At 44.6% G+C, this 61,151-nt stretch overlaps 1 protein-coding gene and 1 long non-coding RNA gene across 3 annotated transcripts; one reads left to right on the top strand and one right to left on the bottom strand.

Annotated features, from left to right (window-relative positions):
- Positions 1–1,834: 1,834 nt before the first annotated feature.
- On the bottom strand, positions 1,835–6,220 carry LOC137517627 (uncharacterized). Its single transcript, XR_011020600.1, has 3 exons — positions 6,134–6,220; positions 4,276–4,364; positions 1,835–1,936 (listed from the first exon to the last, which is right to left on the bottom strand). It is a non-coding gene; the product is annotated as an uncharacterized lncRNA (long non-coding RNA).
- A 156-nt stretch (positions 6,221–6,376) lies between these two features.
- Positions 6,377–50,922, top strand: LOC137517625 (proto-oncogene Mas-like). Of its 2 annotated transcripts, none has more exons than XM_068234614.1 (2): positions 6,377–6,589; positions 49,882–50,922. In XM_068234614.1, the coding sequence occupies exon 2, from the start codon at positions 49,917–49,919 to the stop codon at positions 50,907–50,909; it is 993 nt and encodes a 330-aa protein (XP_068090715.1). In that variant the 5' UTR covers positions 6,377–6,589; positions 49,882–49,916; the 3' UTR covers positions 50,910–50,922. The 2 variants fall into 2 exon arrangements, with proteins under 2 accessions (XP_068090715.1, XP_068090716.1); XM_068234615.1 differs by lacking the exon at positions 6,377–6,589 and adding an exon at positions 30,449–30,514 and having other exon boundaries at positions 49,879–50,922.
- The last annotated feature ends 10,229 nt before the right edge of the window (positions 50,923–61,151 follow it).

Raw genomic sequence — 61,151 nt, 5'->3', positions numbered from 1 at the left:
AAGTGCTGCAGATTCATCCTGGTCACGCCGCTTGGTCTGCTAGCGCTTCTGCCCTTTGCCTCCCAGAAACTCTGTCCTCACTTCAGAGGTTCTGTGGGGTGACTTGCAAGAGCCGCTGCCCTCCACACTTCAGACTCCAATACTGCAGGTACGTGGTCTGTTTCGTTACACAAGGCTGCTACCTAGAAATAGCTCATTTGTACATATACATCACTATGGAAATTTTAGTACAGATGTTTTTGGAGCTCAGTTTGAAAAGGAACTCTAGTGAAAATAATGTAATAACAAAAAGTGCTTCATTTTTACAATAATTGTGTTTGCCCATTGTTAAAGCTTTCCTCTCCCTGATTTACATTCTGGCATTTATCACATGGTGACATTTTTACTGCTAGCAGGTGAAGTCAGTGGAAGGAGATGCTGCTTGCTTTTTTTGCAGTTTGTAACAGCTGTAAACAGCTATTTCTCACAATGCAATGAGGTTCACAGACAGGAAACTGCCAGGACCATGGTCCTTACAGTTTCCTGTGGAAGGGGTTTCACCACTTTAAAGCACACCTGACGTAAACCTCAGGTAAAAAAATCAAATACTTAGCTAAGGAGATCCTCCAGAGGCTTCCCACTCTGATATGCAAGGGTTCTTGGCATGAACACCAATCAGCCACAATATTAAAACTAACAAGTGAATTAAATAACATTGATAACGGTCTTGCTCCTCTTCAGAACCAAGCGAGGCCATACTGCTCCTGTGTAAGTGACTCTGTGCTACTGCGGGGGCTCACATGTGAGCAACGTGGCCGCGCTTGTGCCAGAAAAGGAGCAAGGCCCTGGTGTTTTGTTCCTAGTCCCCCGGACCTCCACCACTGCCCAGGACTAGGAACAGAACACCAGGGCCTTGCTCCTCTTCTGGCACAAGCACGGCCACGTTGCTCACATGTGAGCACCCGCACTAGCATAGAGTCACTTACACAGGAGCAGTATGGCCTCGCTTGTGTCTGAAGAGGAGCAAGACCGTTATCAATGTTATTTAATTCACTTTGGTAGTTTTAATATTGTGGCTGATTGGTGTTCATGCCAAGAACCCTTGCATATCAATGTGGTTCATTTTCGTTGTGGCAGTATGACTGGAGTCTCTGCTGGTGTCTACATTTACCCACAGTGGTAAAGTGAAAGAGCAAACATGGCCTTCCCAGGTTTAAGCAAATTAGGCTGTCAGAGAGGAATCAATCATAGGTGGCAATCAATAAGTGTATGGGTACCTTTAGTATGCGGATTTGGTTTAGTTACATGTATTCAACAAGTCAAGTTTTTGACCTTGGCCAGTCACAGGTCCGCTGTAATCAACAGGCATTAAACAAAAACCATAACCAGAATGAAAAAGTTTATGTGTTCACGAGTATGTCCCTTGTATTGGAAACTAGATTCATGTTCTGTGCTTGAGTATCTATCCTGAAGCAGCAGGTGTGTCTGTAATTGATGACTGTGAAATGTAGGCACTGCTAACAGTCACATGGATGGAATAAGATTCCAGTTTTTCACTTAAGAATTTAAGCCACAGTATCAAATATCTCAGAGATCGTATTCATGTCATTGTTCTTAGGTGATAAAACATAGTAAAACAACATTTAAACACCTGGGAGAAATATGCAAAAAGGACTCTTGTAATAAGAATCAAAACAATTCTGCAAATTAATTTGATGTATTCAGGGAATTGTTGATAATTTAGTAATATAAAGTAAACTACAGGGGAAAGTATAAGGCAACGCTTCACAGTGGTGATACTTACGTCACGCAGGGTCGGAGACAATGTGCTTTCAAATAAAGGAACCATGCTCAGATTTCTAAAATGCAGATTATTGCAGATGTCCCAGGATGCCAAAGGTTTAATATGACTCAGTTCTCCTGACTGGAAGAGCAGACTCCTGTGTCTCTGCAGGTACTTCATTAACAAAAATGAGACTTGAAAATGTAGGACATGGAAATGCATTTGAAATTTTATACAATACAGAAGTTCTTGTAGCATTCTCAGATAAAACTATTAACTGACTGACTTTTGAACTAATGTTGGTGATTGAAAGTCAGTCTATGATTTACCTTAGGTGTCTGATTTTGTTAGTTAAAAGCTTCTAATAAGTACAGAATGTTTTACTTGAAACTGTTTTTAACATTAATATTATGATTACTAAATATATAGAAATAGTACAGTATTTAACGGCACCAATGTATGCCATTTATTTTGATACCTATGTAAGCTAATACAGTTTATTTCTATATGTTTTTATAGCAGTAATTGAATTTTGAATGCATGTGATACTATTTGAATGAAGAGATATGTTTAAGTTAGGCTAGTGGTTTATGGAACTGCAGTAGAAATCAATGAAATATAATTGTACTGAAAAGAGCAGTGATTATATGAATTACGTTATTTAATCAAATTAAATAAGAAAATATTCTTAACTTAGCATAAGTCTGGATTCACAGTCATCAGTTGTATAATGCACATGATATAAAGTGTGTGAACTGCAATGGAGACTGGACTTAGACTCTAATATAAAGCCTGCATGCAGGGAGTTAGAATAACGTAATCCATTACAAAGCAGTACTGTGAACAGCCTCAAAGGATTGTATGGCCAGTGAGTTGACATGCAAAGTAGAATCTTGTCAGAAGCTCCTGACTGAGCCATACTGAACTTCTCCAGTTGGCGAAGGAAGAATAGTCTCTGCTGGAAATGTAATTGCACCAACACAGAATGATCATACCAAAATCTCATGTCTTGACAAGCTCGGTAGAAGCATTAAATAACAGTCAGCAGTCTAATGCTGGGAATACACCTTGAGTTTTTTATGGCAGATCGATGGCTCAATAGATAACTTCTGACAAGTCCGATCTGATTTTGATCATTTTTCTCTTTGAAGTAAACAGGGTCGGACTGGGACACTGGGGGCCCACCAAAGAAATTTCAACCTGGGGCCCACACATCCCATGATTGCGGTGAAAAAGGGGCGTGACCATGCACTGGAAGGTGGGCGTGGTCATGATGTATTATGGACAGGGCCAAATGTACATGATCTTAGCAGCATTGTAATTCAGAGACACTGCTGCCCAGCAAAACTTTGCATAGACTCCCCTCCTTCAATTTAAAGTAATGTCCTACTTTGCAGAAGTTGCGACCGCAGAGGTTGCGACTGCATCGGGGCCCTCGGGCCAAAGGGGCCCCGAAGAGCACTCCCTCAACTACAGTATTACCTCTCTATTGGTCCTGTGCTCATAATAATCACTTCTATAGATACTTTGACCAGTGGTAATCATTAACAAGCTATTTCCCATCCCTTTCTTGCACCTCTGACACTGTAGTTGCCATTGCCAGGTTTTGGTGCGTCGTATCAATTGTTATGTATAGAGTGCTTTGGGGGCCCCATTGTAAAATTTGCATCGAGGCCCACAGCGCCTTAGCTACGCCACTGCTCTCAGCATGAGTGATTACAGCACTGAGAAGAGAATTTTTGTGCTGCAGGCAGCAATTGGAGCTCTCTCAGACAAGGAGGGGGGGCCCACCAGAGATAGCTAGAAAACAAAAATCAATGCCAAGGAGAGCGGTAGGCTGCTTTTTGTCCAGAGGAATGAGTAAAATAATGTGGCCATATCCCAAATTCCCATAGCTTGGAAACAGTTACAGCATCTGAATTCCTCATGGTGACACCCTAGAAGCTAGCACATGTCACTTAGCATCATCTCTGTCATGTTGATCATGGTTTAGTGAAAAATAAGGCAACAACTAGAAGTTTATTATCACTAACCAAGGGGCTTCATCAGTTCAAACGAAGTGCAGGAATACCCAGAAATGTATATGTGTGGATAGTATTTACTTCAGGCAACATACAGTCTGGTCTAAATTAAATTAGATGAGCTATCTCTGAAGAATATGTCCGCGCACAGTAAACATAATTATGTCACTGTGACACCAGTAAACTCAATAAACAGGAGCTAATTGTTCAAAGTACATGGTTGCATGTGTGTATAGTTAACAAAATAGTTTAGTACATACATGAAAAATCTATTGTATGCTGCTGATAAATGATTTTGAAGGCCCCTGAGCTTGTTTAGACATGGTTGTTGAACATTGGCATACATGACCTAATTTATACTTTTTGTATTTTTTTTTCCTCTGTCCAAAACGCACTTAGCAATGAATTGCATCCCTTCTCATTCATTTTTTTATATTAAATTCCTCTCCATTTTGTTTATCCTTGTTTGATTTATATAGTGAAATCACTTACCTAAGAATAGTTTAATCCCAAAAGTTCTGTCCTGAACCAGTGGAAGGTAGTGGGAGGAGGGGGTTCGGGCAGAAGGCTTCCCACAGTGCCTGGGGGTAAAGCAAATCAGTTTAAAAATCACTTGCTGTCTGCTCTTTGTCTAGACATGAAACTGACAGCTGAAAAGATCATAAATGTTTGTATTCACTAATATACCTTTGGTAGGCATTTACAGTTTATACATTTTTGGCTTAGCCAAGCAACTTAGACTGGACACAGGAGTGGAGGACAAGCAGGAGGCTTTCTGCAGTGACTGAGAACAATGCATATCAGCCAATTATTGCTGTGGCTTATTTTCTGACACCTACTCTAAAGGTGCGTACACACCTGTGACAGGTGTTGGCCATCGTGGATCAGGACCTGATCCCCTTGGGTGACATCTCTGGGCCAGGCTGCACACATGCATGTCAGCTGTATAGCGGACAATGCACTGTATTGCAGTAGGAGGGGATGACGAGCAGTGCATGTGTGATGTGTCGTGGCAGGCGGGGGAACAACATGAACAATGGGATCGGCAGGGGATCGGCATTACTGGGGATAAGTAGATTTGCCCAGCGGACCGCTCGAGACTTGTTGGTCGGGGGTACCAGGGGTTGCAGTGCACACACCTGATTATCGACTGTGGCAGTCATTATTGGCTGCCTAAACCGACTTAACTTAGGCATGTGTGCAGGCCTTAAAGGATGCAGAAGACAAGGGAGGGGTGAGGTGCCTGTACAGTTATTAACGTGATAAAAGAAATTATCACACAGGATCTTTTTTGGACATTAAATATCTATTTCCTGTATGTACCTCTAGTAACGTCATAGAACAATGTAAAGTCTAGTGGTGTAAATGTATAATAATAATGGTCTCACCACTAGCCCTGTTACTGTGCCACTTGTTTCCAGTATTAAACTATCTTGAAGTTTTGTATAAATTCATTCTTTACATGAGACACAGGCTTTATCTAACTACCGGTACATTATAGAGAGACTAAAAAGTGATTTTACAAAATACACTTTCTAAGGCCATATTCTTCATGTGGATTTTTTTTAGACCATGTACAGTATTTAATATCATAGGCCTTATAAGACAATAGTGCAAGTAGAAATCTAGTACTGGTTTTCTCTAAACCATTTGGCTGTTAAGAGGGCATCTTTTTCATTACTCGGCTCAACCTGTTTTGAGCTTTCAAATTAATTCTCACAAAAAGTAGTCATGCTATGAACTAGCAGCTAAAGGCAGGAGTCAGCAGGGGCTGATTAAGCAAAGATCTCAAGCAAAGTATAGAGAGAAGTATTAACATTTGACATTTGAGTTATTTACTTTTTAATCCTTCCAGTCTTTCATGTTCTTTCTGCCTGCTCACACTTCGTCCTGATTTTGCTGTCTCCCTCTGAGGTCTAGCATTTCATAATTTTACTGTCTCTCGATATGCACTCCACCCAGAACATACATTAGCCATCTGAGCCTTCCATGTATATATGAATTATTTACTAAACTGGTTTAGTGTGTGTGCGTGGAGTATTTAAAATTACCTGAAATTAACTACACTTCTATTTTATTTGGCTTCTTTCCCCTTTATTAGGGGCTATACAATGAAGGTCCACTATTACAAAAATGTGTTAAATTTCAATAGACATATGATGTATCGTAAGTGATAACTATTTCAAGAATTAAACACAGATTGATGTACACCAGCCATGCCTGAGATAAGGTCTTTCAGAGGCGGCCTTTGGGGGGGGGGGGGGCAGTGGGGCGGTCGCCCTAGGCCCCGCATCTGAAGGGGGCCCCGCGGTCAGACAGTATAGGCAATACTACTGCCCGCCGATATTACCTTCTGTGCATTTGTTTACTTTAACCGGCAACCATGCCATGAGCTCAGGAGAGCCCAACGCTGCCTCCATACACGCCCCCCTCTGCTCCCGGCCAGTAGAGGCAGTCAACACTGCTTTCTGCTTCAGCCTCCTCCTCTAAACCCGCCCTGTCCCCATAGCAGCAGCCAACAGCCTCCACAGTAGTATTTACCATTTTTGTGAGGCCCCGCCTCTAACTCACCCCCGCTCGTTATGCCAGGCATAAGGGCGACAGAGAGACTATGTTCCCCTGTGTTGCTGTGCCCCAGACACAGAGAGACTCGAGCAGGAGCGGCAGGCAGTGAGTTTACACAGGCAGAGGACACACACCAGAGTGTGTGTGTGTGAGTGAGACAGGCATTGCCAGCCAGCACTGAGGACACAGTCACAGTCAGCAGCTGCAGAATTACCATGGATCCGTGGTGGACACAGATAAGGTGACAACACATGAGTCAGAGAGACACACACTGTGTGTCTGATGCAGCAGCTGCAGCAGTAGTAATAAATGATGAGCATGTAACAATCATGCTGATGCTGCTGCATTGCTTCTGAGTGCTCTTTTTTTTTCACTGATTTTAAAATAAAATTAGTTATTTTTGGAGTGGTTTTCTCTTATATACATGTGTGGTGTTGGAAAAGAGGGGATTTCTGAGGCTAAACATAACTGATAGCATGATATTGATAAGCTGCCTGCTTATCAATATCATGCTGTGGCCCCAGAAATCCCCTCTTCCCCACTGAGACCACCCCCATGTATACAGGAAACACAATGAGAAAATCTGCTAGTTTCATTTTCAAGCCAGCTATCAGCACAGCACATTGGAATGTGGAAGATGCTCAGTACTTGCCTAACAAGAGGGAAGCCTTCTATAGAGGCTTCCCATGGCATCCTCTAGTCCCCTGACGCTGCCTGTGGACAGCCAAACAGTGCTGGGCGTAATGGAAAAAAATACGCTTACGGATCATTACGCGTAATTTTACGCTATTACGCATTACGGAATTACGCTTACGGCGTAGACATTTATTTACGTTTCATGTCTGTAATTATGCATAGCCCTTACGCAATTACGCGTAAGAATACCGTAATGCAGGTTGTTACGTTAATGCCTTACGCGTAATTTCCTACTAGCAATTAATGCGTAAGGCCATGCTCCCAAGCGGAAAAGTTGACGCATGGATCAATGTTAGGTAGCCGCCGACTTTAAGGGTTAATAGCAAAGCCCCCTTAATTGCTTAGAGCCTCAAATTTGGAGAATATATTAAGGAGATCAGAAGGAATAAGAGGAAAAATTTTTTTTTCAAAAAGACCTTATAGTTTTTGAGAAAATCGATGTTAAAGTTTCAAAGGAAAAATATATACATTTAAAAACCCGCCGAATTTAACGGTTAATAGCAAAGCCTGCTTAAAATTTAGGAACACCAAATTCCCAGGGTATATTAAGGGGATCAGTGGGAATAAGAGGAAAAATTTTTTTTCAAAAAGACCTTATAGTTTTTGAGAAAATCGATTTTTAAGTTTCAAGGGCAAAAATGTCTTTTAAATGCGGAAAATGTCAGTTTTTTTGCACAGGTAACAATAGTGTTTTATTTTCATAGACTCCCCCAAGTGGGAAGAGTTTTACTTACTTCGTTCTGAGTGTGGGAAATATTTAAAAAAATACGACGTGGAGTCCCCCCTCCCAGACCTCTTTAACCCCTTGTCCCCCATGCAGGCTGGGATAGCCAGAATGCGGAGCACCGGCCGCGTGGGGCTCTGCACCCTGACTATACCAGCCCGCATGGTCCATGGATTGGGGGGTCTCGGAAGGGGAGGGGCAGCCAAGCTTTCCCCTCCCCCTCCGAGCCCTTGTCCAATCCAAGGACAAGGGGCTCTTCTCCACCTCCGATGGGCGGTGGAGGTGGAGGCCGCGATTTCCTGGGGGGGTTCATGGTGGCATCTGGGAGTCCCCTTTAAAAAGGGGTCCCCCAGATGCCCACCCCCCCTCCCAGGAGAAATGAGTATAGGGGTACTTGTACCCCTTACCCATTTCCTTTAAGAGTTAAAAGTAAATAAACACACAAACACTTAGAAAAAGTATTTTAATTGAACAAAAAACATAACCACGAAAAAAGTCCTTTAATATTCTTAATTAACCATTAATACTTACCTGTCCCTTTAAAAGCCAGTTCCCACGCAATATCCTCGGAAATTGGCTAATCAGTTACAATGTAACAAAGTTGTTACAATGTAACAACTTTGTTACTTTGTAACTCCACCGCACCCGACGGCACTCGCCGCTCACCCGCCGGCCGCCGCATACATAAGTCCCCGCCGGCTCCCGCCGTCCACTCCGCCCACACCTGTCACCCATATACATGCTGGCACCCATGGGTGCCAGCATGTATATAGGTGACATGTGGGAGAGGCGGGGAGGGCAGCGAGAGCCGGCGGACTTAGTGTCCTGCACGGACCACAGAGCTCTGAGCTATATAGCTCAGAGCTCTCTAAAGCATCTTTGTATTTGGGCTCCAAGGAGCCCCATTGGTCCTTAGCAGACCAATGGGGTTCCTTCAAATCAGAAGGAACCCCATTGGTCTGCTAAGGACCAATGGGGCTCCTTGGAGCCCAAATACAAAGATGCTTTATAGAGATTTGAGCTATATAGCTCAGAGCTCTGTCGGGTCGTGCAGGACGCTAAGTCCCGCCGGCTCTCGCTGCCCTCCCCGCCCTGACCCTCCCCCCCCCCCAGGAAATTGCGGCCTCCACCTCCACCGCCCATCGGAGGTGGAGAAGAGCCCCTTGTCCTTGGATTGGACAAGGGCTCGGAGGGGGAGGGGAAAGCTCGGCTGCCCCTCCCCTTCCGAGACCCCCCAATCCATGGATCATGCGGGCTGGTATAGTCAGGGTGCGGAGCCCCACGCGGCCGGTGCTCCGCATTCTGGCTATCCCAACCTGCATGGGGGACAAGGGGTTAAAGAGGTCTGGGAGGGGGGACCCCACGTCGTTTTTTTTTAATATTTCCCACACTCAGAACGAAGTAAGTAAAACTCTTCCCACTTGGGGGAATCTATGAAAATAAAACACTATTGTTACCTGTGCAAAAAAAAGTGACATTTTCCGCATTTAAAAGACATTTTTGCCCTTGAAACTTAAAAATCGATTTTCTCAAAAACTATAAGGTCTTTTTGAAAAAAAATGTTTCCTCTTATTCCCACTGATCCCCTTAATATACCCTGGGAATTTGGTGTTCCTAAATTTTAAGCAGGCTTTGCTATTAACCGTTAAATTCGGCGGGTTTTTAAATGTATATATTTTTCCTTTGAAACTTTAACATCGATTTTCTCAAAAACTATAAGGTCTTTTTGAAAAAAAAATTTTTCCTCTTATTCCTTCTGATCTCCTTAATATATTCTCCAAATTTGAGGCTCTTAGCCCTTAAGGGGGCTTTGCTATTAACCCTTAAATTCGGCGGCTTTTTTATATTATACGGGAGCGTAATATTACGCGATTATGGCAGACTGTGTAATTTCAATAGGAGTTTACTGTCTTACGCGTAATTTGTTACGCGTAATAACGTAGCCTACGGTCTACACGTAATTAATTACGTGTAATACCATAACCTTACACATAACGCTTACGGTGCATTTGTAGTGAATTACGATGCGTAATTACGCTAATGTGTAATTTCGGCCCAGCACTGCAGCCAAAGATTTTCGACAAGGGATGTCGGAAATCTGATCAGGCCCCGCTCCTCTTCACACAGCTGTACTGTGCCTGTGGAACTCACAATCTAATCCTTTCACAGTCAAATGTCCTACCGTATTATTATAATGTATTTATATAGCAGTGACATCTTCTGCAGCACTTTAGAGTATACAGTCAGGTCACAGACTGTCCTCAGAGGAGCTCACAGTCTAATCCTACCATAGTCATTGTCAAATGTCCTACCCTATTGTTATTATGTATTTATATAGCAGTGACATCTTCTGCAGCACTTTACAGAGTACATAGTCATGTCACTGACTGTGCTTAGAGGAGCTCACAATCTAATCCTACCATAGTCATAGTCTAATGTCCTACCATATTATCATAGAAGCACTGTACAGAGTGCATAGAGATGTCAGTAATTGACTGTCCTTAGAGAAGCTTACAGTCCAATGACTATCATAGCCATAGTGTGATGTTTTCACTCTAGGCTTGTTATGTGGAAAAGCATATTCTGTAAAACATTAACTGCATTTGATCTGTCGGGACATGATATCTGTATTTGGTTCTGTGTGTGTGTGTGTGGGGGGGGGGGCATGATATTTGGATTTGATATGTGGGAGACATGATATCTGCATTTGATCTGTGGGGCATGATATCTGCATTTTATCTGTGTCAGGCATGATATCTGCATTTGGTTCTGTGGGGGGGCATGATATTTGGATTTGATATGTGGATGCCATGATATCTGCATTTGATCTGTGGGGCATGATATCTGCATTTCATCTGTGTCGGGCATGATATCTGTATTTGATCTGTGTGGGGCATGATATCTGCATTTGATATGCGGGGGACATGATATTTGCATTGAACCTGTGAGGGGCATGATATCTGCATTACGATTATTTTCTGGTGAAACACTGCCGCAATAAGTGTAATTTCTGGTGAAAAGCTGCCACAATATGTGGTAATATGTGGCTGAGCTGGAGATGGGTGCTAGGCTACCTTGGAGAGCTGGGGATGGTTTCCAGACTGACTGAAGAATCCTCTGGTCCCCTCACGCTGCCTGTGGACAGCCAAAGATTTCCGACAAGGGCTGGGGATGGTTTCTAGGCTGACTGAGGAGCTGGGGATGAGTACTAGGCTGGATGGGCATGGGTACTAGGCTGGCTGTGGAGCATGTCTGGATAGAGATACAAACTTTGGTCTCCAAACCTTGTATCTCTATCCAGACACACTCCCCAGTCTAGCACCCATCCCCAGCCAGTCAGGTACACACCCCTAGCTCCCCAGTCAGCCTGCACCTATCCCAAGTTCCCCAGCCAGCCTGCACCTATCCCATGTTTTTAAGCAGTAATAAGGAATACTGCATTAGAGGTGGACAAGCCTGTGAGCATGGTGGTACGGTACATGGCCTACACTTATGGCTCTAGGCCCCACATATGACACTCGCCCCAGGCCCCGCATACTCTAAGGCTGCCTCTGAGGTCTTTAATCAGTTTTCTAGCATCTCTGCACCTTCCTGTACTATAGGCTACAGACAAAGGAGAGCACCTGGGTATCCATAGGTGGGTGGATCAGAGCTCTGAGTAAGAAATGGCCTTTACTCCATCTAGGCCTGAGATTGTATGGAGTTATTAACAGACAGCCTTTTAGTTCCACCAATAAAGTTTTTCAGTATTGGGCCACTTAAATGAGTGTCCAACAATCCTAGCTGAAAAGACATAAGCCAAGAAGACCAACCAATTCAGAGATTACACACGTTGTTTAATTTCTGCTCACAAATTCACAGTGCTGAGAGGCAAAAAGAAGCAAGGAGAAATGTATATGGATCCTCACACATCTGTTTTTTTCCTGTTTTGTTGTACAGTAGTTTTTGTATTGATCAAACACTAACTCATGAAGCAAGGTGAAACATTTGCATCAGGCACAGAGATTACAGGAACAGCATGTTTGCACTGTGTGTTTACAGCATGCAGACAGAGTAGGAGGAGAAGCAAGAGGAGAGCGAGCTGAAGAACCCATCATTGGGAAAAAGCAGCTTGTTGTGCTGTGTGAGGAGTCTGAGAGTGAGTGAGGAGGGGGGAGGCGGGGGAGCAGCAGTGTTTCATTTGATTTGCACAGCAGAAGGGAGGAGGTGGCACTGCTGTCCTGAAGGAGGAGGAATGGAGTGGCTGGGGGTGAGCAGCTTGTTTGTCAAAGACTCACAGCCAGCCAGTGTGCTATTGTGTTGAGCTGCAGCATGTCATGTGAGAACATTAAATGAAGCAGTAAGCTGTTGGTTCTGGGCGATCATTCCAAATCGGTAGAGGGGGGCTGCAACCTTACAAGTTTGCCTCAGGCAGCAAAAAGTCTAAAACCAGCCCTGAGCTTCCATAACATGTATAGAGTGATACTCAGCTTTTACTGAACGTTTCTACGAACATTTATTGTTATTTTTTAAGATTGTTTTGTAATTTAACATTATTAAAAAGTATCTTTAAGTTTTAAACCACAGCAAATTTCAAAACTAAAGCATTGTACATACACTGGAGGTCTCCCGGCTAAGGTTGCCAGTCGTGGCCATCTCTGCTGACAGCATTGTTGTTCTCCTTATCTCCTGCTGAAAGTCGATGCATTTGCACCGCACCGTTGTCTCTCCTCTCCCCTCTGTAACAATGCATCTGTACATACAGCACTCAGCCCCAATCTGTTGCCAAAGCCTGAAGTCTCACTCCCTGTGAGTGACATTCCTTGTGCGCATGTACACACCTTTACTGAAGTTGTAATTGCACCACTCTGCTTGCCCAACAGCTTATAAACTCCACATCTTGGAACTCATTTCTAACTCCTGAATGGCAGCAAACTAGGACTCCCCCTCATCATCACAGTCTTGGTTTGGAACTGTGTTAAATAACTTTTTTTTTCATTCCCATGTTTTACTTGTTTACTGTACATGTAGCCATTCTAACATAAGGATAGCCAGTAATGCCTGAAACGTATTGAGTCTCAACAAAATAACTATTTTAATGTTGAGCATGAGCACTAATGCGCCATTCAAATTTTTATTTGATGAGTCTTGCTAGTCTTGGATATTTTAACATATTTGCATTCCATGCTGTTCTCTTATGCTGGGCATACACGGTAAGTTTATGCGCCGGTATCGAGCCAACGACTTGATGCAGGCGCGCCACCGCTCGTCCGTGCGTGCACGCGGATCGATTCCCGCTCGTCCCCGCTGGCATGCCTTATCAGCCGCTCGATTCCCCGCTATTGTCCATTCGCTGGGATCGAGCGGGGAATCTATCCGGCGGTCATCGGACCTGTCGGATATTATCAATCGAGCCATCAGCGGCTCGATTCATAAGGAAACAAACTTACCGTGTATGCCCAGCATTAAGCTGCCCATACATAGATCGAATATAAAGATTTTTCTGACATGTCTGATCAGATTTTTATAAAAAAACGGGCTAAACGTTTGTTTTTCTTGATCGAAAAAAAAAGATTTTTTTCAACTTGAATTCGATTCAATCATTTTGGTCAAAAAATTGGAAAATTGAACATTTTTATTGTACCGTGTATGGGTACCATTAGATCCTTTGTTACTGCCAACTTTTTAAAACTCTTCAGTGACTAAACAAACATCTCTATATTTTTATTTATCAATCAACAGTTCTCTAAAAGAAACATAAGATCCATTCACTGAAAGTGTTTTTCTTTCCAGTTTAAAGAGCAACTCCACTGAAAATAATGTAATAAAAAAGTGCTTCATTTTTACAATAATGATGTATAAATAATTTAGTCAGTGTTTGCCCATTGTAAAATCTTTTAAATCCCTGATTTACATTCTGACATGTATGACATGGTGACATTTTTACTGTTGGCAGGTGATGTAGCTGCTGCATGCTTTTGCAGTTAGAAACAGCTGTAAACAGCTATTTCCCACAATGCAGCAAGGTTCACAGACAGAAAACTGCCAAGAGTACACACTTTTCTTGTTTCTTGTGGGAGGGGTTTCACCACAATATCAGCCATACAGCGCCCCCTGATGGTCTGTTTGTGAAAAGGAATAGATTTCTCATGTAAAAGGGGGTATCAGCTACTGATTGGGATAAAGTTCAATTCTTGGTCGGAGTTTCTCTTTAAAGTAAACCTTGGAGTACTCCTGAACTGAAAATTGTTTGGCTTACTTTTAATGATGATTTACGTGCGGTGCTGTGACATATGTCACACCTAGCTCTGCTCAGCCATAATCTTCGACTCAGCAGAACGTTGATTATGAGCAGAGAGGAAGTGGAGTAAGTGGCAGTTCCTCTCCCCTAGTCCGCCCATAGAGACGCCCCCATCACACCTCGCTGATGGTTCCCGATATCACTGCAATTAACTGTAACCACACACAGCACTGGAGAATTGGGCCTGAGTGGGCTTGTGGCACTCCTCATTAGTGCAGCTGTGTGTCATGCAGTCTATCATCTTAAAGTTCACATCTCCACACATGAAGTGGCAGGCATCAGGAGCCACTGCTCTGAATGTAAGCACAGCAGTTAGCTCCCCCCCCCCCTCCCCAACCCACACACACATGCTTTTGAGGCAAAAATTCTAAGGGTTTCATACTTGATCTGAACTCAGGACTTCCACTCTACTCTAAAAAAAAATAAGCATCAGCACAGTAACCTTTACATTACCTGAAATAACATATAGGATACTTTTTATCCCATTAACCAAAAAGTGGGCGGAGGCAAATATAAATTTCACTGGGAAAATGTAAACTGCAGCCATTCTTACACTGTTAATAGTAGGGTTCTCAAACTTTGCACAGTTGGTCACTGGGTGACTGGTATTAATATTCAGAAAAGTCGGTGGAGACTACAAAAGCCAATCAAAATTCACCTTTTGAATTTCAAGGGATATATTTAATTGCTGCCATTCTTGCACTGTTAATGGCACAAGCTTGAAAACTGGTACAGTTGGCCATTGGGTGACTGGGGTTCACATTCAGAAAATGGGGTGGAGTACAGCCAATCAGCTTTGTTTCATTTCAATGCAAATTATTGATGCCAAAGACCACAAAGCTCACAAACTAGGTCATTGAGTAATTGTGTGTTAGGGTTACAAAAACTGGGCGGAGCCAACACTAGCCAAATACATATCCGGGCAACGCCGGGCCATCAGCTAGTTTCTATATACAGTTGAATGCAGTTGGGTGAGAGCATATATATTTTGTATATTCACAATTCTAAACCTCTTTAACCTCCTTGGCGGTATGAAAAATACCGCCAGGAGGGAGCGCAGCAGTTTTTTTTAAAAAAATTTTTTTTAATCATGTAGCGAGCCGAGGGCTCGCTACATGATAGCCGCTGCTGAGCGGCATCCCCCCGCCCGCTTCGATCGCCCTCGGCGATCTCCGATCAGGAAATCCCGTTCATAGAACGGGATTTCCTGGAGGGCTTCCCCCGTCGCCATGGCGACGGGGCGGGATGACGTCACCGACGTCACTGACGTCGGGACGTCATTGGGAGTCCCGGGCCACCCCTCGGCGCTGCCTGGCACTGATTGGCCAGGCAGCGCTGGGGTCTGGGGGGGGGGGCCGTGCGCCGCAGCAAATAGCGGCGATCGGGCGGGGGCCGGCGGCGATCAGAGTGCTGGCGCAGCTAGCAAAGTGCTAGCTGCGTCCAGCAAAAAAAAAATTATGAAAATCGGCCCAGCAGGGCCTGAGCGGCACCCTCCGGCGGCTTACCCCGTGTCCAGCACGGGGTTACCGCTAAGGAGGTTAACTATGAGTTTTGGTCCTTCTATCTAGTATTCTGAAATGTGCTCATTTTGTGCACATATTCATAATTACAGCAGTGCCCAAATTCATGTATGCTAGCAACAAGAGGGCCCCTCAGCCAATATAAATTGCTCAATACGTCCACATAGCAATCTGAATTTACTAAAATATCTCTAAGACCAGGTGTCCACTTTGCCATCGACAAATAAAAATATAATGCAGGTGTAAAAAAAATAAAGCAGTTACATTGCGTTATTGACTGGGCCCTTATTATAATGTATTTCATGCACAATTTAACACTAAAGCCTCTCTGCAGAGTCTGCTGATACCTGCTTGAAAAATAGACTTCTGAAATGTTCAACACTGCTCCTGACATGTTCTCTCCCTTTTATTTTATTGTCTTCCTGGCATCTTTGTTTAGATTAGCAGCATTTCAGTAAACTCTGAGAAGTGGAGAGTGTGGGCCAGTGATGATAAGTCATTGTTTACAATAACATGCCAGCATCTTAAAACAATCAGGAATGCAAATGCATGCCATTATTGTTCAGCGCTTCATCTAAAGTTATTTTAACAAATTGTAACACTCTTGCTTTCTGGGCGAAACGCATAGTTTTTGTGATACATAACATGTGCATTAGTTTCTAGGGAGTGTCTGCAACACCTAAACCAAATAACTGTGTGTGCTAGGGCTCCAAACAAGAGCAATTATATGGTAGAGGACGAAAGCCCTTAAAAAATAGCACCTCCCACAGCTAAATTTGAAAAAGTATAACAAAAATCTTTATTCAACATTGGGTATATTAACCACTTCACCACTGAGGGGTTTTACCCCCTGACCACCAGAGCAATTTTCACCTTTCAGCGCTCCTTCCATTCATTCGTCTATAACTTTATTATTACTTATCGCAATGAAATGAACTATATCTTGTTTTTTCCGCCACCAATTAGGCTTTCTTTAGGTGGGACATTATGCCAAGAATTATTTTATTCTAAATGTGTTTTAATGGGAAAATAGGAAAAATGTGGGAAAAAAATTATTTTTCAGTTTTCGGCCATTAAAGTTTTCAAATAATGCATGCTACTGTAATTAAAACCTGTGAAATGTATTTGCCCTTTTGTCCCGGTTATAAAACCGTTTAAATTATGTCCCTATCACAATGTTTGGCGTCAATATTTTATTTGGAAATAAAGGTGCATTTTTTTCAGTTTTGCGTCCATCCCTAATTACAAGCCCATAGTTTATAAAGTAACAGTGTTGTACCCTCCTGACATAAATATTTAAAAAGTTCAGTCCCTAAGGTAACTATTTATGTATTTTTTTTTATTGTACATTTTTTTATTTTTTTTTAATTACAAAAAAAAAAAATTGGGAGTGTGGGAGGTAATGAGTTAATTTTTTTGTGTAAAAGTAATTTATTTGTATGTAAAAAATGTGTAGGGTGTAGTTTTACTATTTGGCCACAAGATGGCCACAGTAACTTTTTGTTTTAATGCGACCTCCAAGCGTCCTTCTGGAAGCTTGGAGGAAGTACTTGGAGGCTGGGTAAGTGTGTATCTTTTCACAATGATCGCGCTGCTCATCGGAGAGCAGCGGATCATTGCGGGGCTTAGATCAACGAACGGGAATGTATTTTCCCGTTCATTGATGTCCGGGCGAGCGGGCGGCGGCGTGTTTACTAGCGGCGGGCGGCGTGTTTACGAGCGGGAGCGCGGACAGCGGCGGGAACGCGGAAAGTACGGATTTCTCCGTCCCTGGGGGTTAAAGGATGGAAAAAGGGACGGAGAAATCCGTACGGGCGGGGGTAAAGTGGTTAATAATCACAGTACTGATGATTCAATTAAGAATAAAACCATTTAAAAACCAAGCAAATATTCCAACATGATCCCTGCTGCATATGAAACAATCACTCTAAATGCAATATATTGTATAATGACACAATGCTGCTGTCAGATATAAAACCCCACTGTAGGCTCAATATTGATCCCAACAGGGGGAGAACCCGGGTTCAGTATACAACCTAGTGTGATGCAGGACCAATAAACAACACCTGTGCAATAAAAAAAATAAAAAAAAAAAACCACACGAATAAATATCGCATATATAAGATTATGAAATAAAGTGCACAATTGCTATCCAAGTATACAGTATTACTAGTGATAAGATGCCTAGTAAAAAATCAAGGCAAAGGAGCAGCCCATAGGAAAAAGAGCATAAAGTGGAGTAGTGCAAAAAATAGGAGATACTTAGCCCAGAAATGGTGAAGTCAATCTCAGCAGCACAGCAGGGAACAAGGAATCCCCTCAGAGGACAAGATCCCACTAGTTCCGCGAGAGTCACCTCGCTTTATCTCGCAGGGATATGCAGCAGGGATTATGTTGGAATATTTGCTTGGTTTTTAAATGGTTTTATTCTTAATTGAATCATCAGTACTGTGATTATTAATATACCCAATGTTGAATAAAGATTTTTGTTATACTTTTTCAAATTTTGCTGTGGGAGGTGCTTTTTTTTAAGGGCTTTCTTTCTCTACCATAACATAACATGTGCATTCACATTTATTAAAGACTTAAAGAGTAGATAGTTATTATTATTATTTATTAGATTTATATAGCGCCAACATATCACACAGAAGGAGCACCAAAATCACAGAGAAAAACAGCATTGTAAAACTGAAATAGCAGAGCTTTTCACTGTTACTGTAATTATTGGGGTCTCAAAATATAATACAATATCTACCTAAAAACACAGTAGTGCACTTCTAAATTATTGGTCCCCCAGTTAAACTTTGATCAGGCCCTTCTTACAACTATCTCCTCCCCTCAACAAAGTGCCCACGGCCATGAATCCCATCCCACCAGAGGTCACATAGAACATGTGGCTACAGCTGCCAGGACCTCTATGCGGCCACTTTGACTCTGCCTTTCCCATCCCTCCAATTAGCAATGAACATGTACTTCAAGTAGTTATGTGCTAATAGTATTACCATGTCCTCTCAGTGTACCCAATATAGTTGGTTTTCTCAACATTGCCATGTCCTTTGAAAGTGCCCTATCCCATAACTCACACATGCTACAGGTAAATATAAAACCCCAGCACTGACCCCATACCACATGAAAGGTCCTGGGGAGATTATCAGAGGAGAGCCCCTACATTAGCTGGAGTGTAAGAAGATGGTCCCTCGGTTTGGCCCTGGTCCCCCTTCAGTGGCCACAAGGTAGTTGTATGACAAAGTTCAGAGCATAGACAAGGTCCTCCAGCACCCACGGCTGAGACACGAACGTGCTCGCCTACATCCCTCCCACCCCAGCCGTCACCCACTGATTGTTATTAGACTAAGAGGCGCCCCCGGGCCCCCAACACCTTAATCTCTAGTTATCTGGTTTGCAGTCACTCCCATGTATCCCCTTTTCTTATTTCTCTCTGCTTCAAACACAATAGGGGAAGTATAACTGAAGCTGGCCACTAACGGTCCAATTTCTAGCGAAAAATCGTTCGAGCGATCAGAAATTCTGATCGGACGAAAAATCGTTCACTACACCATCAACTAACTAATCATTGCTTCCTATCTATCACGACCACCAAGAAAATCCAAATTTTCAATCGACGAAAATTCATTCGGGCGACATTTTTTTCACTCGTTCATAATCGATTGTGTCCACCAATGGAGATTATTTACAACCAATCTGATCAGAATTTCTGATCGCTCGAACGATTTTTCACTAGAAATTAGACCATTAGTGGCCAGCTTAAGTGAGTTGTGCGCCCCCCCCCCTCCTAAACTGTGCCCTGAGGCTGGAGCCTCTCATGCCTCTGTCTCAGCCCAGCCCTGATGGTGCTTGAATATTACTCACAGAGGGACTGTCCTAACACCTATAATTTCAGTTTCAGCTAAGTGAATAGCACTGCTATACAGTCTTCCAGTACTTAAACTATAAACAACTTTAAACTATAAACAACTTTACCAGCAGTTGAGTGGCACTACCCAGTGGCCACTCAAGAAACTGCTAATGATGACTTACCTGCAAGATGCTACACATGTAAGCAACAGGAACTAAGCAAAAATGTTCCCCATGTGCACGCAGGCAAAAATAGAAGTCAGAAGAAATAAGACATTTTTAACTTTTCTTGCCCTAGCAAAACCTGCAAAAAATGTTTTGGGGTGGAGTCTGGCTTTATTGAATAGGGGAAGAAATATCTTGATTATAAACAGCAAGTGCAATATCAGACCTATACCATAGGCTCTCAATATACAGTACCGAATATTGAATAATATATATTGAATATAATATAAATAAACCGGAATAATTATTTTAAATGAATTTAAACCATAAAAGCTTTTAAATACTATAATTATGGAATACTCTTAACAAATATTATTGTATCTATAGAAATTTGAAAGGATGCTACCCACAAAGGGGTACTTTACAAACAATGTCATTCTTAAAGGGGTACATGCTCTAGTTAAGTTGACTGTTCTGTGCTGCGATCATGTTTAAATGTTTGAAGATACTGATGCACACTGACTTGTAGCCTTTTACATGTTTGCTTTGTCATGTTGCTTTTTGCGGTGTGTGCTCTTTAAACTCTTGTATGTCAGGTTTGCAGAGCTGTGTTGTGTTGTCATTTTGTGGGTGTGGCTATGTTTTCTTTACAGCATGTTTTTTTCCATAGGATTTATACTGCTAAAAGAAGGACAGAGCAATAGAGAATTTGATCAGTCTGCTTTTATTTCACACAAACAGACAAGAAAGGTGGGAAGTGGTATCATATATCTAAGTTTCACACAGCTGATACTTTCTTGTGGCTGAAACTACAGCTCATTGGGGATATAACAGTTAAGCAGGTTTAGCGCTCAACAGCAGAACAGTCCCATCAACACCAGGGCCAGATTTGTACTTTTTACCGCCCAAGGCCCACTATCATCAGCCGCCCCATGACCACAGCGGGGTTAGAATAGGGTCATTGGACATGGGAAAGCAGGGAGGTTAGATACTAATAAATCAGTGTTGGCATTTCTGAAAAGGGAGAGTTAAAAGTAACATAAAGGTAGTTAGGGAAGATTACAGGCTAGACACCTGGGAAATTTAGGTTCAGGCAAGGAATTTGAGACTATGAAAATTGATAAAATTAAGTATCAAATTAGGGTTACTGATCACAAAATTACAGTGATTAAATTGTCAATTAGTAGCATAAAAGGGAAAAAGGCACCCAAAAATGATAAAATTACATTTTAAAAAATCATATTAAAATGCTCTCTCTGGGAGGGGGATACCCCTGGACACCCTGTGGGTTCCATAGAGGGTTCTTTTACCTAAAAGTGTGACCGCCTCCGGCTAGCCTGGATACCCAAGTGGGGTCGGGGTCATAGATCTCGACCTGACTACAGTGGTTGGTGCTCCCTTTGCAACCTCCCTTTGTAAGTATCCTATTTCCCATTTTTTCCCCACCCCTACCCTTGTGATTTACTGCACCATTGGGGCTCCCATTGTCTCACGCTCCATTTGGTCAGTTAGTGACTTGACTATCTATTCTGTAAAGTGCTGCTGAAGATGTTACTGGTATACAAATACACAGGGATGCTCGGATGTGCCTCATCCACGAATTCGGAAATCCACGTGGTTGCAAAAAAAAATCCGCATTCGGCCCCGCCGCATGCGGATTTTCGTCCGCGTCCACGCCACCACGCGGATTTTTTCCCGTGAATGGCGTAATCACGCGTGGATTCACGCCCGGAGGCGGATTTTCTTTTAACGTTAATAACAAAGCCCCCATACATGCTACAGTCCCCCAAATAGCATGGATTATCGAGGTGATAAGGGGCAACATAACTTCAACATAAAAAATTCCCCCCAAAAAAATTTTTCTAGAGAAAATGGATTTCAAAGTGAAATCAACACTTTAAATGGGGCTATTAATTGGTAATAAGTGGTTTTAAAAAGGGATATACGCCTTAAGCAGTCAAAGAGGTGAAGGCGAGTTCCAATGGCACTTGGCGGCGAAGGTACCGCTGGAGGAGGATGAGTGGCTGACGGCAAAAAGGCTCCAGAGAGGTTTTTGTAAAAAAATTTTTTGTTTTTTTTGCAGCAATTAGAAATGACATCGCAGCAGAGTTGTCAGTGGACACGGGCAGTGTGAACGCAGAGTGCAGTGGTGGTAGCGACTGAGTCAGGAGAAGGACTATGCGGGCGGTCAGTTCAGCAGCACAGAAGGACCACGGCAACATACTGGTGGTAGTAGTAGCAGCACAGCGTCATAGTGCTGGCCAAAAAATTAAATGCACCCGGTGACCCGGGCAGTGTGAACGCAGAGTGTAGTAGCGACTGAGTCAGGAGGACAAAGCGGGCGGTCAGTTCAGCAGCAGCAGCACAGTAGTAGTAGCACAGCGTCATAGTGCTGGCCAAAAAATTAAATGCACCCGGCGACCCGGGCAGTGTGAACGCAGAGTGTAGTAGCGACTGAGTCAGGAGGACAAAGCGGGCGGTCAGTTCAGCAGCAGCAGCACAGTAGTAGTAGCACAGCGTCATAGTGCTGGTCAAAAAATTAAATGCACCCGGCGACCCGGGCAGTGTGAAAGCAGAGTGTAGTAGCGACTGAGTCAGGAGGACAAAGCGGGCGGTCAGTTCAGCAGCAGCAGCACAGTAGTAGTAGCACAGCGTCATAGTGCTGGTCAAAAAATTAAATGCACCCGGCGACCCGGGCAGTGTGAACGCAGAGTGTAGTAGCGACTGAGTCAGGAGGACAAAGCGGGCGGTCAGTTCAGCAGCAGCAGCACAGTAGTAGTAGCACAGCGTCATAGTGCTGGCCAAAAAATTAAATGCACCCGGTGACCCGGGCAGTGTGAACGCAGAGTGTAGTAGCGACTGAGTCAGGAGGACAAAGCGGGCGGTCAGTTCAGCAGCTCAGAAGGAGGGCCATGGCAACTTACTGGTAGTAGTACCATAACACCAAAAAATTAACCAAGGTAGGCACTAGACAGGTAGTAAATGTCTTTATAAAGGCAGGCATAGTTAACAACAGCACATGCAGCAGCCACTTCATGTCCCCCTGTGTCCGACAATAGGGGCCAGGAACTCACCTTCCACCCAAGCCTGGTTGATTTTCAGGAAGGTGAGTTTGTCCACAGAGGCGTGGGAGAGCCGAGAGCGCTTCTCTGTGACCACGCCACCGGCCGCACTAAAGCATCTCTCTGAGAGGACACTGGAAGGAGGGCAGGATAGGAGTTCCAGGGCGTACTGGGAAAGCTCGCTCCAGATGTCCAGTCTCTTGACCCAGTACTCCAAGGGGTCCACGGGGCTGTCGGTGTCATTGAGCCCGCTGGATGACCCCATATAGTCAGACACCATGGTGGTCAGTCGTTGCTTGTGCTGGTTGGTGGTGGATGCTGTGGCGGGCACCTCTGTTCTGGGCTGCTGCACTGCATACAGGCTCTTGCTTAGGCTCTTCAGGTCTCCGGGGCGCCAGTTGCTGCTGCTGCTGCTGGTGGTTGTTGTTGTGCTGCTAGTGGCAATGGCAGGCACCTCTTGCTGGCTTGGCAGAGCAGTTACAGTGGGGGTGGAAGGCTGGGGGAATGCTTCCAGTAGTCTGCGCACAAGGGCCTCCTTCAACTCCCTTGTGCGTTGCTCGGTTTTGGATGGCGTCATTAAGTCTCCCAGCTTCCCCTTCAGACGGGGATCAAGCATCAAGGTAATCCAGATGTCCTCCCTTGAACGCATCTGGATCACCCGGGGGTCCCTGCGAAGGCAGCGCAACATGTGCACAGCCATGGGAAACAAGTGGGCCCTGCCAGCAAGATATTCCTCGTCCTCGCCATTGTCCCATAACGCATGCCTGTCCTCTTCCTGTGCCATGTCGTTGTCCTCCTCAAACCGCCATCCACGTACCACGCCTGCTGCACTCTGCTCCTCCTCCTCCTCCTCATTCAGGTTAGGGACCTCCAACTCTTCCACTACCTGCTGTGAGCCCTCCTCTGAGCTGGACTGTGCTGCCATCTGCTCCTGTTCTTCCAACTGCCTCAGGGCTTCATCCCCACGCTCAATTAAATTGTCCATTGCCTGCTCCAGTAGACAAACCAAGGGCACCCACTGGCACACAGAGGCCCGCTCCTCACTGACCATCTTGGTTGCCTCCAGGAAGGGACTCAGCACCAGGCATACTTGCTGCATCAGTGTCCACTGAGTGGCAGTAATCATGGGGACTTGCTGGTTGCTGGGGACACTTGGGTCTAGCATGTAGGCCCTAAGAGCCAGCCTGTGCTGACACAGCCGCTCCAACATGGCCAGAGTCGAATTCCAGCGAACTGGCATGTCGATGATCAGCCGGTGTTGTGGCCTTCCATACTGCTGCTGTAAGGTGGACAAGAGTGCAGAGGCAGTGGCTGACAGGCGGAAAAAGCGTACCACCGCCCGGGCATCCTGCAGCAGCTCGCTCATCCCCTGGTAGGTGCGCAAGAAGCGCTGCACCACAAGATTGAGCACGTGGGTCAAGCAGGGGATGTGCTGGAGGTTTCCCTGCTGCACTGCTGCCACCAGGTTGGCCCCGTTATCGGCTGCCACATACCCCACTTCCAGGCCTCTGGGGGTCAGCCACCTCCGCTCCTGCTTCCTGAGGGCGGCCAGGACGTTGTTGGCCGTAAGCCTCTCCTTCCCCAGGGTCACCAATTTTAAAAGGGCTTGGCAGTGCCGAGGCTTGGCGCTGCTGCTGCCGAGGCGGGCTTGCTTTCCGGGTGCTGAGGGAGTGTCGTGATAGGACCCTTCTGCATCCCCCCTGATCCCGCGTGGTGGCACCACTAGCTGGGCTGATGCGCTCTTGTCCCCCCTCCCTTCCATCAGTGTCATCCAGTGGGCCGTAAAGGACAGGTAGCGACCTGTCCCAAATCTGCTACTCCACGAGTCCATGGTCACGTGGACCCGCTTGCCCACAGAGTAGTCCAGGGAACGGGCCACGTTTTCCACTGCAAACTTGTGGAGTGCTGGGATCGCGCTCCTGCTGAAATAGTGGCGACTGGGGACTTGCCACTCGGGGATGCCAAATTGGAGCAGCGTCCGCATGGCGCTCCCCTCCTGCACCAGGGAGTAGGGAAGCAGCTGTGATGCCATGGCCCGGGCCAGCAAGCCATTTAGTTTGCGGATCCGCCTGTGGCTTGGAGGCAGAGGCTTGGTCAGACCCTGAAAGGTGTCGCTCAGCAGGGTCTGACGACGCTGGGATGCAGGGGAGACAGAGGAGAGAGACGAACACTGGCTGCCAGCCTCAATGTCTGTGTCCTGAGCAGCCGAGGTGGAAGAGCGCTTGCGTGCTACTACTGCTGCTGCTGTGGGGGATTCACGACCCTGAGGGAGGGAGGATGCTGCTGCGCTGGTGGGCCTTCTGCTCTCAGGAACCCCTGCCAGCAGTGCCTGCTTCCTCTTAAAGTCCGCATACTCGCGGCAGTGGCGGCTTCTCAGGTGGCCCTGGAGGGATGAGGTACCCATCTTGCTCAGACTTTTCCCACGGCTCAATCTTTTGCTGCATAACCTGCACACCGCATACCTTTTGTCATCAGTACATTCCTCAAAGCAATCCCACACTGGTGACTTTAATTTACTGCGGCCCCCACTAGCAGAGGGTGCAACGGAGCAATGTGTGGTAGTAGTTGCCGGGGGTTGCATGGTGGTGGTGCCGGCTGAAGCAGTGTCCTGTCTACTTCCTCCACGCCCACTGCTGCCGATGCCCCTGCCCCTGCCTGACATATGGCGATATCCTTGCCTAGGCCGAGGTGACTCGTCATCCTGCTCTGACCATTCTTCCACGGTCTCAGCAGGCTGCACATAGTTAGGGTCCACAACGTCGTCATCAGCAGCAGCATCATCATAATCCAACTCTTCCTCTGACTCCCCCACCTCCTCTTCTGTCCCTACATCCCCAGACACAGACCCCTCTTCTTCATCACCAGAACTCAACAACGCTTGTGATTGTGGCCCGATCTCAATCTCTGCCACATCAGTCCCCAGTAAGTCCTGAGCTTCTTGCATCAGCAGGTTCCCAGATGCCGGACTGAGGGACAGAACGCTGTCATCCTGGGAGGGCTGCTGACCAGTGGGTGCTGGGGTGGATGTCACAACAAGCGTGGGATGTTGGCTGCTGCTGCTACTGCTTGGAGTGGTGCTCACAGTAGAGGTCTGGGAGGAAGTCATGATGTCCATGAGTACGTCAGGTTCCATTTGCTCAACCACCACACGGGGACCAGAAACTTTAAAATATTTGGACAATGGCGTCCGCTGACTCGGCCCAGGCTTTGCTGCCCCCTTTTCTGCTGCATCACGACCACGTACAGCTGGGCGTCCTCTCCCTGGACGTGGAGCAGTCCCAGAAGTGGCTGAGGCAATTGAACTCCCTTTCCTCTCACCCCGCAAAACCCTGCCAGACATGTTGCTAGTAATGAATCACTGGATGCAGTGGGCACAGTACAAGGTCACTGAAGGATGCAGTGGGCACAGTACAAGGTCCATGAAGGATGCAGTGGGCACAGCAGTGGGCACTGGATATACAACTAGGTCACTGAAGGATGCAGTGGCCACAGTACAAGGTCACTGAAGGATGCAGTGGGCACAGCAGTGGGCACTGGATATACAACTAGGTCACTGAAGGATACAGTGGGCACAGTACAAGGTCACTGAAGGATGCAGTGGGCACAGTACAAGGTCACTGAAGGATGCAGTGGGCACAGCAGTGGGCACTGGATATACAACTAGGTCACTGAAGGATGCAGTGGGCACAGTACAAGGTCACTGAAGGATGCAGTGGGCACAGTACAAGGTCACTGAAGGATGCAGTGGGCACAGCAGTGGGCACTGGATATACAACTAGGTCACTGAAGGATGCAGTGGCCACAGTACAAGGTCACTGAAGGATGCAGTGGGCACAGCAGTGGGCACTGGATATACAACTAGGTCACTGAAGGATGCAGTGGGCACAGTACAAGGTCACTGAAGGATGCAGTGGGCACAGTACAAGGTCACTGAAGGATGCAGTGGGCACAGCAGTGGGCACTGGATATACAACAAGGTCACTGAAGGATGCAGTGGCCACAGTACAAGGTCACTGAAGGATGCAGTGGGCACAGCAGTGGGCACTGGATATACAACTAGGTCACTGAAGGATGCAGTGGGCACAGTACAAGGTCACTGAAGGATGCAGTGGGCACAGTACAAGGTCACTGAAGGATGCAGTGGGCACAGCAGTGGCTACTGGATATACAACTAGGTCACTGAAGGATGCAGTGGCCACAGTACAAGGTCACTGAAGGATGCAGTGGGCAAAGCAGTGGGCAATGGATATACAACTAGGTCACTGAAGGATGCAGTGGGCACACAAGGATGTCACACTGTGTAATGAGATGCTCATATGCCAGCGAGCGAGCGAGCAGTGGGCACTGGGCACGGAACAAGGTCACTGACAGAATGAATGAACAGCGCTGGCAGAGAGTGGCGGTGCCGGCGGTGTGACTGGCTGCCTGCAAATAGTACAAGTGTATAACTGTCACTGGAATATACAAGTGAACACTGCAGCTGCACTAACCTGCCTGCCTGCACTCTACACACAGATAATCCCCACTCCCACTACACTGCAGCACTGAACCTGCCTGCACAGCACTACACACAGTTAAATAATCACTAGACTCCCACACTCCCACTACACTACACTGACTACAACTAACTACAGCAATCACTCACTGACTAGCTAACTGTGTACAGTATAAGAGCAGTGTTAGCAAAAAAAACGCTTTGTTTTTAACACAATAAATGCACTTGCTCAAACAACAATGGCCTGGAGATAATCCTCTCAGCACCACAGTCTAGCAAGGACAGAGCTTTTCCATCATGGCCGCCGCTTTATATTCAGGAGGGAGGGCATAGCTCCCCTCCTGTGATTGGTTGCTAGGGCCTGGCTGGGGCACTCTGATTGGCCTGAAATGTGTCACTTCCGCATAGTTTGACGCATTTCCGCAAACCACGACTTCAGCGCCGGGTTTCACGAGCGTGAATGCGGATTTCTGTTCGCATTCACGCGAAGCCGAAGTAGATTTTCGTGGTTGAAAATCTATTCACGGATTTTCGTGTCCGAGGCGGAATGCGTCAAAATGGTTGTGAATCCACGCGTAAGCGTGATCACGATCTGGCGGTGAGCACCACTGCAAATACATAATAATAATATGGTAGTAAATTAGACTATGGCAGGGATTAGACTGTGAGCTCCTCTGAGGACAGTCAGTGGCATGACTATGTACTCTGTAATGTATTACAGAAGATGTTAGTGCTATATAAATACATAATAATAATATGGTAGGACATTAGACTGTGACTATGGGAGGATTAGACTGTGAGCTCCTCTGAGGACAGTCAGTGACATGACTATGTACTCTGTAAAGAGCTGCAGAGGATGTCAGTGCTATATATAAAAAATAATAATAATAATAATAATAATAATATGGTAGGATATTACACTATGACTGTGGTAGGATTAGAGTGAACTCCTCTGAGGACAGTCAGTGACAGGACTATGTACTCTGTAATGTGCTGCAGGAGATGCCAGTGCTATATAAATACATAATAATAATATGGTAGGACATTACACTATGACTATGGTAGGACTAGATTGTGAGCTCCTCTGAGGACAGTCAGTGACATGACTATGTACTCTGTAATGTGTAGCAGAAGATGTCAGTGCTATATAAATACATAATAATAATAATATGGTAGGACATTAGACTATGACTATGGCAGGGATTAGAGTGTGAGCTCCTCTGAGCACAGTCAATAACATGACTATGTACTCTGTACAGTGCTGCAGAAGATGTCATTTTGAACATATCATTCTCTGTTACCTGTCTTGCACGACACCACACAGAAAACAGAAATGGATGGACACAGCAGAGTGTATCAGATCTGCACTGACTGTCCATGTTGGCAATGCGGCATATTTGGACTCAGCATAACTGATGACCATGTCTGTCCTTTAAATGTCTCTTGCATTCAGCTATTGGAACAGTTAATCTACACACAGGATTTTTCAGAATTCTTGGGGCTGGATTCAAACAGGCGGTAAACGAAGCATTTTCAGTGGTCGACAAAAGTGTTGTTCACATAAAAGTCACAGGCTCTCAGCAGATTTCTGTCATCTTGGATGCACATGTGTCCAGGTGCGGCTGCGTTCCTGTGCTTCCATGTCCACCAAGGGGCTCAAAACACGGCGGGACAACAAATCATCAGAAACCTATACTGAACACTTTTCTGTTCTAAAAGAGCATTCTGCATCAGCTATAAGCCACTGTCAGCTGTTTTGCTGAAACCCATGTCAACCAGGCCTTATCCTCCTGCTTCTGTCCCTGCTAGAAATCCACACAGCCCAATTTCAAACTACTGGCAACCTCAATATCGTCAGGATTTCTGCACTGAGCTTAGTTTTATATGACATACAGACACATTTTTTACACTTTGCCAGTAAAGTCATAATACTTTTCTAGAGAGCAGAAAAAAATAAGTGTGATAAGATGGTGGCCAGCAGCACACAGCACTGCATAGGATTTCAGGACATGTCCCTTATCACAGCGTTTTCTGGCATTCAGAAAAACAGAACATTATTAGCCCTTCTTGTGTGGTACCTTAGTATACTACTGTTCGTTCACAGCTCACTTTCTTGCAGCCTTCATGCACTCTCTCCATCACCCAGGAGCACAGCAAGCTGTCCCTCCTGTTCCCTCGTGCTTCTGTGTTTGTGTCCGTGCAGAGGGGCAGGGGTGGGGGCGGGGCCGGGGCGGCTGCAGACACACAGCACATTCTTCTCTCCCCTGCTTGATCACAGTGTCTAATAACGGCAGGGAGAGAGAGAGAGCCTGGACAGCCTGCGAGTAAACAATTTGAGCTACAGATGATTGAAGCACTCTTCTTACTCTGCGGACAGTTGTGAACAGGAAGGACAAGGGTTTTCTGGCAAAGGGAAATGCATGTGCAGCTCCCCACCCGCCCCTAGAAGTGACAATGAAGTCCCCGCCCTAGGACCCGCCTTGGGGGCCTGCCCACAAATCCGGCCCTGATCAACACATTAGACCAATTGTGGTATAAATGGCGACACATCCAGTCTCCTAAATACTCTTCTGGGTTCAGTGCTCCGCTCAAACTTTACTAAAAGATTAAGCTCACCAGATATCCAGGCTAATCTAAAAAGACCAGCAGTAATAGCATGCGGCCCAGCCAGCTAATTATCCATCTTCCACGAATCTTCATGTGCTCATGTAGGGAAATATAAACAGCAGACAACGATCTCTGGTGTAGTATGTTTTGCAAAGAAAACACCACAAGTGCTCCAACACTTTCCCTCACCGCTAGTGTGAACCAACACCAGGGATGGGTAAACTGCAGACTAATAACACAAGCCTCTTACCGAATCAACAGGCTGACCCAGCACAGACCAGCATAAGCACTTGCATTTAAATATTGGTGAGGAAGAGTGTGGGAGCACTGGTGATATTTTTTCTTTGCAAAACATACTGCACCAGAGTTTGTGGTCTGTTGTTTATATTTCCCTACATGAGTATATGAAGATTGGAAGATTCGTGGAAGAAACTAGTGATTATTGCTACCTATGGATGTGGATTGGAATATTTAAATGCAAGCGCTTATGCTGGTCTGTGCTGGGTCAGCCTGTTGATTCAGTAAGAGGCTTGTGTTATTAGTCTGCAGTTTACCCATCCCTGGTATTGGTTCACACTAGCTGTGAGGAAGAGTATGGGAGCACTTGTGGTGTTTTCTTTGCAAAACATACTACACCAGAGATCGTTGTCTGCTGTTTATATTTCCCTACATGAGCACATAAAGATTTGTGGAAGATGGATAATTAGCTGGCTGAGCCGCATGCTATTACTGCTGATCTTTTTAGATTAGCCTGGATATCTGGTGAGCTTAATCTGTTACTAAGGTTTGAGGGGAGCATTGAACCCAGAAGAGTATTTAAGAGACTAGATGTGTCACCATTTATACCACAATTGGTCTAAGGTGTTAATGGGACTGTTCTGCTGTTGAGCGCTAAACCTGCTGAACTTTTATATGTGTATTTAAAAGAACTCCTTTAGGTTAATACTGATCCAGAATTCATTTTTAAGCATTGTGATAACAGTTATAATGAGCGCACTCCGTACCTATATTAATCTCATTAGGGATATAACTGCGGAGCTGGGAAATTTGGGCGCATGGGGCTGGTGGACAAAAAGGGCGCCGCCATAGACGGCCATATTAATTAGCGTTTATCTGGCGCCTAACAGGAAATAAGGGCGCCCGTGTTAATATAGGTTTTATACATACATTAAACCTCATTTAAGTTTTACAACGTTATTAAGTACTCTTTTACATTTATTTTAACAAATATTAATTTAATAATTTACAACATGCCTCATATAACCTTTTTTACACATTTTATTCATAAATCGTTATTCTGTTTTCATACCGGGAAAAAATGGCACACATGTTAAAGGGACTCATCACGACCGCCGGCGTGAAAGTACTGCGCATGCGCGATTAAAGCACGCATGCGCCGTACTGCCACGCCGGCCGCCGTGATGACGCGAGGCGGCCGGCGTGTGACGTCAGCTGCGTCATACACGGAAGGAACAGCCCGACACTCAGCAGAGTGTCGCCCGGGCTGCGGCCGGTCAGCCATTCCGGAGCGGGGACTAGGAGAGGAGCCAGGACGCCGTCGTGGGACCTCCCGACCAGCACTGGGCTGGAAAAAGCCCCGGGTAAGTACAACTTTCTTTTTTTACTTGAGCTCGGAGTCCCTTTAATATTACCTTTATAAAACAAATAAACCTTAAATTGTATTTTATTAATTTTTCCACCCTATTTTTCAATTGAAATTACAAATTTACATATATGTTTAACTACACACCTATTTAAAAGTTTATATACTATTTCTGTTAAATCATTATTGTAACACTTTCAAAATCCTACAACCAATTAATTATATTATAAATATTCGAAATAAATCACTATTTCACATCTGTAAGCTCGTATCCGATTTCTAAAGAATAATTTTTATTAACCTGCTGAGCGGTCTGGACGAGCTCAGCTCGTCCAGTACCGCCGGAGCCTGCCGCTCAGGCCCTGCTGGGCCGATTTGGCTCAAATAAAAAGCAGCACACGCAGCCGGCACTTTGCCAGCCGCGTGTGCTGCCTGATCGCTGCCGCTCTGCGTCGATCCGCCGCGAGCAGCGGCGAAAGAGGGTCCCCCCAGCCGCCTGAGCCCAGCGTAGCCGGAACAAAAAGTTCCGGCCAGCGCTAAGGGCTGGATCGGAGGCGGCTGACGTCAGGACGTCGGCTGACGTCCATGACGTCACTCCGCTCGTCGCCATGGCGACGAGGTAAGCGAAACACGGAAGGCCGCTCATTGAACGCCTCCGGAGCGCCCTCTAGTGGGCTTGAATGCAGCCAACTTTCAGTTGGCTGCATGAAATAGGTTTTTTTTTATTAAAAAAAAAAACCCTTCCGCAGCCTCCCTGGCGATCTTAATAGAACGCCAGGGAGGTTAAATCATTATCTAACGATTTTTATAAATACTGATTTAACAAATTTCAAACCAATATTAAATAATTAGCAAAATACGTGGCATTATATTAATTGTGAAATACATTTTTTCAGTCATTTAACAAATGTCTAATCAATAAATCTATTTGAACACTATTTTATACGCGTATTGATACTCCCAATTTTCCTTCGTTGTTTCTAATCCTTTCTTCATTTTCTGTGCCCACTCTCCTTGTGAAACTTGTATTTTCAACTCCTGTTATAATTATTTTCATCTTTATCTCTGTTGATCTCATTTCCGTGTTCACATTTTTTAATTTACGCCAGCTTTGTAACGTTTGAATTTACTTATGTCACTTCACCTTAGTTCCTTAGTTTCTTAGTACCCCCTTTGTAGTTGTGTTCTCTTCTGTGTTCTTGTTCCATGTAACCATCGGTGCTCCTTGTGTCACTTGTTACTATTTTCTTTATCCTTCTATTTATTTTCTTACTCTTTTACTGTGTAATGTATGGTCCTCCTGCTTACTATAAGTCATGTCCTTATATGTCCCTTTACAGCATACATCTACACCTCCCATTTGTGTTGCATATGTAAACCTAGCTTTTTAAATAATTTTGTTACTCCATGTGTCTAATACCCCCCACTGTAGAATATGAACACTAATCAATTTATTTCTGGATGTCGTGTCCCACTACACATGAGTCAATATGTGGTTTTTCTTGCATGTGTGGTCCCTCTACACACCACATAAGTTTCTACAACAGATTGTTGCTTACCAATCAACTGTGTATTTTTTTTGACCATCAGTGATGTCCACTACAAACCATATTACTTTACAGTACAGATTGGTGATCACCAGACGCCAGTCAATTTTTTGTTTGTTTTGTGAGTAGTGTAAGTGTACACTTGAAATAAACAGCCTTGTCCATTTATATGGATACACCACATCTAGGGATAGACCCCATATAACACACCATACCAAGTATTGTGATGCAACTGTCTTTGTAGCTATCTATCCAATGTTTTACACCAATATCGTTAGTTGTGTTGTTGAATTTAAACAGTTAAATTAAATGGCCATCTTAACGTGTATCCATATACATTTTCAACCCTGTCTATAATTAGACCTTTAAACATTGAGTTTGGTACGACTGCGCAGCTCTCAGCATTTTATTTTTTCCATGTAAAATTTTCACACTCAAACTTGCAATAAACTATCTGTAATAATAACTATTGTTAAAAAAGTACATCTTCAACTTGAGACGTGTACTCCTTTAACACTAGCTGTTAAAGGGTAACTGAAGTAAGAATTATATGGAGGCTGCCATATTTATTTCATTATAATCAATACCAGTTGCCTGGCAGCCCTGCTGCTCTATATCTCTGCAGTATTATCTTTATAACACCTGAAACAAGCATGCAGCTAGTCTTGTCAGATCTGACAATAATGTCAGAAACACCTGATCTGCTGCATGCTTGTTCAGGGGCTATGGCTAATAGTATTAGAGCCAGAGGATCAGAAGGCCAGCCAAGAAAATGGTATTGATGAAAAGGAAGTTATTATGGCAGGCCACGTATACCTCTTACTTCAGTTCCCCTTTAACATTATAGATACCCATAGGGCCTACATTAACCACTTGAGGACCGTGGGCTTTACCCCCCTTAAGGACCAGGCAATTTTTTTCCATTCAGACCACTGCAGCTTTCACGGTTTATTGCTCGCTCATACAACCTACCACCTAAATGAATTTTGGCTCCTTTTCTTGTCACTAATAAAGCTTTCTTTTGGTGCTATTTGATTGCTGCTGCGATTTTTACTTTTTATTATATTCATCAAAAAAGACATGAATTTTGGCAAAAAAATGATTTTTTTAACTTTCTGTGCTGACATTTTTCAAATAAAGTAAAATTTCTGTATACATGCAGCACGAAAAATGTGGACAAACATGTTTTTGATTAAAAAAAAAACCATTCAGTGTATATTTATTGGTTTGGGTAAAAGTTATAGCGTTTACAAACTATGGTGCAAAAAGTGAATTTTCCCATTTTCAAGCATCTATGACTTTTCTAACCCCCTGTCATGTTTCATGAGGGGCTAGAATTCCAGGATAGTATAAATACCCCCCAAATGACCCCATTTTGGAAAGAAGACATCCCAAAGTATTCACTGAGAGGCATAGTGAGTTTATAGAAGATATTATTTTTTGTCACAAGTAAGCGGAAAATGACACTTTGTGACAAAAAAAAAAAAGTTTCCATTTCTTCTAACTTGCGACAAAAAAAATGAAATCTGCCACGGACTCACCATGCCCCTCTCTGAATACCTTGAAGTGTCTACTTTCCAAAATGGGGTCATTTGTGGGGTGTGTTTACTGTCCTGGCATTTTGGGGGGTGCTAATTTGTAAGCACCCCTGTAAAGCCTAAAGGTGCTCATTGGACTTTGGGCCCCTTAGCGCAGTTAGGCTGCAAAAAAGTGCCACACATGTGGTATTGCCGTACTCAGTAGAAGTAGTATAATGTGTTTTGGGGTGTATTTTTACACATACCGATGCTGGGTGGGAGAAATATCTCTGTAAATGACAATTTTTTAATTTTTTTTACACACAATTGTCCATTTACAGAGATCTTTCTCCCACTCAGCATGGGTATGTGTAAAAATACACCCCAAAACACATTATACTACTTCTCCTGAGTACGGCGATACCACATGTGTGGCACTTTTTTGCACCCTAACTGCACTAAGGGGCCCAAAGTCCAATGAGTACCTTAAGGATTTCACAGGTCATTTTGAGAAATTTCGTTTCAAGACTACTCCTCACGGTTTAGGGCCCCTAAAATGCCAGGACAGTATAGGAACCCCACAAATGACCCCATTTTAGAAAGAAGACACCCCAAGGTATTCCGTTAGTAGTACGGTGAGTTCATAGAAGATTTTATTTTTTGTCACAAGTTAGCGGAAATTGATTTTTATTGTTTTTTTTCACAAAGTGTCATTTTCCGCTAACTTGTGACAAAAAATAAAATCTTCTATGAACTCACCGTACTACTAACAGAATACCTTGGGGTGTCTTCTTTCTAAAATGGAGACATTTGTGGGGTTCCTATACTGTCCTGGCATTTTAGGGGCCCTAAACCGTGAGGAATAGTCTTGAAACAAAATTTCTCAAAATGACCTGTGAAATCCTAAAGGTACTCATTGGACTTTGGGCCCCTTAGCGCAGTTAGGCTGCAAAAAAGTGCGGTATCGGTAAATGTGGTATCGCCGTACTCGGGAGAAGTAGTACAATGTGTTTTGGGGTGTATTTTTACACATACCCATGCTGGGTGGGAGAAATAACTCTGTAAATGGACAATTGTGTGTAAAAAAATCAAAAGATTGTCATTTACAGAGGTATTTCTCCCACCCAGCATGGGTATGTGTAAAAATACACCCCAAAACACATTATACTACTTCTCCCGAGTATGGCGATACCACATGTGTGGCACTTTTTTGCACCCTAACTGCGCTAAGGGGCCCAAAGTCCAATGAGTACCTTTAGGATTTCACAGGTCATTTTTGTTTCAAGACTACTCATCACGGTTTAGGGCCCCTAAAATGCCAGGGCAGTATAGGAACCCCACTAATGACCCCATTTTAGAAAGAAGACACCCCAAGGTATTCCATTAGGAGTATGGTGAGTTCGTAGAAGTTTTTATTTTCTTGTCACAAGTTAGCGGAAATTGATTTTAATTGTTTTTTTTTCACAAAGTGTTATTGTCCGCTAACTTGTGACAAAAAATAAAATCTTCTATGGACTCACCATACTCCTAACGGAATACCTTTGGGTGTCTTCTTTCTAGAATAGGGTCATTTGTGGGGTTCCTATACTGCCCTGGCATTTTAGGGGCCCTAAACCGTGAGGAGTAGTCTTGAAACCAAATGTCGCAAAATGACCTGTGAAATCCTAAAGGTACTCATTGGACTTTGGGCCCCTTAGCGTACATAGGGTGTAAAAAAGTGCCACACATATAGTACCGGCGTACTCAGGAGAAGTAGTATAATGTGTTTTGGGGTGTATTTTTACACATACCCATGCTGGGTGGGAGAAAGATCTCTGTAAATGACAATCAATTGTTTGATTTTTTTTTACACACAATTGTCCATTTACAGAGAGATTTCTCCCACCCAGCATGGGTATGTGTAAAAATACACCCCAAAACACATTATACTACTTCTCCTGCGTACGGCGGTACCACATGTGTGACACTTTTTTGCAGCCTAGGTGCACTAAGGGGCCTAACGTCCTATTCACAGGTCATTTTGAGGCATTTGTTTTCTAGACTACTCCTCACGGTTTAGGGCCCCTAAAATGCCAGGGCAGTATAGGAACCCCACAAGTGCCCCCATTTTAGAAAGAAGACACCCCAAGGTATTCCGTTAGGTGTATGGCGAGTTCATAGAAGATTAAATTTTTTGTCACAAGTTAGTGAAAAATGACACTTTGTGAAAAAAAACCAATAAAAATCAATTTCCGCTAACTTTTGACAAAAAAATAAAATCTTCTATGAACTCGTCATACACCTAACAGAATACATTGGGGTGTCTTTTTTCTAAAATGGGGTCACTTGTGGGGTTCCTATACCGCCCTGGCATTTTACGGGCCCAAAACCGTGAGTAGTCTGGAAACCAAATGTCTCAAAATGACTGTTCAGGGGTATAAGCATCTGCAAATTTTTTTTTCCAAATAAGTTTTTTATTGATGCACTCGCATAATACAGAACAATAAACGATTCAAGTTGCACAATGGTAAAGCAGGTATACAATACTGACATTTTCCAATTATAAGATCATAAGACAAGCATAGCAGTGAGATGAACTAGGAGGTGCATTTGAAGTAGAAAGATTTATCATACCATTATATCATATTCCCATTAAGAACAGAACATCAATAGTTGTCTTATAAACCTATTATGTAGAATCATAATGACATACATGTTTTCCTGACTTTTAGAATGAACCTGAAAGGATCTCCAGATCATTTCTTTACCTCGAGCACAGCAACTAACTTATCCCCTTCCAAACTCCCACCCTAACCCCAACCGTAGCCGCCCTCTCCCCCCTCCCCCCTCGATCCCTCGCTAATAATCCTGCTCATCCCTTCAATTTATCCATTCCTTACCTCAACAACCTCTAATCTACCCAGGGTTCCAGCCACCTTGAGTAGCAAATACCATGATGTGTTTTCAAATGGTTTCATGACATGGTATATCTGCACTGGGTCTAAGCAAGATTCCATGTATTTTCTCCATGTTTTGAAAAATTTCGCCATTTGTTTTTTATTGCCCTTTTCCAACTGCAGAGATTCCATAAACATGATATGATGCATTAATTCCTTTACTAAAGCACAAGGGGGAGGTGAAGAATCTATCCAATGCTTTAATATAGCTTTCTGTGTGGCCAATAGATATAAATGCTCAAACTTAGATACCATAGGTGGGTTTTTGTCAGATTGTGAGTCAGATGCATGTAGTAAACAAAACATTAAATCAGGTTTTCTTTTGTAGCTTGTTACTCTATTCATTGTTTTTACAGAATTATCCCATACCGAATATATATGTGGGCAAAACCACAGCATGTGTTCCAAATTAGGATTAGTATCATTACATTTTGGGCATACTCTCGAGCCCACAGGGGTGGAATCTCCTTCATGCTTATATGGGCCTTTAATTGGTATATATGCTCTATGTATAATCTTTAAAAACATTTCTCTCCAGTCTTTACTCAAAATTGCTTTTTTCACTGCCATCCAGCTGCCTTGTAATATTTCAGTGCACTGTTCTAGGTCAATAGTTAGTAAATCTGCCCATCTTCTCAAGTGTGTAGTGTTTTTCCTGGCAGGCGAAGTAGAGTCTCTTAAAAGGGCATATATCCAAGATAAAGATTTCTGTTCTTTTGGTTAAGCTAAGATATCTTCAAAGATCTTGTGTACTTTTAACTTTCCATTTTGCCTAAGGTGCTGGAGAAAAAACTGTCTACTTGGGTGAAATAAAATCCATGGGAGGACAGAAGCATCTGCAAATTTTGATGCCAGGTGGTGTATGAGGGGGCGAATTTTGTGGAACCGGTCATAAGCAGGGTGGGTTGTATTGGGCCTGATCTGATGGATAGGAGTGCTAGGGGGGTGACAGGAGGTGATTGATGGGTGTCTCAGGGGGTGGTTAGAGGGGAAAATAGATGCAATCAATGCACTGGGGAGGTGATCGAAAGGGGGTCTGAGGGGGATCTGAGGGTTTGGCCGAGTGATCAGGAGCCCACACGGGGCAAATTAGGGCCTGATCTGATGGGTAGGTGTGCTAGGGGGTAACAGGAGGTGATTGATGGGTGTCTCAAGGTGTGATTAGAGGGGGGAATAGATGCAAGCAATGCACTGGCGAGGTGATCAGGGCAGGGTTCTGAGGGTGTGGGCGGGTGATTGAGTGCCCTAGGGGCAGATAGGGGTCTAATCTGATGGATAGCAGTGACAGGGGGTGATTGATGGGTAATTAGTGGGTGTTTGGAGGAGAGAACAGATGTAAACAATGCACTTGGGAGGTGGTCTGACGTCGGATCTGCGGGCGATCTATTGGTGTGGGTGGGTGATCAGATTGCCCGCAAGGGGCAGGTTAGGGGCTGATTGATGGGTGGCAGTGACAGGGGGTGATTGATGGGTGGCAGTGCCAGGGGGTGATTGATGGGTGGCAGTGACAGGGGGTGATTGATGGGTGATTGACAGGTGATTGACAGGTGATCAGTGGGTTATTACAGGGAAGAACAGATGTAACTAATGCACTGACGAATTGATAAGGGGGGGTCTGAGGGCAATCTGAGCGTGTAGGCGGGTGATTGGGTGCCCGCAAGGGGCAGATTAGGGTCTGATCTGATGGGTAACAGTGACAGGTGGTGATAGGGGGTGATTAAAGGGTAATTAGTGGGTGTTTAGGGTAGAGAACACATGTAAACAATGCACTTGGAAGGTGATCTGACGTCGGATCTGCGGGGGATCTATTGGTGTGGGTGGGTGATCAGATTGCCCGCAAGGGGCAGGTTAGGGGCTGATTGATGGGTGGCAGTGCCAGTGGGTGATTGATGGGTGGCAGTGACAGGGGGTGATTGATGGGTGATTGACAGGTGATCAGTGGGTTATTACAGGGAAGAAGAGATGTAACTAATGCACTGGCGAATTGATAAGGGGGGGTCTGAGGTGGTGATAGGGGGTGATTGATGGGTGATTGATGGGTAATTAGTGAGTGTTTAGGGTAGAGAACAGATGTAAACACTGCACTTGGGAGGTGATCTGACGTCGGATCTGCGGGCGATCTATTGGTGTGGGTGTTTGATCAGATTGCCTGCAGGGGGCAGGTTAGGGTCTGATTGATGGGTGGCAGTGACAGGGGGTGATTGATGGGTGATTGATGGGTGATTGAAAGGTGATTGACAGGTGATTGACAGGTGATCAGGAGGATAGAGGTATACAGTACACAAGGGGGGGGGGGGTCTGGGGAGAATTTGAGGGGTGGGGGGTGATCAGGAGTCCCCAGGGGGCAGTTTAGGGTTAAAAAAAAATAGCATTGACAGATGGTGACAGGGAGTGATTGATGGGTGATTAGGGGGGTGATTGGGTGTAAACAGGGGTCTGGGGGGTGGGCAGGGGGGGTCTGAGGGGTGCTGTGGGCGATCAGGGGGCAGGGGGGGGGGGAGATCAGTGTGCTTGGGTGCAGACTAGGGTAGCTGCAGCCTGCCCTGGTGGTCCCTCGGACACTGGGACCACCAGGGCAGGAGGCAGCCTGTATAATACACTTTGTAAACATTACAAAGTGTATTATACACTTTGTATGCGGCGATCGTCGGGTTAACATCCCGCCGGCGCTTCCGTATGGCCGGCGGGTGAGCGGAAACAGGCGCCGTCGGAGGATCGCGTCACGGATGACGCGATCGCTCCGCCCATGCCCCTACAAGGACCGCCACCTTTGGGCATGAGCTGGTCCTTGCGGGCTCCACTTCCCGGCCGCCTCTGTGCGTTAGGCGGTCGGGAAGTGGTTAAAAATATCTTGAGCTTGTACCAGCACCTGCATCACTTTTGTACACTTAAATAACTTTGTAGCGGCTCGGACTCTCCAGTAACTAATATTTTAAAATTTTACTTAAATGACAGGTACACGTGTTTCCTTCTTCTCTATAACATGTTCATTAAAAGCATACTGTGGTAGTGCAGTATGCTAATGCAGTTGAGTATGCAAAGAAGTGCACACATGAAGCACAGGTAGGCCACAAAATACCATGACAATGCTTGTAAACTACTTCAAAAACAAACTAGACCATGGAGAAGGATAGCCCGGTACAGTTCAACAAACTTATGGCAGGGGCTGGTGGTAGAGGACCAACACAACTACCTAAAAATGTACTGAGTATACTATGTACATGAATAAAAGATCGAAACAAATTGCATGATTGGTGATATAAACTTTATATTAATAGCAAATTAGTGTATGTGAAGGAAACAAAAATTCAGGTTGAGTGGTGAACATGGTGGCCATATTGAAGTCAGGCATTTTAGTACAATTTTCTGTATTTCGATACGTAGAGGGTTATGTGAAACATATAACTTATTTGGAATTTCTGTAGTTCAACAAAAGAAGGGTACTTATTTGGAACATTACTTTAGTCTTTCAAGCACCATTACAAAGTACTTGGTAACCACTATTAACAATGTATAAATTCTGTATTTTTTATTAAAGTGCGCTTGTACACCAAGTACCTTGTGTATGCTAAGAATTCCACACTAATTGTAACAGCATTCAAGAGCCCCCTGATGCTCCATTACAGAAAATGAATACATTACTCAGATGAAAAGGGTCATCAGCTACTGTAGTCAGTGGCATGTTTTCCAATCCTTGTTGCTGTTTTCCTTACAGAACACAGACCACTGTTACTATTAACTCAGATGTAATACATAAGCAAGTAGCATTAACAAAACAACAGAAAAGTAGGCCACACCATTAGCACCTCATGACATACACAAGTGTTATACAAGATGAGCAAATTCTTCGTCCGTTGGCTGAAAAACCGGTCCATGAAGGTAACAAACTATGCGTACGTTAAAGGGACACTGTAGGGGGGTCAGGGGAAAATGAGTTGAACTTACCCGGGTGTTGTCATGGTCCCCCTCAGACGTCCTGTGCCCGCGGAGCCACTCACGGATGCTCCGGCCACGCCTCTTGTCCACTTATGGAATTTCAGACTTTAAAGTCGTAAAACCAATGCGCTTGCATTGCCGTGTCCTCCCTCCTGCTAATATCACCAGGAGCGTACGTCACAAGTCCAGCTTGGTCTGTGTATGTGCAGTCTGCTCCTGGTGACATCAGTGGGAGTGAGGACCCGGCAACGCAGGCGCAGTGCTTTACAGAATTTAAAGTCTGAAATTACAGAAGTGAACCGGAGGCGTGGCCGGAGTGGGTGCACTAGCACAGGACGTCTGCGTGGAACCAATAGAAGCCCCGGGTAAGTTCCACTTATTTTCCCCTGACCCCCCTACCCCCCTTTAAGGGCAAGTCAGCTGCAATGAGGCGTCAAGAAGAAGAACCCGAAGAACGAATCCACTAGTGAAAAGGCACAGCAGCAGTCATGGGAGAATATATAAACCGTGCCAGGTATGAAATAGTACAACTAAAGCTGGCCACTAATGATCCAATCTTTTTCATCCAATCTTGCCATTTCTATGTAATATAAGGAAACTGCCTGAAGTATCTATTCAGTAAATTCACTGAATTTCCCCTTATACTACATAGATTTGGTAAGATTGGATGAAAAAGATTGGATCATTAGTGGCCACCCTAAGGACTACATTTCAATTTTCCGAATTCAGTATTAATTATTTAAATTATTAACCGTTCGAATAGAGATGTTATGACAACCAGCGTATGGACAATACACTCACAAGTGATTGCGTTAAGATAACTTTCCTTACTTTGCAACTTTACAGTAGTACAAAAATTAAAATATATTTTTATCTGTACATTTACAATGATTATTAATACACTTGTTCGATCGGTAATATTATATTAAGTTTAAATGTAATAAACATTTTATGATATCTGTTCTGTAAATCTTTATCTCAGATTTACTACAAACGTTACATATCAAACAACGTTTATGTGAGTTATACTGAATTCTTATAATGTGATTTATTAATAAGATCTTCTTAAAGTTAATTTAAGTTTGTAACTGTTAACCGTTAATGTATGTTTTCTCAAAAAGCATTAAACAGCGTTTATGTGAGTTTTCACCAATCGTTATAATATGATTTATTAATATGATCATGTAAACGTTAATGTAAGTGTTCACCAGTGCATGAGAACAGTAAATAGTAATTTAACTATCCATCATTTCTACTTTTAATTTAATGATTAAATTGAAGTAATTGTTATTTTAACATTTAATTTGTAAAAAAAAAAATCATTATAAAGTTTAATCCACGCGCCCTTTTTTCCCGTCGCCCTTTTTAATATACTTTAATTATAAAATAGCGTTTTAACAGTACAACAATCGATAAATAGCGTTTCAACAATATGAGAACAGATAAAAATTAATTCAAGATTTAATTTGAATAAACTTTATAGTAATCGTCAAAATAGGTTTTATTTTTGGATAAACGTTATATCCTCATAAGGTTTACACCAGGTACCCTTTTTTCCCGACGCCTTTTTTTGACGTACGCTATAACTGCACCTTCAGAGCAATTTACATAATGCAGACTTTCCTGAAAAGGTTAATAATACAATCTCTACACTCACACTTTTTTTTATCAATGTTTTGGTGCCCATTTGATCTCTACTGCACTTTCAATACTTCACCAATACCAGTATTTTGTCTCTACCTTACCTTAACTACAATCTGATAAACGGAGAGGAACCGACAATTTTGGCAGGCTGACTACCTGCACTTCCATCTCCCAAGACTGCAAAAAAAAAAATCATTAACAGCAGTGGATACAAAATGTTTATATTACAGTCCACTGGAAAAGCTGTTTTCTGCACTCCTTGGCGGCTACAGGCTGTTTCTCTTTCTTATTTCAGCCACTTACCTTCAGTACTACCTCCAATTTATTTTCAATTAAATGCAATTAATGTTATCCATACAGTCCCTGAAGGTATTTTCGGTGATGAAATGGGAATATAAATGACCTGGGAAATGGGCTTTATTGTTAAATTGATCTTGCATTGCATATAGTTTTCTGAGGGACAGTTATTGACATGACTACATTTTGTAAAAGTGCTGCAGAAGATGTCAGTGCTATATAAATACACAATAATAATGGTTTATCATTTGAGGTTTCTGTAGTATCTATTAATGATTTATAGACATACTTATTTTGGTTGAATGTATATATCTCTTGTTTATTGGATGAATTTATATGTTACTTATTTGTTTGTGAACTGCTTAAAAGACAACCGAGGTAACATGTGACATGATGAGATAGACATGTGTATGTATAGTGCCAAGCACACAAATAACTAGGCTGTGTTCCTTTTTTACTTTTTCTGCCTGAAAAAGTTAAACATCAGGTATGCAAGTGACAAATTCTGCCTGGGTCGGACTGGGCCAGACTAGCATAACCCTCACGGATAAGTAATTACAGCCATAAAACACTTTTCTGTCAGTAAATGGCTTCTGGGAGTAGGAAAGAGATAAAAAGGGTCAATAAATCATAGATTTGAGCTGACATACTTCAATGAAGGTGTCATTGAGCAGAGACAACGAAACAGTAAAAAAAACTAACTTTAAAATCTTAAAAACAACTGTGGGACATCTAAAAGTAATTTTTAAGAGACTGAGGATAGATACAATAGTTTTTTTCATCTGTTTATTTTCACCTCGAATGTCCTTTAAATGGACTCCGAGCTAAAAAAAATAAAGAAAATGGGTACTTACTTGGGGCTTTCTGCAGCCCACCGTAGGTCGGGAGGTCCCCCGGCATGGTCCTGGCTCCTCTCCCGGTCCCTCCGCCGCATATAGCACCGCCGACACCTGAGCCGGGTGTCGGGCTCCCACTTCCTGAACCGCGAAGCTGTTTGTGATGACGTCGGTCACTGCGCGTCATCACGCCGGTCAGCGTGAAAGTACTGCGCATGCGCGATTTAACTGTGCATGTGCGATTTAACTGTCATGCCGGCCGCCGTGATGACGCGCAGCAGCCGACGTCATCACAAAGAGCGTCCCGGTTCAGGAAGTGGGAGCCGGACACCTGGCCCGGGTGTCAGTGGAGCGGTATGCGGTGGAGGGACCGGGAGAGGAGCCAGGACCATGCCGGGGGACCTTCCGACCTACGGTGGGCTGCAGAAAGCCCCAGGTAAGTACCAATTTCCTTTATTTTTTTAGGTCAGGGTCCCTTTAAAGAGGAACTGTAGTCAAAATAACATAATGAATACAATTTAGTCAGTATTTGCCCATTGCCCAATCTTTAATCTCCCTAATTAACTTTCTGAAATGTATCAATTGATCTCTGTGGAATGTTCCTTTGCTAAAGCAAGCAGAAAAAAATCTCTGCTCTTCCACAATGCTCTGGGCAAGGGAAAATTCTGCAAAATACAGTGGCTTGCAAAAGTATTCGGCCCCCTTGAAGTTTTCCACATCTTGTCATATTACTGCCACAAACATGAATCAATTTTATTGGAATTCCACATGAAAGACCAATACAAAGTGGCGTACACCTGAGAAGTGGAATGAAAATCATACATGATTCCAAACATTTTCTTACAAATAAATAACTGCAAAGTGGAGTGTGCATAATTATTCAGCCCCCTTTGGTCTGAGTGCAGTCAGTTGCCCATAGACATTGCCTGATGAGTGGTAATGACTAAATAGAGTGCCTCAGAGGTTGTCCAAGAGAATATTGGGAACAACAACACCATGAAGTCCAAAGAAGACACCAGACAGGTCAGGGATACATTTATTGAGAAATTTGAAGCAGGCTTAGGCTACAAAAAGATTTCCAAAGCCTCGAACATCCCACTGAGCACTGTTCAAGCGATCATTCAGAAATGGAAGGAGTATGGCACAACTGTAAACGTACCAAGACAAGGCCGTCCACCTAAACTCACAGGCTGAACAAGGAGAGCGTTGATCAAAAATGCAGCCAAGAGGCCCATGGTGACTCTGGATGAGCTGCAGAGATCTACAGCTCAGGTGGGGGAATCTGTCCATAGGACAACTAGCGTATATCAAAAAAGGGCGCCTGGAAAAAAGGGCGCGGGGTGTAGCCGAAATTATAAGTTTGAATGCAAAACCGTATTTTTCGTTTAGGAGGTTATAAACGATAATTTAGTGCTAAATACGTTAAATAAACGGAAATGAAATGGCAAAATACCGTCTATAACAGTAAACGAATTCTGAAATGAAACGTCAAATAGCGTCTATAGCAAAAACGATATTTACACTTGTATTAAGCATAGTACTAGAATGGTAGGTTTTACAGGTATTTTACTACAATTATACCTAACTTTAGGGTCACAGATATCTCTCCTTATCCCTATCCCTCACACCTAGACCCCCCTTTGTGTAAATACACATAATGTAATGAATTGTATATATTACATATATTGTACTATAACTATACCTAACCTTACTCTCATACAGAGCCCTCCCTGTACCTATCCCTAACCCCTAGACCCCCCTGGTGGTGCCTAAACCTAAGACTCCCCTGGTGGTGCCTAAACCTAAGACCCCCCTGTTGGTGCCTAAACCTAAGACTCCCCTTCTGGTGCCTAAACCTAAGACCCCCCTGGTGGTGCCTAAACCTAAGACCCCCCTGGTGGTGCCTAAACCTAAGACCACCCTGTTGGTGCCTAAACCTAAGACTCCCCTGGTGGTGCCTAAACCTAAGACCCCCCTGTTGGTGCCTAAACCTAAGACTCCCCTTCTGGTGCCTAAACCTAAGACCCCCCTGGTGGTGCCTAAACCTAAGACCCCCCTGTTGGTGCCTAAACCTAAGACTCCCCTTCTGGTGCCTAAACCTAAGACCCCCCTGGTGGTGCCTAAACCTAAGACCCCCTGGTGGTGCCTAAACCTAAGATTCCCCTGGTGGTGCCTAAAACTAACCACCCCCCTGGTGGTGTATATTACACTGTATGTATACCTAACCCTCCCTGTACCTATCCCTAACCCCTAGACCCCCCTGGTGGTGCCTAAACCTAAGACCCCCCTGGTGGTGCCTAAACCTAAGACCCCCCTTCTGGTGCCTAAACCTAAGACCCCCCTAGGTGGTGCCTAAAACTAACCACCACCCTGGTCCTAACCCTCCCTGTACCTATCCCTAACCCCTAGACCCCCTAGTAATGCCTAAACCTAACCATCCCCACTGCACAAACACGCTAAACACATATAAACAATAATATATTTAATCCTTAAAATACTTCACTCCAAATAACATGAATAAAATAATTTATATATTTGTAATAGAATAACTAGCCTTAAAATCACGTAGAAATCTTAAAATAACAGTAATATTTAAAGCGATATTTTAGTAACTATAATCAACGCATTAGAAGTGTAAAAACAAAGTTAATACCATAAGCGATGTATTTCTAATACAATCAGCTTTAGAAACGTTATTTAAGCATTATACATATGAAAACGAATTTTAAATGATAAAAGAAGTGTAAACGAAATTTTAGTTGTTATAGTTTTATAAGCGCATTTTTAAAACGAAAAAACTAGTTAAAACCCATATAAGCGAAATTTACAAACGAAAAATAAGTATAATACAAAGTCTAAACGAACTTGTAAACGATATTTGTTATAAACTTTATCCTGTAAACGAACACCTTTGTTAACACGATCCCTGTAACCGCTATTTCTCGTGCGCCCTTTTTTCCTGTCGGGCGCCGAATAGCCGATATTTTGCATTGCAGTCTATGGCGGCGCCCTTTTTGTCCACTATCCCTGTGCGCCCTTTTTTACTAGTTCCAGGACAACTATTAGTCGTGCACTGCACAAAGTTGGCCTTTATGGAAGAGTGGCAAGAAGAAAGCCATTGTTAACAGAAAAGCATAAGAAGTCCCATTTGCAGTTTGCCACAAGCCATGTGGGGGACACAGCAAACATGTGGAAGAAGGTGCTCTGGTCAGATGAGACCAAAATGAAACTTTCTGGCCAAAATGCAAAACGCTATGTGTGGCGGAAAACTATCACTGCACATCACTCTGAACACACCATCCCCACTGTCAAATATGGTGGTGGCAGCATCATGCTCTGGCGGTGCTTCTCTTCAGCAGGGACAGGGAAGCTGGTCAGAGTGATGGGAAGATGGATGAAGCCAAATACAGGGCAATCTTGGAAGAAAACCTCTTAGGCCCCGTTCACACTTGCGGTTTTGTCAAAACCGCACCGGATGCCCGGACCGCACCGTATCCGGACCGGACCTGATCCGTACGGTTCCTATCCGGATCCGGTCCGTTTGCATCCGGTTTCCGTGCGGTGTGAACACGGTTGCGGTCCGGATCCGGTTTCTTAAGGAGATAACAACCTGTAAATACCTGGGGTCTGGGAGGTCAGCAGAAGGGTCTGGGGTCATTGTTGGAGACAGGTGGACGTGTGGAGACCATCCGTGGATACAGAGACTGCAGTTGGGACCATGGATCCAGGCATTTTTCGTATACCTGGGAATTCTCTGTTGTTCGCCTCCTCGTTATCAGACTTATATCAGACATGTTGCTGCCTAGAGCTCCAGCATGAAATCGCTGCTGCCCCACTCTGTGAACTCCATGTGGTCCCCATCCAAAATGCATAGGAAGTGGGGTAGAACGTCCGGTTTTTGTAGCCAGTGTGTTGTGCGCTCTCCGGTTCTCATTACTTTGTATTGGCCGGATGGTGCAGTCCGGCTCCGCCCCGGATACGGCTGCCGGAGGAGCCGGACCAAAAAATAGCGCATGTTGGAACGGACGCCGGAGTCCGGATCCGGTCCGGATCCGGTCCGGCTCCGGTCCGGCAGAACGGACGCATGTGAACGGACGCATAGGCTTTCATTGCTATTGCCGTGCGTCCGTTCCGTCCGTTCTGCAAGCGGTCCGGCTCCGGCACGGCGATTCCGGACGGCCACCGCTAATGTGAACCGGGCCTTAGAGTCTGCAAAAGACTTGAGACTAGAGCGGAGGTTCACCTTCCAGCAGGACAACGACCCTAAAGATAAAGCCAGGGCAACAATGGAATGGTTTACAACAAAACATATCCATGTGTTAGAATGGTCCAGTCAAAGTCCAGATCTAAATCTAATCGAGAATCTGTGACAAGATCTGAAAACTGCTGGTTACAAACGCTGTCCATCTAATCTGACTGAGCTGGAGCTGTTTTGCAAAGAAGAATGGGCAAGGATTTCAGTCTCTAAATGTGCAAAACTGGTAGAGACATACCCTAAAAGACTGGCAGCTGTAATTGCAGCAAAAGGTGGTTCGACAAATTATTGAGTCAGGGGGCTGAATAATTACGCACACCCCACTTTGCAGTTATTTATTTGTAAAAAATGTTTGGAATCATGTATGAGTTTCATTCCACTTCTCACGTGTACACCACTTTGTATTGGTCTTTCACATGGAATTCCAATAAAATTGATTCATGTTTGTGGCAGTAATGTGACAAAATGTGGAAAACTTCAAGGGGTCGAATACTTTTGCAAGCCACTGTAAACAGCCTAGGGCAGGGGTGTCAAACTCAAATACAAAGTGGGCCGAAATCGTACACTGGCACCTAATTGCGGGCCAACCTCAATGTCTACTGGCCACCTTCCTCCCTTATAAAGTTCCCAGGTACCTAATGGCCCCCCTCCAACCTCTATACAGTTCCCTGGTGTATAGTAGTCCTCTCTCCCCTATACAGTTCCCTGGTGTCTAGATGAGGCCCCACCCTCCCCTATACAGTTCCCTAGTGTTTAGTGCTTCCCCCTACCTCTCTCATATGGCTTCCCTGCTGTTCTAGGGCTTCACCTTCAATATAGCTTCTCTGGTGGTCTAGAGTAGGCCAAACATAATACAAGGTGGGGAAACCGCTTGAGGGCCAAATTTAATGGCTCTGAGGGCCAGATTTGGCCCGCGGGACAGAGTTTGACATGTATGGCCTAGACTAAGCCTCAGTGGGAAGCTGGGGCTGCATGCCAATATACAGCTTTAGGAAGTACTTCTGATGCTGAAACCAGGATTTTTAAAGTAAAAGTAGGTATTATTATTTGTTGGATTTATATATTGCCAACATATTAGTGGACAATAAATATGGTTACAGACGATAATAGGGGTGATAGACAAATACACAAAACAATACAGATAATAAGCAATAAGACACACAATGTCAGATCATACACTGGAGTAGTAGTTAAAATAATTCAAGTTCCCCTTGTTCAGTAAGCAGGATGCACAATCAGGTAACATACACATGGAGGGAGGGCCCTGCCAAAGACTCACAATCAAAAGGTATCCTGAATAATTTACTGCATTCTACTATATGTAATGTTGTTACAGTTCCTCTTTAACCACTTTGGGACAAGACGGCAATGGCCCCTTTAAGATCACAGCCATCCATGCTTTTTTAAGACGTGATTGTTGTGATTGGCTCAAAACAATCACGGGGTTAGGTGCTAATAAAAAGCAGCCACAAACAGGGCATAGATTTCAATCACCGCTGTCTGGAAGTGGTTAACATGAATATTTTTACTGATTTTGAGTTTTCTGTTTTCAAAGCAGGCTGGAATTCAGTGCAGAAGACATCACTGGGCACAATGAAGATCATGTCTGTAATCCACATGGAGGACGTCGATGTAAATGAAACACATGATAAGAATTTCAAAGACCCAGCGGATATCCATTTTACCATTGCTTCCTGTTGTATTTTTATGGTCTGCGTATTTGGAATGCTGGGAAATGGCTTGGCTTTCTGGTTCCTGTTTTTCCGAATTCCAAGAAATAAATTCACTGTGTACATTATCAATCTGATCATTGCAGACTTTGCTTACCTCTTTTTCAATGCCATACTTATGATTCTCCAGATTGATCAGCTGATAGGTCTGCACCCTAATGCCCCTGGAATGATTCATGTTATTATTTCCTTAGAGGTTCTCTATGATGGAGCATACCAGGCTGGTATGTTCTTTCTACTTGCAATTAGCATTGAGAGATGTCTGTCTGTCTTCTTCCCTATTTGGTACCGCTGTTGCCGTCCTAAACACCAGTCATCGATAGTATGCACAGGCTTGTGGTGCAGTGCTTTGCTTGAAAGCTGTCTTGAAAACCTGGTCTGCACTGCCCAGGCTTTTGCAGCAGGATCGGTGCAATGCACAGGGGTTCAGGCCATGACATTTGTTTTAGCCATTGGAATCTCTCTTCCAGTCATGGTTTTTTCCAGCACCATTTTACTTATCAAAGTCCACAAAACATCTATTAAATGTCACCCTCCAAAACTCTACGTCATCATCATCATCTCTGTGTTTGTTTTTCTTGTTGCCTGTGTCCCCATCAAATTTATGTGGCTGCTAATGTACCTCAAGTGTTTACCAAATAACTTCCAATCGGTACATTTTTTCTTTGCTAGCATACTATGCACTGTATTCAGTAGTAGTATCAATCCATATATCTATTTCATGATTGGACGGCAAAAGAAGCATACCATGAAAAGTTCTATTCACTCCGCTCTACACCACGTCTTTCACGTTGAAGAAGACGAAACAGAAAAATCATTTGGCAACAGCTCTGGAATTAGTCATATTAGTTTATAATTTGTTGGTTGATATTGTGGTCTGATTATATGGAATTTATACTGATTATATGGAATAATGGTTGTCATTATAAGATGTAATATATCAACAGCCACACCACAGCTGTACAATCGAGGGTAAAACCTGATACTGGCATCTGCATTTTTCTTTAAATAGCCTTTTCTACAATGAGTCAAGGAAAACCTGGCTACCTTTCAAATCAGTGCTTTAGTATGTTTTTATATATATATACCCCTTGCTTAGTTCCCCTATTATTGCTGACTTTTTAACACTAAATGGTTGTTATGTGTGCAAATTGTAAATTGTATTTACACGAATGGGAACTAATTAAATATTGGCTAAATTACATGTAATGGTAAAACCTGGCTTATTTCTGAGATGCTTCTGGTCCTGATCATGTAAAAGTACTATGAAATCTGTTAGAAGGGTTTTGCTATTAAATGCCAGAAGATGCAGGACTCCGATGGAAAGCCACTACAACAAAAAGTGGGCATGGTCATGCCAATTTATGTGAAACTAGCAGGGGTTAATAGCATGGTTAAATAGCATATACGCTTTAACCAATTCTAGATTACTTAAGATTAGAAATAGCCGGGCACACCCCTCACACAATTAGGCAGCATGATCACCTAAACAGACTAATTAGGCAGCATAGGCAGAAGGTGGCAAACAACAAAATAATGCAGTATATCCTCTTAAACAACATAATCAGGCAGTGTGTTTTAAACATCAAAATTCAGTAGTGTGTGCTGTTCCTGGCGGCATGTATATGCAACGTCACCAGCTGGCACACGTCAGCCGCGAACGAGAGTCCAAGCGACAAGGAGTCGTTGGGGATCTTAAAGATCCATTCCGCACTAACGGTCATTATTGCCGCATGTCCCTAAGCGTTGTTTGTGTAATCGTGCATCTGCACTCATGTTGCAAGATTGCGGAGACCATCGCTTTAAAAAAATGACAGTCATCGGGAAAAATGGCTTGTAGGTATGGACCTTTACATAAAGAGGGAAAGACCATCTCCTGTACTATTCTTACAGTCCTCACCAAAAGTTCTCTTGCATGTATTGGACCATATAATAATTTCATAATTGTAATGTACTAACCCAGTTTGAGTGAGACATGACACTATGGTCGGTGGAAACGTCTGACCATCTACTGCAAAAAAGGTCTCACTTTTTACAGAAAAATAAAATCTTCCTTAGCCTGCTATAGATTCTTCTGGTTAGTGATTTGGAAAACATCAGCAGATTTGTCTAGAGAAACTTTATTCACTGCTGCATGAGAGCAACTGTGGCTCAGGCAGGCTCGCTCAACTGGATCTCACTTGAGCAGATGCTGCTGAGTCTCTGCAGTCATTGCTCTGCATTGTTTATGGGTTAATAGGCTTTCAGTAGGTATATGCTAGCCCAGCATCTGTAAAGTGACTATGTAGAACTATGTGTCCAAGAGATTTGAAAGCTGACATTTATATATTTCCTTTTAAACAATGCTAGCTGAATGGATGTCCAGCTGATTCTGTGTCTATAATAATTATAATAATTTAAAGGGACCCTGAACAGATCTATTAAAAGCAAATATGAACTTACCTGGTGCTTCCTCCAGCCCTCCATAGACCGAGAGGTCCCTTGGCGTCCTCTGGGTCCCATCCTTGGTCCCGCTGGCCTGAAGCTATAAACGGTTGGACACAAGTTCACTTTAAGTAAAACACAGAAACCAGAAGTTTGCTTCAAGTGCCATTTTGCTGTTCCTGCTTAAGCTTTCAAAATAATAATACAAATTACAAACAAGTAGCTTAGGAATCCATTTGGTCCCATACCAGGATCATGTACTTTATTCTATGGAATAGTGGGAGATTGTATGTATCATACATTATACCCCCACATTACCTGGCACACTCGAATCTTGTTGAATTAAAAGATTCATAAAAAAAGAAGTTAAAACAGGCATTGATAGAGAAGTTTGCAGAATCAATCCCATTGTACCTGATGCTATAGCATAACGTTGCCACACGATAAAGGAAAGCTTGAACGTATACTACAATATTATTTATCTATATTCTCTGGCATTGCTCTTTATGGCATGACATTTCAGGGTATATTGAAACCCATATTTGAGCATACTTCACCCTCACTCCCCAATTAGCCCTACTTCATATAGGACTTGAGTCCATCCTGGTAGGGAACCACCTTATGATACCTCAGGCATTAGACAGAACATTTATATTGCGTTTTTCTCCTGGCAGACTCAAAGTGCCAGAGCTGCAGCCACTAGGGCATGCTCTATAGGCAGTAGCAGTGTTAGGGCGTCTTGTCCAAGGTCTCCTCATTGAATAGGTTCTGGCCTACTGAACAGGAAGAGCTGAGATTCGAACCCAAGACTCCCTGTGCAGAGCCCTTAACCAGTACAACGGTTGTATCCAGTTCTCTGGACTGGATACAATTACTGGAAAGCAAGAGACCCACCTAACATCTAACAAGTTATATCACTCTGGATTATTAACTATGATATGGACAGCAGATTAAGGAGATACAAATAGATCTCACCACTATTTCCTGTCTTCCTTTATTATGGCACACTCCAAGGTTATTTCAGCGTTCTTACTAGATATATGGTTGCAAATGTCAATATAAAGCTGAATGTTTCTTTAAATATGAAGATAAGATAAGAGAAGTAAGTAATTTGCAATTTATGTTATTTTCTTTATCCCTCTATAGCTCTACAGGGCATAGATTTGAATTGTTAAATTTGGGATGTTTTATGCCTACTAGATGTAAGAGATTTTATGTTTGCTCCCCACTACTATACTGTAATATTGTTGAAAAAGTTGATGCTTCTATCTTTCTATTGTATCTCTACAACCTTTTCAATAAAAAGTTAATGACGAAAAAATATTTTTATGGATATTGAAGCCAGCTATCTTAAATTATAATATGTACACCATCAATGATCCTTCTAAACATAATAAGGTCTACACTTCTGAACTTTCTGCCCCGTAGAAATATGTTGTTTAAAAAAACCCAGTTAGATCAACTTCTGTGGAAATATTCACCAAAGTGGTCTAGTTTAGCCCTAGATGTCGCTATAAGTGGAATTTCAAAAAGCAGTTGGGAAGTCTTTGGTTAATAAAATTAGCATTGTTTAAAGGGAACCTTAACTGCTGCGGAAAAATAAATTCACTTACCTGGGGGCTTTCCCAAGCCTCCTGCAGCCGTCCTGTGCCCGCGCCGGTCCTTCGGTGCCCTCCGGTCTCCCTCCGGTCTCCCTCCGCCGCTAAGTTTCGATTTCGAACGACTGCCAGTCGTCCTCGGGCCTCTTCCGCATTCCTTGTCGTAAACTGCAGTAAAGCGCGTCCGCATGACGCCAAACGCGTCATCGCATGACGCCAAACGCGTCATGCGGACGCGCTTTACTACCATGAGCGGATTCCCACATTTCTGCAGGAATGCAAGAACCTCTGTCTTGCAGAGCTTGCTCAGAGAGATTATACCATGTAATGAAAGCACCCAAATACTGCGCTGCTATATATATGTACAAAGTAATACAGAAACAATTAAGGGTAGTACACCCCTCCAAGCATTGACCACAGTCCAATCCTTGATAAATTCAACGATTCAACCCTTGGGAGCGCTATTCCTAAATGTGTGCACCATCAATCAAAGCTCAGTTCCAAAGGGAATGAGCGCTCTAAGATACTTGTCCTTCTATCAGCAGAGGGTAAATAGATGAGAAAAAACAGACCCCCCTTCAGGGGGAGACTCACCAGATCCTGCGGCCACCTGGGCCCGTAATCGCCTTCGGGGTATTGGCCACCCTGCAGCCTCACTGGCAATCCGCTTCCTGCTGCTCCAGATCTTCGGAGAAAGTCGTCCAGCTGAGTTCCTGGTGTGGTCTCTGCAAGCTGCTCTGATAGTTTGGAGTTTTTTCTCATCTATTTACCCTCTGCTGATAGAAGGACAAGTATCTTAGAGCGCTCATTCCCTTTGGAACTGCTCAGAGAGATTGTCAAACTGTGCAGGAGAATCCTGCATGTCTGCAGGGGTGCCAGGGATGCCATCTGCAATCAAACTCTCTCACTGACCTGCTGAACTGCCAGAATCTCTCCAGAGACTTGCATGGCAGGTGAATTCATGACATGGAGTTATTGGAAACCTGAAGTGGTTATACAATACTAGTGAAAATACGTGTAAGTAAATGTTGGTAAATATGGTCACCATGGTCTGCTGCAAAGTATTTGCTATGTACACGAGATTGTCTGTACGCAACAGTACACAAGATTCTGGAGCTGATACAAATTTTATATTTATTTAATGCAGTTTGGACTTGCAGTTTACTTGTTAGTATAATAAAACAAAATTATATCATCATCTGGCTTCTATTTTCCATGCACTGCAATAATCCATCAAACACTGAATGAAATTCCACATGAACCCATCAAATATCAAATTAAATACTGCATGAGGTAAAAACCTTTGTGAGTTGTCGTGCAGTTTTTTGGTAAATTATATAACTGTTAGGCCTGGAACCCACTGCAAAATGCTATCGCTAATCGCAATCGCTAGCGTTTTGTACGAGCAGTTTGTAAGCGATTTCATGAGCATTTTAGGGAGCGATTTTAGAAAGTGTAATCAATTTGCCAGCGGTTGTGTAGCGATTAGCGATTAGCGGTTTAAAGTCTCATTGGTCCTTTTATTTATTTTTAATTTTGTTACAGTGTACATTAACTTTAAAACGCTAGCAAAATCGCTCCGTGCAAGTTTTGATGAGTGATTACGCCAGTGATTATATAATTTACATTGAAGCGCTAACGCTAACAAAATGCTGCATGTCCTGCGCTTGCGATTTTGGGAATCGCAAACGCTCCAGTGGAAGTTGGCACATCCGTTAACATTAGCTGAGCGTTTTTGGAAATCGCTAGCATTTTCAAGCGCTCCCTAAATGCTCTGAAAAGCGCTCTTGTGGGATCCAGCCCCATACTGCATATGTGAAAATCTTAGTGACTACTCAAAAAAAAAAAATTACCACATGAGATAAATTACAGAACATGAAATTTTAGTGATTTGAAACAAATTAGCTAAGAGAAACTTGACCAATGGGTCTAGTCAAGTTGACATACTAAAATATGTAGAAGTGATCCCCTTATGTGTCCCCTTTTAAGATGCAAGTCTTATTTATGGGTAAACAGGGACCTTAAAGGGGATGAACTATAGACAAAACCTTGTCATCAACCTCAATAGGTAAGTATTGACCCAAATCATTCAATAACCAATTAAAACATCAGTTTATTATAAATCTTTTTTTTTAAATATTCACATAAATACAAATACACAGGAAAGTCATGATTAAACAGTTTACAAACATTATGCATAGTTCCCAATAAGGACACCATGAAACTGGAAATTGCCCCTTATATCATGTCCACCACTATATAAGTATCATGGAAATCCTCTTTGGGACAAATATATCCATATATTTAACAGTTTATGTACAGCCGAGATAAACAATCAATTGTCCCAACGCGTTTCGTGAAACATTGGACCATATAATATTCACTTCTTCAGGAGTAATGAATTACACGATAAAACAAGTTTTATCGTGTAATTGGGTTGAATCAATCAAAATCTCAGGAAAAAGTTATGCTTCATACAGAGGCGTATCTATAGGGGTGCACATAGGGCACCTGCTATAGGCGCCCTTTGTCACACTGCTGGGGGGGGGGCGCATCCCCAGTAAGCAATTAATTATCCCTCGCTGAAATGGTGGCCAGAGAGATGCTGCGGGGACCCCCGCCACTGCTGCCTCTGGTCCCCGCTGCCTCAGTCTCCACTCACACCTCAGATGAGTGGATCCCGGAGAGAGGAGCATTGCCACCCGCGGACGCGGAGCACTTCAAAGGCAGAAGTGATGTTCACTTCCTGCATGCGAAGTTCAGGTGCACGAGCGGGTAGTGTGTGCCTCTAAGAACTGCAGTGGCTGGAGCGGTTTCCGTAAGGGTGCTTGCTGGGAGTCTCTTCTGTGGCTCCCTATGGGATCATGGCAGCCTTCAGTGACACTGATTTACATCACAGCACAACCGCAAGTCACATCCATGCCAGGATACAGCAGAATTCTATTCAGAACCACAGCAAGTACTGGTGTCCTCAGCAGAGAATCGCATCTGTTAGTATATATATTCTCCTTTATTTACTGTGTAATATTAATTTGCTTTGCTTGTTATTTTTTACCGTACCCCAGAAGCCCACCCCAGCCAGAACACATATGTGCCCACCCCTGCCACAGCCAGCACCCAGATATTTCACACCCTCCCAGCCAGCACCAAAAAGTAACCACTGCAGTCACCACCCAGATGTACCCACCCCAGCCACCGCCCTGTTGTGCTCACCCCAGCCTGCACCCAGTTATGTCCACTCCAGCCACCATCCAGTTGTGTCCACCCCAGCCAGCATCCAGTTGTGTCCACGCCAGCCAGCACCCATCTGTACCCACTCCAGTCAGCACCCAGATGTTCTCACCCCAGCCAGCACCCAGATGTGCTCACCCCAGCCAGCACCCAGATGTGCTCACCCCAGTCAGCACCCAGATGTTCTCACCCCAGTCAGCACCCAGATGTGCTCACCCCAGCCAGCATCCAGATGTGCTCACCCCAGCCAGCACCCAGATGTTCCCAGCCAGCATCCAGATACTTTCTCCCACCCCAGCCAGCATCCAGATGCGCCTACCCACTACCTAGATGCTCTCTCCCTCCCATCACCCAGTTGTTTCCTCCAACCCCACCCAGCACCTAGATCCTCCCTCCCCACCCAGCACCTAGATCCTCCCTCCCTCCCCACCCAGCACCTAGATCCTCCCTCCCTCCCTACCCAGCACCTAGATCCTCCCTCCCACCCCACCCAGCACCTAGATCCTCCCTCCCACCCCACCCAGCACCTAGATCCTCCCTCCCACCCCACCCAGCACCTAGATCCTCCCTCCTCACCCAGCACCTAGATCCTCCCTCCCACCCCACCCAGCACCTAGATCCTCCCACCCACCCCACCCAGCACCTAGATCCTCCCTCCAACCCACCCCACCCAGCACCTAGATCCTCCCACCCAGCACCTAGATCCACCCCACCCAGCACCTAGATCCTAACTCCTACCAACCCCACTCAGCACCTAGATCCTCCCCTCCCTCCCACCCCACCCAGCACTTAGATCCTCCCCTCTCTCCCACCCACTCCACCCAGCACCTAGATGCTGCCACCCACCTCTCTCAGCACCAAGATGCTCCAACCCACCCCACCCAGCAACTTCATTCTCCCACCCTACCCAGCACCTAGATGCTCCCTCCCAGCCTACCCAGCACCTAGATGCTCCCTACCACCCTACCCAGCACCTAGATGCTCCCTACCACCCTACCCAGCACCTAGATGCTCCCTACCACCCTACCCAGCACCTAGATGCTCCCTCCCACCCTACCCAGCACCTAGATGCTCCCTCCCACCCTACCCATCACCTAGATGCTCCCTACCACCCTACCCAGCACCTAGATGCTCCCTCCCACCCTACCCAGCACCTAGATTCTCCCTCCCACCCTACCCAGCACCTAGATGCTCCCTCCCACCCTACCCAGCACCTAGATGCTCCCTCCCACCCTACCCAGCACCTAGATGCTCCCTACCACCCTACCCAGCACCTAGATGCTCCCTCCCACCCTACCCAGCACCTAGATGCTCCCTACCACCCTACCCAGCACCTAGATGCTCCCTACCACCCTACCCAGCACCTAGATGCTCCCTCCCACCCTACCCAGCACCTAGATGCTCCCTCCCACCCTACCCAGCACCTAGATGCTCCCTCCCACCCTACCCAGCACCCAGATGCTCCCTCCCACCCTACCCAGCACCTAGATGCTCCCTACCACCCTACCCAGCACCTAGATGCTCCCTCCCACCCTACCCAGCACCTAGATGCTCCCTCCCACCCTACCCAGCACCTAGATGCTCCCTACCACCCTACCCAGCACCTAGATGCTCCCTACCACCCTACCCAGCACCTAGATGCTCCCTACCACCCTACCCAGCACTTAGATGCTCCCTCCCACCCTACCCAGCACCTAGATGCTCCCTACCACCCTACCCAGCACCTAGTTGCTCCCTACCACCCTACCCAGCACCTAGATGCTCCCTCCCACCCTACCCAGCACCTAGATGCTCCCTCGCACCCTACCCAGCACCTAGATGCTCCCTACCACCCTACCCAGCACCTAGATGCTCCCTCCCACCCTACCCATCACCTAGATGCTCCCTACCACCCTACCCAGCACCTAGATGCTCCCTCCCACCCTACCCAGCACCTAGATTCTCCCTCCCACCCTACCCAGCACCTAGATGCTCCCTCCCACCCTACCCAGCACCTAGATGCTCCCTCCCACCCTACCCAGCACCTAGATGCTCCCTACCACCCTACCCAGCACCTAGATGCTCCCTCCCACCCTACCCAGCACCTAGATGCTCCCTACCACCCTACCCAGCACCTAGATGCTCCCTACCACCCTACCCAGCACCTAGATGCTCCCTCCCACCCTACCCAGCACCTAGATGCTCCCTCCCACCCTACCCAGCACCTAGATGCTCCCTCCCACCCTACCCAGCACCCAGATGCTCCCTCCCACCCTACCCAGCACCTAGATGCTCCCTACCACCCTACCCAGCACCTAGATGCTCCCTCCCACCCTACCCAGCACCTAGATGCTCCCTCCCACCCTACCCAGCACCTAGATGCTCCCTACCACCCTACCCAGCACCTAGATGCTCCCTACCACCCTACCCAGCACCTAGATGCTCCCTACCACCCTACCCAGCACTTAGATGCTCCCTCCCACCCTACCCAGCACCTAGATGCTCCCTACCACCCTACCCAGCACCTAGTTGCTCCCTACCACCCTACCCAGCACCTAGATGCTCCCTCCCACCCTACCCAGCACCTAGATGCTCCCTCGCACCCTACCCAGCACCTAGATGCTCCCTCCCACCCTACCCAGCACCTAGATGCTCCCTCCCACCCTACCCAGCACCTAGATGCTCCCTACCACCCTACCCAGCACCTAGATGCTCCCTCCCACCCTACCCAGCACCTAGATGCTCCCTACCACCCTACCCAGCACCTAGATGCTCCCTACCACCCTACCCAGCACTTAGATGCTCCCTACTTGGCTACTTAATTATTTTATGTTGATACACCTGGCTATTTAATAGGCATTTGGTTACTTAATTAATTTAACTGCAGGTGTGTAACTATTTGGTTTTTATTATCCAGAAGCATGTGACTACTTATTCATTTATCTGGAAGAATGTGGACTATTTATTTATATTTATTTAATTTTGAGGCACATGGCTACTTAATTCTAATAACTAGGGGGCCACGGCTACTCAATTTATGTTATGGGGCATTTTTAATATTCGTGGGGGGGGGGGCGCAAATTCAGTGTTTGCCATAGGCGCCATATTACCCAAATACGCCTCTTAGCAGGATTCAAATAATCGCAGTTACGTCATATTAGAAGTACTCGAAGAACCCACAGTACGCAGGTAACCTGAAAAACACTTACTTCCTTATGATGATTCAAGTAGGCCAATGTTTGCTGTCGGCTGTCAGCATGACAGCATGGAGTCTGAGGATATGGCTCAGCGTGCGTTCTGAAATTTTAGTGTACAGATATTAGTGAATTAAAGCCATAGTGTGAGTTCTTATTACTTGTGTTTGTGTGAGGGTTTTAATTGAGCAGGGTTCCACTTGGGTACCAGGGAGATTCTTTGGTAAAACTGCAATTGTACCTCATGCACACATTAAGGACCCATTTACACATGGGTGCATATTAATTTGGCGCCGCTCAGTTCAGCCAAATGACGGCTCTCACCGCTGCCGCTAAACTCTGAGGCGGCATTAAATACTATTCCCCTTCCGAGTTGCCGCAACTCAGAGAGAGATGTAATTCGGGGTCTGGCAGCCGCCAGAGCCTCGAATTACCGCTACGCGTCCCGCGCAGCATAGCATTGCTGCTATGGGGCACCCAGTTTCGGCTCTCAGCTCTCAGAGCTGCGCAACAAAATCAGCTGATCCGTTACACATATGCACACATATGGATTATTGAGTTGTGCTCTGGAAAACCAAAGTAAAATCTTGGTCAAACAGAAGTTTGAGTGGTCTGCGTATACATTGCAGTGACTTTCAGTATCAAACAAGAAAGTATGAATTGTCCTTAAAT

This window comes from Hyperolius riggenbachi, chromosome 5 (genome assembly GCF_040937935.1).
Source record: "Hyperolius riggenbachi isolate aHypRig1 chromosome 5, aHypRig1.pri, whole genome shotgun sequence".
Classification (NCBI taxonomy): domain Eukaryota; kingdom Metazoa; phylum Chordata; class Amphibia; order Anura; family Hyperoliidae; genus Hyperolius; species Hyperolius riggenbachi.
Note: the sequence above shows the minus strand (reverse complement) of the source record. Positions and strands in the feature narration are given on the sequence as shown.

Excerpts from the sequence above, each read along its gene's own strand:
- LOC137517625 (XM_068234614.1), top strand. The coding sequence starts at position 49,917 with ATGAAGATCATGTCTGTAATCCACATGGAGGACGTCGATGTAAATGAA.